This window comes from Dendrobates tinctorius, unplaced genomic scaffold (genome assembly GCF_039654945.1).
Source record: "Dendrobates tinctorius isolate UK_male_01 unplaced genomic scaffold, ASM3965494v1 ptg000081l, whole genome shotgun sequence".
NCBI lineage: Eukaryota > Metazoa > Chordata > Amphibia > Anura > Dendrobatidae > Dendrobates > Dendrobates tinctorius.
This window is the reverse complement of record NW_027361749.1, coordinates 1,036,356-1,108,444: the sequence shown is the minus strand read 5'-3', so window position 1 is coordinate 1,108,444 and position 72,089 is coordinate 1,036,356. Positions and strand designations below refer to the sequence as shown.

The following is a 72,089-nucleotide window of genomic DNA, read 5'->3' as shown; positions in this document are numbered from 1 at the left end:
CGCCTCCAACTGGTGAATTTAGGTAATACACGTTACATATACAGTAGTCTGGAAGCCCCACCTCCAGTAAGGCGAATTTAAATAATAAAGGGGAAACCTGGGTAACAATAACAATGGTGGGCCCTGCGATAGGGAATAGGGATGTGGAGACCTCCTGTACTCCCTTGAGCCAGTGTCCCTGCACTCCTAATGTTCCCTATGCCAGTTCCGCACCGGGCGACGCACGCGTACCTCAAACCCTGATTCGCCCTGCACCTAAACCCTCACTAGGGAATTGGTCGGTGCGGAAACTAATCCCACCACTGCACTAAACACACATAAGGGAAAATGACAATACAGGGGGAACACCACTTAGCTTTGCTCTGTTGCGTATGCTCCTAACAACAGAGCCCACCACCTGCGTGCATCTTCTCCTCCAACCGGATCCATCACCATAACCGGATCCATCACTATAGTGCAGCCTTGGAGCGGAGTCCACCACCAGTTGCAGCTGCCCAGTAAACAGAGTCCCAAAGATGAGTCCAGCTTCTGCCAAATAGTCCAGCATGCTTGAGTCCAACTTTTCTGCCAATAAGTCCAGCATGCTTGAGTCCAGTTTTCAGCAAACAAGTCCAGCATGCTGAGTGCAACTCTTACCATAGTCGCCACTCCACCAAGCCATGCAAGCACTTCCTGCTGACACCATAAACTGCGACTCCACCACGCCATGCCAGCCCTTCTTGCAGACCACATCGTTGGACTCCACCAATCCATGCCAGTACTCCTTGCAGACTCCAAAGCTGCCACCCGTCCCCTCTGGCTGGGCTGCCCAGGACTCAGCTCAGCACCATCTTTCAACCAGGCTTCCTTGAGAATGACTAACTATCAATATCACCAACGATCATCAAACACACCCGAAACCCTTTTATAGAGCCTCAAACCTGATTTGTAATATGTGCACATTAAAACTGAAGTGTAATACCACTCACCACCACCGGGCCAACTTAGAACAAATGACACCACGTGTAAAAATTCTAATGGCCACCGGGGGCAATAAACCCACTTTGGCACAAGGCCAAAGGATAAAAAGTTCACTTTGTCCATTTACTTGTCAGATCCACCTTGGATCATGACACCCATGACACATGATCACAATTACAATAGAGCGATCATGTGACTAAGGTAAGCCGAATATGATTACTGGCACCAAAAGAATAAAAAAATGCAGACAAAATAGGAAGGGAAACAAGGGAAAAGGCATGAGAGGGCAAAAACAGATGCAGCAAACACAGAACCATATAGAAAATAAATTAGATACACGGCTCAGCAGACAGTATCACACAGAATAGGATTAGGTACACGGCTCAGCAGTCAGTATCACACAGGATAGGATTAGATACACGGCTCAACAGTTAGTATCATACAGGATAGGATTACATGCACGGTTTTTATGTGCAATATAATCATTATAATTTGTTATAACTAACCACAGTTGGTTACTTTGCCCTGGCAATGCTGGGCTCTTCAGCTAGTAGAAAATAAATTTGTATTTTTAATAGAAAAAAATAGAATATAAAAAAAAAATTCATATATCAGAAAAACGCCAAAGATGCCATCCGTGTTTGCCTTCGGTTTAGTATTTTTCTTTTTAGATCTGCTCCTCCTGTTGGTTTATGCCCTTTGTTGGTTGAACTTTGGGACTTTTAAAAAAGCACATAAAAAGGCATCTGTTGGAAGCTACTAATCCTGCAGCAGTCAATACACATGTGGTTTCAAAGCATTTTGCACGTACAGTGGGGAAAAAAGTATTTAGTCAGCCACCAATTGTGCAAGTTCTCCCACTTAAAAAGATGAGAGAGGCCTGCAATTGACATCGTAGGTAGACCACAACTATGAAAGTCAAAATGAGAAAACAAATCCAGAAAATCATCTTGTGTGATTTGGCAAGATTTACTTTGCAAATTATGGTGGAAAATAAGTATTTGGTCATTAACAAAAGTTCATCTCAATATTTTGTTATATATCCTTTTTTGGCAAAGACAGAGGTCAAACGTTTACTGTAAGTCTTCACAAGGTTGGCACACACTGTTGGTGGCATGTTGGCCCATTCCTCCATGCAGACCTCCTCTAGAGCAGTGATGTTTTGGGCCTGTCGCTGAGCAACACGGATTTTCAAATCACTCCAAAGGTTTTCTATGGGGTTGAGATCTGAAGACTGGCTAGGCCACTCTAGGACCTTCATATGCTTCTAATGAAGCCACTACTTCATTGTACTGGCGGTGTGCTTGGGATCATTATCATTCTGAAAGACCCATCCATGTTTCATCTTCAATGCCCTTGCTGATGGAAGGAGGCTTCCACTCAATATCTCTCGATACATGGCCCCATTCATTCTTTCATGTACTGTACATGGATCAGTTATCATGGTCCCTTTGCAGAGAAACAGCCCCAAAGCATGATGTCGCCACCCCCATGCTTCACAGTAGGTATGGTGTTCTTTGGATGCAACTCAGCTTTCCGTCTCCTACAAACACGACGAGTTTTGTTTCTACCAAACAGTTCTACTTTGGTTTCATCAGACCATATGACATTCTCCCAATTCTCTTCTGGATAATCCAAATGCTATCTAGCAAACTTCAGACGGGCATGGACATGTACTGGCTTAAGCAGGGGGACTCATCTGGCACTGCAGGATCTGAGTCCCTGGCGGCATAGTGTGTTACTGATGGTAGGCTTTTGTTATGGTGGTCCCAGCTTTATGCAGGTCATTCACTAATATTATATATTTTTTTAAGGGTGCCAACATTTGTGTTCAATAATATATATATATATATATATATATATATATATATATATACACTCACTGGCCACTTTATTAGGTACACCATGCTAGTAAGGGGTTGGACCCCCTTTTGCCTTCAGAACTGCCTCAATTCTTCGTGGCAGAGATTCAACAAGGTGCTGGAAGCATTCCTCAGAGATTTTGGACCATATTGACATGATGGCATCACACAGTTGGCGCAGATTTGTCGGCTGCACATCCCTGATGCGAATCTCCCGTTCCACCACATCCCAAAGATGCTCTATTGGATTGAGATCTGGTGACTGAGGAGGCCATTTGAGTACAGTAAACTCATTGTCATGTTCAAGAAACCAATCTGAGATGATTCGAGCTTTATGACATGGCGCATTATCCTGCTGAAAGTAGCCATCAGATGTTGGGTACATTGTGGTCATAAAGGGATGGACATGGTCAGCAACAATACTCAGGTAGGCTGTGGCGTTGCAACGATGCTCAATTGGTACCAAGGGGCCCAAAGAGTGCCCAGAAAAAATTCCCCACACCATGACACCACCACCACCACCAGCCTGAACCGTTGATACAAGGCAGGATGGATCCATGCTTTCATGTTGTTTACGCCAAATTCTGACCCTACCATCCGAATGTCGCAGCAGAAATCGAGACTCATCAGACCAGGCAACGTTTTTCCAATCTTCTACTGTCCAATTTCGATGAGCTTGTGCAAATTGTAGCCTCAGTTTCCTGTTCTTAGCTGAGAGGAGTGGTACCCAGTGTGGTCTTCTGCTGCTGTACCCCATCTGCCTCAAAGTTCGACGCACTGTGCGTTCAGAGATGCTCTTCTGCCTACCTTGGTTGTAACGGGTGGCAATTTGAGTCACTGTTGCCTTTCTATCAGCTCGAACCAGTCTGCCCATTCTCCTCTGACCTCTGGCATCAACATGGCATTTCCGGCCACAGAACTGCCGCTCACTGGATTTTTTTTCTTTTTCGGACCATTCTCTGTAAACCCTAGAGATGGTTGTGCGTGAAAATCCCAGTAGATCAGCAGTTTCTGAAATTCTCAGACCAGCCCTTCTGGCACCAACAATCATGCCACGTTCAAAGGCACTCAAATCACCTTTCTTCCCCATACTGATGCTCGGTTTGAACTGCAGGAGATTGTCTTGACCATGTCTACATGCCTAAATGCACTGAGTTGCCGCCATGTGATTGGCTGATTAGAAATTAAGTCTTAACACACAGTTGGACAGGTGTACCTAATAAAGTGGCCAGTGAGTGTATATACACGAATATATATATATATATATATATATATATATAATATTCAATGTTGAACTGCATACAGGAAGTAATAGTGTCTGCAAAGTGAAGTACAATGGTTTTATTTCTTTTAGTTATTTTATTTTGCCTTTCCGTTTCAGAGATATTAACAAAGTATTGGCATCTCATGAGTTAACGTTTGTTAAGTCCAAGTGGGTGCTATCATATAGCAACACCCCAGTGAATAGTATTTAATAACACCTAATTGTACTTGACTAAAGTTAACTCATTAGGTGCAAAATAGTTTGATTTCTAAAAATTCTACAGCAGGGAAGCAAAATTGAAAAAAACAAACCTTTATATTCCGCTCTGCAGACACAGTTCAACATGAAACGTTTGGTGAAATATCCTCTTGAAATATTTTTTTTCTTACAGTTTTTGAACTGAGAAAATACAACAAAAACAATGTTGAGTCTTGGGCTCCATGTTCCTAGTAGTCATGCATTAATAACTTATATCCCTTGCTATTCATTTCTTTCTCATATTTAATCTCAGCATGATTTCTTTTAATGTGCATTATCCCTTCTGAAACCAACAGAGCTAAGCTGCAATTACACTTCAAAATAGTTGTGTTGTATAACGTCATCTAACGTTTCCCATACAGTTACCTGCCAAGGGTGAATGGTCTGAGTAAGTAAGGTTTAACCATTTCTTTTATTTAGTTTTCATTTCGCTCTCACCTTTGGTCCCACTGCCGTTTACTGTTCGTTTGTAGCCCTTAGAGGCGTTTCAATAGAGCCTAAAATTATGCTTGACAGATTGTGCTCTCTAAAGAAAAGGTTAAGTGGCAGCCTGCCCCGACTAAACTCTACTGTGAGTTCAAAAACTCCGAAAATGTTAGCATATTCATTCCCCTAAGTGATGAATATTTCTTTTTTCCAGAAACATTTCCTGTCAGTTAAGTACAGAAATCTCTTGTAGAATTATGAATTTATATGCTCTTTTCTCAAAGATTTCATTCATTTACTATCTTTATCCCCATCCACACAGCTTATTCTGTTCAGGGATTGGCAATGACCAGTATATTTCTTATGCTAAGAAGGCCCTTGTGCACAAATACATTGTGACCATTGGGGCTGTACTCTTATTAATCCAACCTTCACAATTTTAAAAAGAGCAAAAAGGTACAAAAAAAATGTAAAAAATAGTTTTAATTTCATTAAAATTTTGCAGAGTTTTGTTTTACAGGCTTTTGATTTCCCTGTACAATCTGCTCTGATGTGGTCTGTTCTGATATACACTGCGTGCAGAATTATTAGGCAAGTTGTATTTGAGAGGATTCTTTTTATTATTGAACAACAACTATGTTCTCAATCAACCCAAAAGACTAATAAGTATCAAAGTTTAATATTTTTGAAAGTTGGAGTAGTTTTTTTTAGTTTTGGCTATCTTAGGAGGATATCTGTTTGTGCAGGTAACTATTACTGTGCAGAATTATTAGGCAACTTAATAAAAACCAAATATATACCCATCTCACTTGTTTATTTTCACCAGGTAAACTAATATAACAACACAAAATTTAGAAATAAACATTTCTGACATTCAAAAAAAAAAAAAGTGACCAATATAGCCACCTTTCTTTACGATGACACTCAAGAGCCTTCCATCCATAGATTCTGTCAATTTCTTGATCTGTTCACGATCAACATTGCGTGCAGCAGCCACCACAGCCTCCCAGACACTGTTCCAAGAGGTGTGCTGTTTTCCCTCCCTCTCACATTTTATGAGGGACCACAGGTTCTCTATGGGGTCCAGATCAGGTGAACAAGTGGGCCATGTCATTATTTTTTCTTCTTTTAGACCTTTACTGGCCAGCCACGCTGTGGAGTATTTGGATGCATGTGATGGAGCATTGTCATGCATGAAAATCATGTTTTTCTTGAACGATAGCAACTTCTTCCTGTACCACTGCTTGAAGAAGGTGCCTTCCAGAAACCGGCAGTTGGTCTGGGAGTTGAGCTTCACTACATCCTCAACCCAAAAAGGTCCCACAAGTTCATCTTTGATGATACCAGCCCATACCAGTACCCCACCTCCACCTTGCTGGCATCTGAGTCAGAGTGGAGCTCTCTGCCCTTTACTGATCCAGCCTCGGGCCCATCCATCTGGCCCATCGAAAGTCATTCTCATTTCATCAGTCCACAAAAACTTAGAAAAATAAGTCTTAAGATATTTCTTGGCCCAGTCTTGACGTTTTATCTTATATGTTTCTTGTTCAAAGGTGGTCGTTTTTCAGCCTTCCTTACCTTGGCCATGTCCCTGACTATGGCACACCTTGTGCTTTTTGATACTCCAGTAAAGTTGCAGCTCTGAAATATGGCAAAACTGGTGGCAAATGGCATCTTGGCAGCTTCACACTTGATTTTCCTCAATTCATGGGCAGTTATTTTGCGCCTTTTTTTATCAACACGCTTCTTGCAACCCTGTTGGATATTTGCCATGAAATGCTTGATTGTTCGGTGATCACGCTTCAAAAGTTTGGCAATTTCAAGACTGCTGCATCCCTCTGCAAGACATCTCACAATTTTTGACTTTTCAGAGTCCGTCAAATCTCTCTTCTGACCCATTTTGCCAAAGGAAAGGAAGTTGCCTAATAATTAAGCACACCTTATATAGGGTGTTGATGTCATTAGACCACAACCCTCCTCATTATAGAGATGCAAATCACGTGATTTACATAATTGGCAGTTGGCTTTCAAGCCTATAGAGCTTGGAGTAGGACAACATGTATAAAAAGGATGATGTGATCAAAACACTCATTTGCCTAATAATTCTGCACACAGTGTACAGTATCAGCTAAGAGGACTTTATCATTAGTGTCACTGACTTATCCTCAATTAACCCATTCTGCAGGATGCATTAGAGACTGCAACCCAAGAGATATAGAAAGCAAAAATTGCCAAGTTTTTAGTGAAACCCAATTATAAAAATGATTTTTAGCCAAAAATACATGTATTTAAATAATAAATAAATTGTTCTCAATCCATTGAGGACTAGAAAATGGATATGATTTAAATTTCTATGTTTTATTTTTTTTTTCAAACTTCTTTTTTTTACGTTTTTCTGTACCTTTTTGTTCATTTTATTCCCTTTGAAGTCTAGAAACTATGCTCTTCTGTATGGCAGTATATAGTAAAAATCACTGTCTCATATGAAGCCCAGCCAGGCTTCATATGAGTATTGCCATGGCAGACATAAACGTCTTCACCAGAGGAATTGTTAAAAAAGAATGATTAGAAGTAAGAAAATGGAAAGAGACAAATGAGGGCATCAGTAGCATAGCTACCAGGTAGGGAGGCAAAGGATGTGGCCAGCCTGGACCTCTGTGTTCAGAAGGGCCCACCTGTAGCTACGCTACCACTTCGCTGTATCAGCATGTGCAGTGCGCCTAGGCACCGACGCATGAGCAGGACTTCAGAGTCCCAGCTTGGTGATGTTATTGCGCAATGCCAGGACTCTGATGTGCCAGCACATTGACAGCACTTTGCTCTCCCTGGAGGACTCGTCAGGATCCTGGATTAGGTGAGTATACAATGTTTTTTATTTTGATTAAAACTTTTGGGGGCATCAAAACAATGGGAGACACTGGGGGCATAGTTTAGAAGGACTGCTGTGGGGGCCTTTATAAAGTGTGGGTGGCATTAAATAGTTTGGGGGCTAATATAGTGACCATTATACAGCTTGAAAACTAACTTGGGGCCAATTTTACTGTATAGGAGCTAATGAAGGGGCCATCAAATAGTTTGGGGGTTAAATTGGCGGTGATCAAACAGTTTGGTGGTAATGAAGTGGCCATTATATACATTTGGGGGGCTAAAACGCGACAATTATGCAGAGTGGATGCTAATATAGAGGCCATGATGCAGTTTGAGGGCTAATGCAGGGACCAGAATACAGAGTAGATGCTAATGTGGAGGCAATTATACTCGTACATTATGAGGGATAAAGTGGTGGAAATTACACAGTTGGGGACTAATGCAGGGGGAAATCATATAGCTTGTGGGCTAATGTAGGGGTTATTTTACAGCATGGGAGCTACTGTAATTCTGTGGCCATTATACAGTTTCAATACAAAAAATGGTGGGGGGAACAAGAGGCGCAATAGTGCCCTATCACTAGTGACACTAGAAGTATGAGCGGTATAATACAGTTCCACTCACCTATTCCAGTTGTGTAACCCACAACTGGCTTGGGAGCATATCACAGAATCAGCTGCTGCAGGACCTCCACCAACCACTCGCACGTGGAAAAACCTTCAGAAAGTTGTGGGAAGCAGGGTGTGTTGCAGTCCGCGCTGCCGAGATTCACAAATCACCTGGGATGCAAGATGTTGTAGCAGTGTACTCCTTTATTTCCTCCTACGCGTTTCGGCGCCCTTCCTGGCACCTTCCTCAGGGATAATCTGCTAGGAGTACACTGCTACAATATCTTGCATCCCAGGTGATTTGTGAATCTCGGCAGCGCGGACTGCAACACACCCTGCTTCCCACAACTTTCTGAACATTATACAGTTTGGAAGTTAATGCTGAGGAAGTTATACAGTTTGGGACTTAAGGGTGCCATTGTATAGTTTGGGATTTGCTGTAGTGTTCATTTTAAAGTTTGAGGGCTAATTTGAGGACTACTGTGGAGGTGATTATAAAGTATGGTGGCCATTATACCTTATGGGTTCTACTGTGGGGGGCAGTATATAGTGTGAGGACTTCTGTGGGGGTCACTATACTGTGTTTCGGGGAGCAGGGAAGACATTATACTATCTATAGAGGGGCTATGGGATATCATACTTTACATATGGCGTAGGCACATCATCCTGTATATAGTGGAGCTGTGGACCCACCATACTGTGTAAAGAGGAATTGAACATTGGGTGACTTAGTGGACATTATTAAGTGGGCATTTAAGAAGCATTATTGTTATAGGGACCCACAGAGTATTGTGGCCATCAAAGTTGCAAAATATCACTGTTTTCTAGGGCATTTTCACAGGGTATTAATGTTTTCTAGGAGGCAATTTTACCATCTAGAGGGAAAAAAGAGGCATTATTACTATGTAAGGGGTGCAGTGGTGTGTATTACTATGTGGGCATTAAGAGGAGCACACTTATTTTGCCAAACAGCATTAGGGACAACTATGGCAGTAGTGGCTCAGTATTTGAGTATCAGTAGGATGAGGTGTTTGTGCAGGTTGGGAATGGATGGGGACACTCTTGGAAATGTAAGAAGTCTTTGTTTTAATTTCTGCAGACATGTTGTCGCTGAAAGAAGTTGTCATGTCGATCTGGACAAGACAGAAAATAGGAGCTACTCCATCAGAAAGAATATTAGCTGTCATATGGTAGTAATATCAGTGGGCACTATAGTTGAAATCGGCGTTACCGGTTAGGATGTTTTTCAACCCCCCTTCTCCAAAGCTGAACCTCTAGCTACGCCTCTGGAGGGCATGGAAGGAAGCAACTGATTTGTCCAAAGTGAAATCCAGAAAATATAGAACCCAAGAGGCATTACAGCCAAATAAGATCCTGCTGTGTACAGTCATGGCCAAAAGTTTTGAGAATGACACAAATATTATATTTTCACATGATCTGCTGGCCTCTGGTTTTTATGTGTGTTTGTCAGATGTTTTTATCACATACAGAAATATAATTGCAATCATATTATGAGTAGCAAAAGGTTATATTGACAGTTAGAATGAGTTAATGCAGCAAGTCAATATTTGCAGTGTTGACCCTTCTTCTTCAGGACCTCAGCAATTCTCCCTGGCATGCTCTCAATCAACTTCTGGATCAAATCCTGACTGATAGCAGTCCATTCTTGCAAAATCAATGCTTTTATTTTGTCTGAATTTGAAGGTTTTTGTTTGTCCACCCGTCTCTTGATGATTGACCACAAGTTCTCAATGGGATTAAGATCTGGGGAGTTTCCAGGCCATGGTCCCAAAATCTCTGTTTTGTTCCCTGAGCCATTTAGTTATCACCTTTGCTTTATGGCAAGGTGCTCCATCATGTTGAAAAAGGCATTGTTGATCGCCAAACTGCTCTTGGACGGTTGGGAGAAGTTGCTCTTGGAGGACATTCTGGTACCATTCTTTATTCATGGCTGTGTTTTTAGGCAAGACTGAGAGAGAGCCCATTCCCTTGGCTGAGAAGCAACCCCACACATGAATGGTTTCAGGATGCTTGACAGTTCGCATGAGACAAGACTGGTGGTAGCGCTCACCTGTCTTCTCCGAATAAGCCGTTTTCCAGATGTCCCAAACAATCGAAAAGGGGATTCATCAGAGAAAATGACTTTACCCCAGTCCTCAGCAGTCCACTCCCTGTACCTCTTACAGAATATCAGTCTGTCCATGATGTTTTTCCTGGAGAGAAGTGGCTTCTTTGCTGCCTTCCTTGAGACCAGGCCTTGCTCCAAGAGTCTCCGCCTCACAGTGTGTGCAGATGCACTCACACCTGCCTGCTGCCATTCCTGAGCAAGCTCTGCACTGCTGGTAGCCCGATCCCGCAGCTGAAACACTTTTAAGAGACGGTCCTGGCGCTTGCTGGTCTTTCTTGGGCGCCCTGGAGCCTTTTTGGCAACAAGGGAACCTCTCTCCTTGAAGTCCTTGATGATGCGATAGATTGTTGACTGAGGTGCAATCTTTCTAGCTGCGATACTCTTCCCTGTTAGGCCATTTTTGTGCAGTGCAATGATGACTGCACGTGGTTCTTTAGAGATAACCATGGTTAACAGAAGAGAAACAATGATGTCAAGCACCAGCCTCCATTTAAAGTGTCCAGTGGTGTCATTCTTACTTAATCATGACAGATTGATCTCCAGCCCTGTCCTCATCAACACCCACACCTGTGTTAATGGAGCAATCACTGAAATGATGTTAGCTGGTCCTTTTAAGGCAGGGCTGCAATGATGTTGAAATGTGTTTGGGGGGATAAAGTTAATTTTCTAGGCAAATATTGACTTTGCAAGTAATTGCTGTTAAGCTGATCACTCTTTATAACATTCTGGAGTATATGCAAATTGCCATTAGAAAAAATGAAGCAGTAGACTTTGTAAAAATTAATATTTGTGTCATTCTCAAAACTTTTGGCCATGACTGTATTTATGTAATGTCAGTAGTAGTAGAGGTGAAAGAAATTGATGTTCACAGAGGCAATCAAGTACAGAGTACGAGCATCTCCTGTGCATAAATGTAGACTAGCAGAACCATAGGAAAAGTTGAAGGCAGGCATGACACATTATGCAAGGAACAAATCACACCCTTTGCCCAAAGATTATTGAACTGACAATTTTAATATTGTAGGATGTCAACGTAGATTGCTATATATGACTTGTAAGGAAGATATCCTAAATAGGAATGAGTGAATGTGTTTGAATATGCTCGGCTATCACTCAAGTATCATGGCACTCGGATGTGCTCGTTACATGGTGAGCAATGGGCGGTGCTCGAGTTTAAGCTCAAGTCCCTGCCCTGCATCTAAGACACCAATAAGCATGCAGTGTTTGCCTGTGAGTCACTCCAATGCCGTAGCCATCTTGGTTGTGGCATTACTGCGATTGTCTGGCCGTCTGACATAATCAGGGATTATAAAAGGACAGGCGCCACCCAGCTCAACACACTGACACCATTGCACAGCTCATTGCAGAGCTATGTGACACTTCGCATTGAGAGGAGAGAGTGCTTGTCTAGGCCTGGGTGCACAGTATAATGGATAAGAGGCCTGCAATCTTGATATTGGTGTTGAAGCTGAGCCATCAAACTAACGGCGCTTCTAAGGGATAATAGTATGCTTTGCTGTTTGTATCACATACAATCTGTATTTAGCCTAGAGAGGGAGAGTCGCAGGATCAGGGAGAGTGACAGAATCCAGTCTGTTGACAGGAATTAGGGCTGTGCAGCCCGTTTGCAAATATAACAGTGAGTAGGGCTGTTAAGAACAATATCTTCAGAACAGAAATATTATAAATTCTTGTCAAACCATCATACCCAATACCAAGTGGTGATGGGGGCTATAATAGCTCAGGACACTCCCATGACGTATAACCATACCAACAAAAAAAGGGGGAAAAGAAAAGTCCCAGAATAAAATTCAGTCAAAGTTTATTCAAAAAACATGTAAAACACAATAGAAGCATAGTAATAATCAAAATTAAAGAGAAAGTTGGATAATTGATATTACAGATGTAACACACAGAGTCCACCTATTTTATAGTGGTGGGAAAGAGCAGAAAGTAGCAACAGAATAATTAAAAGTGTAAGTGCATATAAGCAATGGATTTTCCCATATAACTATGAAACTCAATGGAGACAAAGACACCCACCATCTAATGCTGCCCACATATAATTAATAGAGAAAAAAGTTTTTCAAATAAAAATGCAGCACTAAATGAGACGGTGGGAAGAAAAGTCACCACCAGAGATCCATGTAAACAAGGTAGAACAAAAATTGTATATCACTTAAATGGAACCAAATCACCCTTAACCATACTAGAGCTGCTCTTATCTATGATTGCCACTCAGGGACACTGTGCATGCAGCCCCAATGCACATTTCGCGTGGGCTTCGTCGGGGGGGCCGTAAAAGTGAGTAGATCTGTGTAGGCCATTGGAAAATATATACCTGAAGCATTTTTTGCGGAGGCTGAAAAAAATAGAATATATTTTGATCTATCAAGTACTTCATGTTTTGAGGTCCTTTTTGTGTTATATAACACACAAAAATCATTTAAACATTTTCCTAGGCTATGTTTCTCAGGCATACACTATTCCGTAGTGTGGAGTATTCCTGTGATCTCTAAATCTGAGAAAAAGCTTTTAAAAATTTTTGTAGGTTTCAATTTCTCACTCATACAGTGGTATGTGGTCTGGATGCATTTCTTTTATCTAGAAAACTGAAAAAAACATTGAAACATTTTTATGGATTGAATTTCATTGTCATGCATACACTTTTGCATTCTTTCTGTTAACTTACGGTTGAATAAACCCCCCCCAAAAAAATTATTTGTTTGCTGCAGGTGACCAATTTTTTTCTTTTATTAAAAATACACTTGACTTCAAGAGACCTAGAACTTACAAAGTCCATAAAGCATGCGTTATGGGACTAGGAAGTGAAGGAGCTGATGATAGTGAATGCAGATTCTGATGACATGGGGCAGGTTCGAATACACCTTGTAAGGTAGCGCCCAGTATTCATGTTGAGGGACACTCACTCGGCAGCAGATTAGCCAAGTCAGGCACGGGTTGTTCACATAAATCAGTCCATCTGATTTATTGTGCAGCATAAATCATATAGCAGCAACAGTCTTACATCAGACCATATGAAGTTTCAATGTAGAGCTCCACTTTCTTAGTCATGTGGTCACACAGGCTGCTGTTGTGAACTTATTTTCTGGTCTGCCTCTGGTTTCTGGTGAGGGAACTGTTTGTGCTGACAGAGGAGTTGTGAGTTCTCTTTCTGGACTCCCTCTGGTGGTGGCAAGAGGTAATGAAGCTGATCTAATTAACAGAGACCTGCCACCTGATAATGAGGATGAGGATTGGACATCTGGAATCTCAGACTGGATTTAAGACAGCCTACTCCCTATTCCCATGCTGGTGATTTTTTCCTGCCTCCTGAGGTCTTGGTTTCCAGCTCAGTTCCTGTCTTCTCAAGCTAAGTTTTCTCTTCTAATGTTCACATTTTATTTGGTTTTGTCTATTCAGTTTGTGTGTGGTCAGCCACACAGCTGGGGCTGTGCTGAATTTCCACTCTTATGATACTGTATGTGCCAGTTTGCTTTTTGTCCCTTATTAGATTGGCCTCTTTTTGCTCTGTTCTCAGAATATGCCAGAGTGATGATATAGTGGGTGAAGTCTAGTGACTTCAGGTATTTTTTTGCCATCAGAAGTGTTGGACCTGTCCTTTCTAGTTAGTGTGGGCCCATCGTTTGCTCAGCCTATTTTCCTACCTGTGTTTGTGCTTTCATCTTGTTTCACCATCAATACATGTGTGGGGGCTGTCTATTCCTTTGGGGTCTGCTCTGGGGCAGTTTAGATTTCCCCTTTTCTTGCTTTAGGCTTATTTACTGTTCCGGCTGTGACGAGGCGTCTAGAATCATCGTAGGTATGCTCCACAGCTGCTGTTAGTTGTGTGGTTAGGATCAGGGGTCTGCAAACCTATCTGGCTTTCTGTGACTTAGCTTGGTTTTGTTTTCCTCCTCGGTGACCCAATCATAACAGAATCACCAGCCATACCGCAGATTCTAGGGTACTCAAAAGCAGGAAAGAATTGTAAAAAAAAAAAAAAAAAAAAAAAAGAAAAAAAAAAGGGTCAGAATTTTTTTTTAGAAGTATTTTTTCCTCTTTTTCTGGGGCTGTAGGAGGATTTTTCTCTAATGGAGATTAAGCAATTGTCTGATCGTGTGGAGCAGCTCGCTGCTGAAGTGCGGGGAATTTCCGCCTATCTCACTCAGTCACATACTGTTGAACCAAAGATCCCTACTCCTGATGTGTTTTCTGGGGATCGGTCTAAATTTTTGAATTTTAAGAATAATTATACATTATTTCTTGCCTTGAAGCCTAACTCATCAGGGAGCTCTGTGCAGCAGGTTAAAATTGTCATCTCCTTGCTGTGCGGCGATCCCCAGGATTAGGCATTTTCTCTGACACCTGAAAATCCTATTCTGACTAATGTGGACGCATTTTTTCAAGCCCTGGGGTTGTTGTATGATGTACCTAATGCTGTTGATCAAGCTGAGAAAACCCTGTTGGCATTGAACCAGGGTCAAGATTCTGCAGAGTTACACTGTCAAAAATTCCAGAAGTGGGCGGTCCTTACTACATGGAATGAAGGTGCATTGGCAGCTCTCTTCCGGAATGGTTTATCAAAGACCGTAAAAGATGTTATGGTGGGATTTCCTATTCCCTCTGGTCATGATGATTCTATGTCATTAGCCATTCAAGTTGATTGGCGTTTACGTGAACGTAAAACTACACGAGAGGCGTTGCCACCTTTTGAACAAACGTCTGAACCTATGCAATGTGATAGGGTTTGTCTAGGGCGCAACATCAGGAGTTTAGAAGGCGTAATAAGCTGTGTTTTTTCTGTGGAGACGCCTCTCTCTTTATTTATGTCTGCCCTAAACAAGAGAAACATTTTGCACACACATTTGCTGTGGGCAGTGTACAACCTAAGTTTCTTTTGGCAATTACTCTGATCTGCTCCTTATCCACATTTTCCGCTAAGGCTTTTGTAGATTCAGGAGCAGCTTTGAATCTGATGGATTTGAACTTTGCTAAACGTTGTGGTTTTCCTATGATACCTCTGCGGTTGCCTATTCCTTTGAGGGGTATTGATGCTACTCCTTTGGCGGAGAATAAACCTCAGCTTTGGACCCAGGTGATAATGCGAGTTGCCTCAGACCACCAAGAAATTTGTAAATTATTGGTGCTGCACAATTTGCATGACACTATTGTTCTGGGTTTTCCCTGGTTGCAAACTCATAATCTAATTTTGAATTGGAAATCTGTGTCTGTGGTGAGTTGGGGTTGTCAGTGTGTTCTTAGTGACGCTCCTGTTTTCTCCACCTCTCCTCAGTCTCATGATATTCCTGATTATTAGGCCGACTTTTCTGATGTATTTAGTGAAAGTAAGTCTGCATCTTTGCCTCCTCATAGGAGTAATGACTGTGCAATTGAGTTGATGCCTGGGTGTAAATTTCCCAAGGGTCGGCTTTTCAATTTATCAGTACCCGAACATGATGCTAAGCGATCCTATATTAAGGAGTCGTTGGAGAAGGGTCATATTAGACCATCCTTTTCACCCTTAGGTGCTGATTTTTTTTTTTAGCCAAGAAAGATGGTTCATTAAGACCTTGTATTGATTATCGTTCCCTTAACAAAATGACGGATAAATATCAGTACCCGTTACCCCTGATGTCTGATTTATTCTCCAGAGTTAAAAGTGCCTGATGGTTTTCTAAGCTTGACCTCAGAGGGGCGTATAATCTTTATTCGCATCAAGCACGGGGATGATGAATGGAAGACGGCGTTTAATACTCCGGAGGGACATTTTGAGTACCTGGTGATGCCTTTTGGGCTCACTAATGCCCCTTCTGTCTTCCAGTCCTTTATGAATGATATTTTCCGGGACTTTGTGGATAAGTTTTTGATCATCTATCTGGATGATATTTTGATCTTTTCCAGTGATTGGGATTCTCATGTGGAACATGTTCGGACTATGTTCCGGATTTTGAGGGAGAATTCCCTGTTTGTTAAGGGATCGAAATGCCTCTTTGGTGTACAGAGGATTTCATGTTTGGGATTTATTTTGTCTCCGTCGACTATTGAAATGGACCCAGCCAAGGTACAGGCCATTTATGATTGGTTTCAGCCCATTTCTTTGAAGGCTCTCCAGAAGTTTTTGGGTTTTGCTAATTTTGTATCGTAAATTTATAGGTAATTTTTCTGGTATTGTCAAACCACTGACTGATCTGACCAAGAAGGGTGCTGATGTGCTGAATTGGTCTCCAGAGGCTGTCTCAGCACTTCAGGAGCTTAAGCGGAGATTCACTTCTGCTCCGGTTTTACAGCAACCAGATGTCTCACTTCCATTTCAAGTAGAGGTAGATGCTTCTGAGATTGGTGCAGGAGCTGTTTTGTCCCAAAAAGATCCTGTGACTTCTAAGATGAATATGAATCCCTGTGCCTTCTTTTCTGAAAGTTCTCACCATCTGAATGCAACTATGGCATGGGGAAATGGGAATTGTTGGCCTTGAAATGGGCATTTGAAGAGTGGAGACATTGCTTGGAGGGAGCTAGACATCAAGTTGTGGTCCTCACTGACCACAAGAATTTGATTTATCTGGAGTTGACCAAACGCTTGAATCCTAGACAGGCTAGGTGGGCCTTGCTTTTCACGTGTTTTAATTTTGTGGTCCCTTTTCTTCCGGGCACTAAGAATGTTAAGGCAGATGCCCTTTCTAGGAGTTTCTTTTCGGATTCTCTTATTGTGACCGAGCCTACTACCATCCTACGTGAGGGGGTAGTTCTTTCTGCCATTTCGCCCGATTTGAGACACGCCCTGGAGGAATTTCAGGAGGATAAACCTGAGTGTTGTCCTATGGGAAAATTGTATGTTCCTGACCAGTGGAGGAAGAGAGTGATGTCTGAAGTTCATTGCTCCGCATTGGCTGGTCATCCAGGTATTTTTGGTAACAGAAATTTGGTGAGTCAGTCTTTTTGGTGGCCTGCCTTATCTCGTGATGTCAGGAATTTTGTGCAGTCCTGTGGGCTTGTTCTCGGTCTAAACCCTGTTCTTGTTCTAGTGGGTTGTTTATGCCCCTGCCGGTGCCCAAGAGGCCATGGACCCATATCTCAATGGATTTTATTTCTGATCTTCCTGTCTCTCAGAGAATGACTGTTATCTGGGTGATTTGTGATAGATTTTCTAAGATGGTCCATCTTGTACCACTCCCAAAGTTGCCATCTTCTTCAGAGTTGGTGCCCTTGTTTTTACAACAGGTGGTTCGGTTGCATGGGATTCCTGAGAACATTGTGTCAGACAGAGGAGTCCAGTTTGTTTCCAGATTCTGGAAAGCCTTTTGTTCCAATCTGGGAATTCAGTTATCTTTCTCCTCTGCGTTTCATCCTCAGACCAATGGGCAGACTGAGAGAACAAACCAGAGTTTGGAGTCCTATTTGAGATGTTTTATATCTGCTGATCAGGATGACTGGGTCTCATTTTTGCCTTTGGCCAAATTCGCACTAAACAGTAGAGCTAGTACTGCCACTTTGATGTCGCCCTCTTTCTGTAACTTTGGATTTCATCCTCGATTTTCTTCAGGGCAAGTGGAATATTTGGCCTGCCCAGGTGTGGACACTGTGGCAGAGAGAATGCAGCAGATTTGGGACCAAGTGGTGGATAAGTTGTCACTCTCTCAGGAAAAAGCCCAGCGGTTTTCCAACTGGCATAGGACCATTGGTCCACGGTTTAAAGTGGGTGATATGGTTTGGTTGTCATCCAAGAATATATCTCTATGAAGGTTGCATTTCCAAAGTTCATGCCAAGATTTATTGGACCTTATAAGATTTTGGAGATTCTTAATCCTGTTTCTTTTCGATTGGCTCTTCCAGTTACGTTTAAGATCCATAACGTATTTCACAAGTCGCTGTTGAAGAGGTTTGTTGAGCCAGTAGTTCCTATGGTGGCACCTCCTGACCCTGTATTGGTTAAAGGCAATGTGGAATATGAGGTAGAGAAAATATTGGATTCTCGTTTGGTTCGACGGAGTCTCCAGTATTTGGTCAAATGGAAGGGTTATGTCCAGGAGGATAATTCTTGGGTCTCTGCCTCTGACATTCATACCAAGAGATTGGTTCATGCTTTTCACTGGGCCCATCCTGATCGGCCTGGTGGCATGGATGAGGGTTCGGTGACCCCTCCTCAAGGGGGGGTACTGTTGTGAACTCATTTTCTTGTCTGCCTCTGGTTTCTGGTGAGGGAACTGTTTGTGCTGGCAGAGGAGTTGTGAGTTCTCTTTCCGGGCTCCTTCTGGTGGTGGCAGGAGGTAATGAAGCTGATCTAATTAACAGAGACCTGCCACCTGATAATGAGGATGAGGATTGGACATCTGGAGTCTCAGACTGGATTTAAGACAGCCGACTCCGTATTCCCATGCTGGTGATTTTTTCTTGCCTCCTGAGGTCTTAGTTTCCAGTCCACTTCCTACCTTCTCAAGCTAAGTGTTCTCTGCTAATGTTCACATTTTGTTTGGTTTGGTCTATTCAGTTTTTTGTGTGGTCAGCCAGCCCCAGCTGGGGCTGTGCTGAATTTCCATTCTTATGATACTGTATGTGCCAGTTTGCTTTTTGTCCCTTGCTAGATTGGCCTCTTTTTGCTCTGTTCTCAGAATATGCCAGAGTGATGATATAGTGGATGAAGTCTAGTGACTTCAGGGTTTTTTTTATATCAGTAGTGTTGGACATTTTTGCAGAGTTTTTTTGGCGTGAATGCAGACAGTATCTTTCCTTTCCTGTCCTTTCTAGTTAGTGTGGGCCCATCGTTTGCTCAGCCTAATTTTCCTACCTGTGTTTGTGCTTTCATCTTGTTTCACCATCAGTAAATGTGTGGGGACTGTCTATTCCTTTGGGGTCTGCTCTGGGGCAGTTTAGATTTCCCCTTTTCTTACTTTAGGCTTATTTAGTCCTCCAGCTGTGATGAGGCGTCTAGAATCATCGTAGGTACGCTCCACGGCTGCTATTAGTTGTGTGGTTAGGATCAGGGGTCTGCAATCCACGTAGTTACCAACCTCTCTGGTTTTCTGTGACTTAGCTTGGTTTTGTTTTCCTCCTCGGTGACACAATCATAACAGGCCGCGCTTTGTCCAGCAAACAGGCTCTTCTTTCTCTCAGTTAATTCCCCTGTCTGGGGTTACCTCTTAGCTGCTTCTCAGTCCTGACATCCCTTCCCTCCTGGGGACTTTGCAGTACTCCCAGGCTATTACACACAGGCCACACATGGTCAGCGGTGTCCACATGTGCACTTCAGGAAGGCAGCACACCTTCTAGCACGTCGGCCTTCCGGGACCATCCACACGGACCAATCAGATCCAGGCATTCCCTCATGTGACCTACCCTGGTCACCTTATATGGTCCATATCCACACCCATAGCATCACATGGCTATGATCTCATTGCAAGTCCTTTAGATTCACAACCACACACATAGGCTTTACTTCAGACACACGCCCCTGGGTGGGTTTGTAGGTGACTGGTCCCACCCATATCACCAGCCACCTGGAAGCCTTCCCTGATACACTAACAAAAACCTCAGCAGTACCTCTGCTGATTAACACAAATTCAAGCTTCCATCCCAGGGCCACCCACCCTGGGATACATAATGGTCATTTACCACCCTGTCGTTCATCCTATTTCCATTACCACAATGGACATGCCTGTATGCCTGTCCTGGGGCACACACACAGCGCCCCCTAGTGGACACAGTGGTCACTGCACCACAACCTGTTTCTGGAGCACACAAAACATGCCCATCCACAACACATAGGTTCCTGTCCCACTTTACAGTAAGGCACAGTACAACACTTCTGAAGCCAGAGCAGTGCAAACAGGTGGTTTGTTGGTTAGCACATAATGCTTCCAGCAGCCATTGCAGCACCACCCAGTCTTCCACATGATCCAGTCTCACCAGTCTAAAGTCTGGATTACTTAATCCTCACCCTGTTCCTCTGTCCTCCGATGATATTGAGTCCCTGGAGAATGGTACTCCCACACTAGAATACTCCGAGGAGCTTTTTACCACTAGATTTCTTGATTGTGGCCTCTCAACCTGCATGCTCCAAGAGGGACATGAAAACAAGATGTTTAGTGATGCCCAAAACTTGTTGCAGGCACGGCCACAAGAACATGACACTGGGGAAAGGCAAATTTAGGATAAGGAGGAGGATGATGATGAGACACAGTTGCCACTTAGTCTTGTTGTTGTTAACTCACCTAGCCAGGAGAACCAGGGTGCATTGTGGAACACGAGGTGGTGTATGACAAAGTCACTGACCCAACCTGGGAAGCTGTCATGCAGAGTGAGGCCAGCAGCGCTCAGGGAGACGGATCGATAGAACCAAAATAAACAGGAAGAGGCAGTGGGGTGACCTGAGGGAGAAGGCAGGCAACTGTTTTGCAAAGCACTGGTAGTCCTGAATTTTCTAAAGAGAGACAAAACTTAAACATCAGGCAATTCCAATTCCTTGTCCCAGCACAGCGTGTAGCCATCCCTACCTCAGGCCTTGGAATGAAAAAAAGTTCCCAGCCACCCACCAACTCGTAGGCCCACATGCTAAATGGGCACATTTCCAAGTTTGTTGCCATGGAAATGTTGCCATTTAGGCTGGTAGACATGGAGGATTTTTGCCAACTCATTGCAGTAGCCGTTCCTTGATACTCGGTCGACAGCCGCCACATTTTCTTCCAGTGTGGCGGCTGTCATTTTCTTCCTGCCTTATATCAGCACGTGTCCAGGAACATCACTCATGCCCTTACCAACACACTTACTGGCATTGTCCACTAATGACCAACATGTGGACAAGTGCTTGTGGCCAGGAACGCTACATTTTTCTGACAGCATGCTGGGTGAACATTGTGGATGTTGGGGCTGAGTCACACACTGGCATGGAACATGTGCTCCTGATGCCAGTGATTGCTTGTCCAACTTCTATCAGGGTTTCCTCCACCTTCTACATCCTCCATCTCCGATGTGCTATCTCAGAGCACGTCGTCCTCATCAACTGGAAGCTCTGCAGCACAGCCTCAACAAAGTAGCAACAGGCTTTGCTGAAGCTCAATTGTGTAGGAGACAAGCCACACATTGTGGCAGTCACTTAAAGGTTACAGACCAGACAGATCTGTGGTAATTTTTGCTGAACCTCCAACCAGGCATGGTAGTGTGCGATACTGGGCATAACATGATGGTGGCTGTGAAGCTTGGCAAGCTCACACACGTATCATGTTTGGCAGATGTGCTCAACTTGGTAGTTCAGTGGTTTATGAAAACAGACCCAGATTTGCTATAGCATCCCCATCAAGGCACGCCATGTCAGTGACCAGCAGCACATGAAGATTGCACACCAGTGGCTGAGCTATGTCACCACATGCTGGAACTCCTCACTGCACATACTAGCAAGGCTTGGGAGCAGAAGAGGCCAGTGGTTGAGTTCCAGCTCCTACACGCTCGTTGGTATTCTGGTCAGACTCTGCACATAACAACTGGACATGGATGTCTGACATTTGTGTGGTTCTCCAAGACGTTGAGGACTCCAGAAAGATAGTGCCATAGTCAGCACAATTGTCCCACTTCTGTGCCTACTTAAACAGTCGCTGATCACAATTAAACATGAAGCTTTGCATGTGGACCAGGTGGGGATGGAGGAAGATCTAACACAGAGATTGTAACCAGCCCATACTCATGCTCAGCACTGATTAGATATCGATGAGGAGGTGGATGCTGAAGAGGAGGAAAAGAAGTAACAGAAACTGCTGGCTGGTGCAACAGAGGCTCACAGCCTCGCAACCTTCATTCTGTCTATCCTACATGGATGGGCTGAGGGTGGGAATGAGGAGGAAGAGAGGGAGGTGGAGGACGATATGGAGAGTTGTCATCATGATGGAGAAAGGGAAGCATTGGCTGAATGGAGCTTGACACATATAGCCGACTTTAAGTACCGCTGCCTTTCCTGTGACCCTCGTATTACGTTCATCTTGGCCAAAAAAGTGTACAGTTTGTTCACCCTGCTAGACTCATGCTACATGGAGAACTTTGCATTTTTTTTTCTTGTTGTAGAAAGGTCTTCTAAAATGGTTCTATACCAGAAATCCATTGTGGAATATATGTTGAAAAAATTCCCATCAGACAATGCTAGCAGCAGGGGGCAAGCTTCCTTGGCCAATCAATAAGGAATGGCCAGGGGGACACACAGTAGAGGCAGGTGTACACTTTCAAAGGTGTGGGCCAATTTATTGACACCAGCCCTGAGTCCAAGGTCTGATGACCGGGTATTTTTGACAAGAAGGGAAGATTTTTTTAAAGATGATCAAGCAATGCCTAGCTTACCAAATGAGCATACTCCCCATTTTCTCTGTGACTTTCAACTATTAGGTATCAAAGCTGGACACTTTCCATGAACTGTCTCTCAATGCCTTGGAGGTGTTGTGCTGCTCTGCCCATAGCGTCTTGTCTGAGTTTTTAGTTCTGCCAGTTGGGGTCATAATAGTCAGGCGCTTTTTCCTGTCAACTGAGAATGCTGACAGCCTCACTCTCATAAACATGAACAAAACCTGGAATAGCCCACACTTTTCCACCTGACAAGATGACTTAAATTGTTTTTAATATTCAATATTTGAATCAGTCCTGCCAGTTGTTGACTTTCAGGGGTCTATGGATGACTCTTTATAATTTTTGCCTGGCGCTGCACTTTCTTCAAAACCTTTGGGACTGTATAAGTACATCAACTACACTTTCAAAATATTTAAGTATTAAATTTGTTTATGGATTTAATGAGTCATCCATGCATCCATGGTGGTATGTAAACTCACAAAAAGCGTTAAAAAAATTTTTTCTGGATTATATTGCTCATACATAGATTATGTGCATTCTGTCACATTTTGATGGTATATAAATGTACAAAAAAACTTAAAAAATTTGGCTTGGTTACATTTTTTGCCCATACACTATTCTATGGTCTGGAGTACATTTTTGTTATATGTAACATTTGAAAAAACTGTTAAATTTTGCTGGGTTAAATTTTGCAGCCATAAGTGCATTTCTATGATATATATAACACTCCCAAAAAGTGTTTAAAAAGTTTAGCTGGGTTACATTTATCACCAAACACTATTCCATGTTCTGGAGTAGATTTTTTATTATGTATAACACTACAAAAAAGCATTAACATTTTTTGCGGTGTTAAATTTCTCACCCATACACTATTCCATGGTCTGGAGTATATTTTATTGGTATGGTACAGTATATAAGCCTCAAAAAACTTGTTTTAAAATGTATTGGTATTATATTTCTCATCCATAGGGTATTGCATCTTCTTGGGTACATTTCACTGCTATACAATCCTCAAACAACTTGTTCAAAATTCATTGGTATTATATTGCTCACCCATAAATTATTCCTCAATCTGGAGTACATTTTGTTGGTCTATAACTCTCAAAAAATCTGGTTTAAAAATGTATTGTTATTATATAGCTCATCCATAGAGTATTGCATCTTCTTGGGTACATTTCACTGCTATACAATCCTCAAACAACTTGTTCAAAATTCATTGGTATTATATTGCTCACCCATAGACTATTCCTCAATCTGGAGTACATTTTGTTGGTCTATAACTCTCAAAAAACTTGTTTAAAAATGTAGTGGTATTATATTGCTCATCCATAAGATAGTATAGTAAGATAAAGACATCCAGCCCATAAACGGCAGCGCTTCCCAGGACTCACATCCAAAGATGATATTCCATTTTTTTTATTTCATATGTTAAAAAAGAGATACAACGCGTTTCGGATACAGTGTATATCCTTCATCAGGTATCATAAAAACACAGTACAAATCCTAATAGTATAAAATTCAGTTACACTTATATATAGTAGCAACCTTTTATCCCAGTCTCAGAAACTTGATTTAGGGTGTAGACAAAGTTCAGGAACACAGTTCAAGAACACACCCACTGATTGATCCAACCTTGACAACATGGATGCAAGACAGAAAAGAAAAAAACAAAAAAACCCAAAAGGAAAAAAAACCCAGAGAGAGAAAAAAAAAAAAAAAGCAATGTTCAAACTGTCTCTATGATATCATTCAATCCATTTGGATATAATGTTCTCAGACGATATATCCAAAATGTTTCTTTCCGGTTTAAAAGAGCATTCCTATTTGCAACACCAGAGGGTATCTGCTCCACCGGAGTTACTTTTATGTTAAAAATTTTGTTATGTTTAATTAGTAGATGCCTTGAGAGACTATGTTTTAAAAAGCCGTTTTTGGCTCTATTTCTGTGACCATTAATGCGGGACCGCAGTGTCTGCACAGTGCGTCCCACATATTGCAAACCGCAACTGCATGTGATTACATATACAACAAAATCACTGTTACAGCTGAGTCTTTGTGAAATCTCAAAGACCTCACCAGTACTATTACATTTGATGGTTTTAGCCCCGTGATCTAGGATCCCACAGGTACAACATTTTTTAGAGGTGCATTTAAAAACTCCGGTTCCTTGAGAAACACCACATAAAATTTGATCCATACTTTTTTTTTTTATAGTTTTTTCCTTTTGAATCCAACTGTTTTTTTTAATTTACTGGGGTCACCAAATTTTTCAAAGTTTTCCCCCTTCTATATGTAATCCCTGGTTTATCAGGGAGATGTTTTCCCAAAACAGGGTCACGCTTCAAGATATACCAATATTTTGAAAGAACAGTTCTTATTACTTTATTTCCCCTATTGAATGTGGTCACAAAATTCAATTTCCAGCGATCATCACTTTTTTCTTTACCAATGGTCAAATTATCCCCCTTCCTATTTTTTCCTTTTAAACATTCCTCCTGTGTTTTTACTTTGTTATCCCTATATGCACTAATTATCAAGTTTTTTGGGTATCTTTTTTCCTTAAATTTTCTTTTTAGAATTTTAGACTGAGCTACATAATCAGATTCTCTCGTACAATTCTTTCTTATACGAAAAAATTGGCTGTGGGGTATATTAACCTTCCACTTCTTGTAATGTGCACTGTTAAAATCTAAAAAGCCGTTTGAATCCACCTTTTTGAAGTGGGTTTTTGTAATAATTTTTTTCCCACTATGGCTGATCTCTAGATCAAGAAACACCATTTTTTCTTTATTAATTTGTGATGTAAAGGTAATCCCCCAGGTGTTATTATTGAGCTCCTTTATTAACTGTGCCGCTTCCTCCTCTGTCCCCTTCCATATAATAATCAGATCATCAATGAAGCACTTATAAAGCCTTATTTTGTCATTGAAAACAGGCTTGGAGAGTGACGATGAGGACTCGAATCGCCCCATGAATAAGTTTGCGAAACTTGGCGCGACCCGAGACCCCATCGCGGTGCCGAGCAACTGTAAATACAGTATGCCTTCAAAAATGAACACATTGTGTTCAAGAATGAATTTGAGACCCTTTAACAGAAAATCTTTTTGTTCAGGGAGCATCTGTCTTTGCTAAATAAAAACCCACCGCATTTACCCCCATTTCGTGATCTATGTTGGAATATAATGAATTTACATCCAACGAGATAAAGGAATAGTTTTCTTACCATTCAATATCCCTCAGTTCCTCGATTAATTGTGTGGAATCTCTCAAATATGAAGGAAGAGACTTTACCAGATCTTGTAAAAACAAGACAATATAATGAGAAAGGTGACAAGTCAAAGACCCAATTCCTGATATAATCGGTCTGCCAGGTGGTTTTTCAGGGTTCTTATGCAGTTTTGGTAAATGATAAAATAACGCCATGGTTGGCGCAGAATTTGTTAAAAACTTTTTTTCTGTTTTATTAAGAATATTTCTCTCATAGGCTTCCTTGATCATATGGTGATAGTCCCGGACAAAGCATTGTGTGGGATCTTCTTTTAAAATTTTGTAATATCATATCAGACAATATGTTCAAAGCTTCCTCAATATAGTCAGATCTGTTTTGCACAACTACTCCCCCCCCCTTTATCAGCTTGTCTTATTACTATATCTGCGTTTTTTCTCAAATTCTCAAATGCCACTTTTTCTCTTTTAGAGATATTGTTCTCCTTTTTTACCTTGTTTTTTTTTTCCCCAATTCCATGCTTTTCAATTTTATTTTTATTATTATTTTCCCACTTCCTAAATTCTTCAGATACTAATGAAAAAAAGTGTCTATATTTGGTCCTCTGTGTTGATGAGGATTAAATAGAGATTTTGGGTGTACCTCCTTGTGGATATATTCACTTTCTTTGTTTGTCTCTGTTGGGATCAGTATTTTTTTGAGATCCCCAATGTCCCCATTTTTTTCAGTCAACAAGAAATGCCTTTTAAGAGTAAGTTTGCGAGTGTATGCATTTACATCGAGAAAAAGATCAAATGCATTCATATCTTGAGCAGGGCAGAAATTTAGTCCCCTACTTAAAATTTCCATTTCTGAAAAGGATAAAATGTGGGATGATAAATTAAATATTTTAACCAGAGGCAGATTTGATTGTTTATTAGTTTCTAGGTTCCTTGTTTTTTTATATATTGTCAGATTTCTGTTAGATCCCTTTCCTCTTTTTCCTCTTGCTCTACTTTTCTTTTTTTTGACCTTGATGTTACAGCCGGTGCGAAGTAATTTGTAATGTGATTCTTTTGTATTGGCCTTAAAATTTGGGCTGTTTGTGAGGAGCTGATTAGTGGTTGTAAAATTATTTCTGAAACACTTGGACGTGTGGGACCTCTCTCTAAAAAAGAGATGTTGGATATTACTGAGGATGGAGATGGTGTAGGTGCTTGTATTACTGTGGTGAATGTAGATGAGGATTCTGTATTGTCATGGATGGTTAGTTCATTTATATCAAATTCAACATTGGAAATTTCCAACCTGTGGGGAGCAGTTGGAATTTCCAGTGGGGGAAGTCCTGGATTGGGAGGAGGTAATGGAGCATTTTTCATTACAATGATCCTGGGCTCTAGTGGAATTGTTTTTTCAATGGGTGGAGGTTTTTTCTTTTGTACATTTCTATTGAGTATAGTATAGTATAATGATTTTCAGGGGTAGACGTATTAAGAGGTAACTTAATTTGAGAGATAGTGGTTTCAACATCATGTATATTTTTTATATCTGAATTGGTTATAATCCTTGTTTGTTTTACACCCAATTCTTGTTGGACCAGGGCTTCTGTTCTTAAATTGCCAAGGTTTTTCTTTGTAGGTTCATTGATACCTATCAGGTTTTTATTCCTGATTGGTTCCTTTGACATTGGTTTAGTTTTAAAAGTGTCCCTGCGAAATTTTTTTATTTTTACATCTACTAGTTCATTTTCAAATACTTTGAGTTTCCTAGTAATGTCATCATTCACCAAATTAAAAAAAGTAAACTTTTGAACCTTTCAAGTTCAAGTAATTTTTTCTCACAGATCATTGCGGCTTTGCTGGCTAGCTCAGAATGCTTTTCCACTAACAAACTCATAAGACTATAAGAACAATCATTTAAAATATTATTCCACTTATTGGTAAAATTACTGTCATCTAGAAAAGTACTATTAAAATGTATCTTCAAACCATTTGGAACTATTTTTTGATCAAAACAAATACCTAGAAATTCTGCATCGATCTGATGTCTTATTTCCATCTTCATATGTTGTCAAGGTTGGATCAATCAGTGGGTGTGTTCCTGAACTTGGTCCACACCCTAAATCAAGTTTGAGACTGGGATAAAAAGTTGCTACTATATATAAGTGTAACTGAATTTTATACTATTAGGATTTGTACTGTGTTTTTATGATACCTGATAAAGGATATACACTGTATCTGAAACGCGTTGTATCTCTTTTTTAATCTATGAAATAAAAAAAAATGGAATATCATCTTTGGATGTGAGTCCTGGGAAGCGCTGCCGTTTATGGGCTGGATGTCTTTATCTTGATTTACTCATCCTGTGTGAGCCTGAACCTGGCTCTTTCACTTGGATCCACCCGAGGCAAGCTGCAAGCCCTGTCTTCTGAGAAGTATCCCAAAAGGAAGGATTTTTGAGGATACATAATCCAAAGCTATATTAGTCTTCTATCAGGTGAGTGCATAAAATTGTGCACCCTTTAAAGACTACAATATTGTGTTTACGCACTTAGGGCGCCGCGAATTGTCTGTTCTTCTCTCCCAAACAGGGTTTTTTTTGCATAAGATATAGTATCCTATACTATCTTCTTGGATAGATTTTGTTGCTGTATAAACCTAAAAAAAGTGTTGCAAAATGTAGGCTTTGTGCACGCTTTGCAGATTTGTTGTGTTTTTCTCTCATTTTTCTGCTCGGATTTGTGACATTTAGAAACTGAAGCAAAACCTGATGCCAAAAAAGGGAATGAGAAACCTGGAGAAACCTGATGTGTCATGCCGTTGAGAATTTTTTGACTTGCAGATTTGGTGCAGAATTAATCTACAGCATGTCAATTTTCTGTGCATTTTTGCTCTGCTTCTTTCACCATTGACTTCACTCAAATCAATCAAAAACGCAGGCAAAATGCACCAAAAATGCGCTTTTTTGCGGCTGCGTTTTTCCTGCCAAGAGATGCAGAAATTTTACTCAACGTGTGCAATACGAGCATATTGGTAATATATTGCTCAGTCATAGACTTTTCCGTGTAAATTTCCTTGATATATAACCCTCAAAAGTGCAAAGCCTTTATGAGTCTAGGGGTACCAATACATAACAATTTGAACAAAATGTGTATGAGGCCCTCCTTTATGTCTAATACAGGGTGTATCTGAGTCACTTAATTTTTGCCAGTTCTTGCTTACCTCACAAATTGCACTGAAATTTCCTATTTTTTAATAAAAAAAATCAATTATGGTTTATTTAAATTGTATATATTTTTTAAATCCTTTCAAATTTTGCCATATATAAAAAGTCATTATACAGTAAAAAAATTCTTAATTTTTTTCCAGTAAAACGCAATTTCTCATTGTTTTGTAATGTTTTATTGTCACTCCTTTAAAGTGGACTAAAAGTGTCACACCATTGTTCTTAAAGGTGATCTGGGAGTCAGATGCTTCAAGGGGTCTTTCATATGCTGTTCGCCTTCCATTTAGCACTTTTCCCATCCAAATGAACATTTTCACTGCTCCCCAGTCCTCTTTGTAGGGTATGCAAGAAAAAAGCTTGGCTTTCCCATTGACTCATTATATTTGTTACTCAAAACGAGCATGCGAGTAATAGGAGTTGCTTGGTTTAAGCAATGAGCACCCGAGAATTTTAGTGCCCCCTATCTCTAATACTAATGTTTTTACATTTTTATAATTTTTTTTATGAATCTTTGCAAATTTTGTATAAAGTATTAATATGAATCTCTTGGGCTGACCGCTAAGATTGATGTTCATCAACCTGCAAAAAAGCAGTACTTTGAGCATTCTCAATTGCTGTTAAGGGGTTGCCTACACTCTATGTCAGCCTTAAGTGATTTAATTTCCTGGCATGTGAAAATGTCCTGCATGTTAATTTGAAGAAAAGGAGACATAGTATCCTGGGGAACTATGATGATGGACAAACGGGTCAGCATTGGAGGAGGTATGGAAAATACTATATTAGCAGACTCTTTGCACAATTTCAGACCCCTCACTCACCACGCCCTCTTAGGCTAGTTTCACATTAGCATTTTTTAGCGCTGCGCTTCCTGCGTAATAGAAATGCATCATGCCTTTTGCATGCATTTGCGCTTTTTAGGCACATGCATTTTAACCAGTTTGTAGCCATGTTAACTCTAAAAACGCATGCAATTTCAAATGCAGGCATGCACATATCCATGCGCATGCCTGCGCTCCCATAGACTGCAATGTGTTATTTTTGCACATTCCATGCACTAGCATGCACATGCATTTTTTTGTCGCCGTTGGACGGACCCAAAAATGCAGCAGGTTGCGTCGGGCGCGGCTAGGCGCACACTACAAAAATGCATGCTAACGAAAACGCATATGTGCGCGTGCAAACGCTAGACCATGCGCCCGCCATGTTAGGCCTCTTTCACACATCAGGTTTTCGCCGTCAGGCGCGATCCGGCGCTTTTGACAAAAAACGGATCCGGCGAAATGCAATGCCGGATCCGGTTTCCCCCCCATTGACTTGCATTAGAGCCGGATCGAGCCGGATGGCCATGCGTTTCATCCAGTTTTCGCCGGATCCGGCAATGTGTCACGATCCGGCGTCTGGAAAAAACGGCTACTGTAACGTTTTTTGTCTCCGGCGAAAAAGCCGGACACGCCGGATCCGGCGTGTCCGGCTTTTTCACACAATGAAAGCCTATGAGCGCCGCAATGCGCCTGATCCGGCGACAGCCGGATCCGGTGGCCGGATCCGTTTTTTTTGGTCTGAGCATGCTCAGTAGCTCTGCCCACAAGACATATATAAAAGCAAGACAGTGGGACCCTCAGCCACACCCAACATGCCACCCAAGCCAAGAACCAGGAGAAGGCAGGAGACATCTGCAGCAGCAACATCAGCACCACCACCACCCCAATTGGAGCAGCATGCTGAACAACGGGAGGGAAGTCCAGCAGCAGATGAGAGACGGTAATTATCAAATCCCCCATTCCTCCAAACTAGGGCTATGGAATATCAAGATATTCATTGGCCCTTTGTTTCTCTTTATTCAACAGCCGCCCAAGAGATGCAGCAGCAGCAGCAATGGCAGCAGCAGGAACACCACCCACAGCCATGGAGTCTGGCCAGCAGGAAGACAGCACATCTTCTGGGAGCCCTCCCTCGCATCGTCAGCGTTTGACGGTAAGTTTTTATTTCCAAAATCCATCATCTCTGTAATATATGTCTATTCATTGCCTTTTATTTCAAAACAGGAATCACAAGATGAAGAGGAGCTCCCAGAAGAAGAAGGAAGGGGTGGACAGACACCTGGAGTGGGCTCACAATTGGTAAGATTTTGGCATCAAACGCAGAAACACAACATCACACTACACACAACACATAGAAAACAATGTTCTGCAGACCACACACAGCAAACAAATGCCTACATCCAAAGACATAACATTTTTTGTTTTCTTCTCTAGTCTTCCCAATCTGGTGCTCGGCCAAGAGGTCCTCGCAGTGCCTCCCAGGGTCGTCGGCGACAGCAACGCGGCGGTCACCAGCGTGTAAGTATAAATATTTTTGCTTTGTTTTTTTGCACTTTTTATTTCATTTCTTTTGTGGAGGCTAATTATGTTATTTTTGTCTTTTTCTTTAACAGCCTTCACAGCGTGCTCCCGACTCTGAAGGTGAGGATGGAGGAATCGATGTGGACCACCTCATCGATCTCGTCAGAGAAAGGGAGCCACTCTGGAATATGGCTGACCGCCGCCATGCTGACCTTATCGTTACCCGACGACTCTGGGAGGAAATCTGTTCGCTCCTTGTGGACCGCTGGGAGGACCTCGATGCTCGGGCCCAGATTAAAGAGCGTAAGTATATACAGTACCGGTTGCTTGATTTAAACCAGTGTTTCCCGACTCCAGTCCTCGTGGTCCCCACGGATCATGTGTTCAGGATTTCTATTTACTTTGGAAATCCTGAAAACATGACCCCTGGGGACCATGAGGACTGGAGTTTGGGAAACACTGATGTTGTATACTAACCACTTTGTCCTTTCTCGTTTCAGGGGAGAGAATTGTGAAGCGGTGGCGGTCTGTGAGGGATCGTTTCAAGAAGGAGTTCAATAAAGAGATGCGGGCCCCGAGTGGATCTGGAGGACGCAGGAGCAAGTACAAGTACGCACGAGCCCTGTCGTTCCTCCGGGATACAATGGTCACCAGAAGGTAAATATTACACACCACATGTGACAAAAAAATGTTTAGATGTAACTTTTTTTTTTCAGCCAGGGCCATACCATGTCACTATTTTAATTGTTTTTTTTTCTCTTTATTCCACAGCACGGTGAGCAGCACTCGGGAGCCTGCACGATTGGACCCTTCTGAGGCGATCTCTGAGGAGACCGGCACCGAGGGACACTTCGACTGCCCCGGTACATCTGCACCTTCCCAGCCTTCCCACACATTCGACCCATCTGTCCCATCCACCAGCACAGGAGCATCGTGGCCGCCTACATTACATAAAGCTGCTGGTGAGGAGATCGCTTTCCCTTTACCCCACCCTTCTGCCCCTGCCACCTCTAGTACACCTGCGGGTACTGGGCGGCAGCGGCAGAGGGGTCAGGAAAAGACTTATGCGCCAGAGTTCTTGCATATGAATGCATCTTTCCAGAACTGTCTAAAAGTCTTGTCAGAGCAAATCTCCGCAGGCTTTCAGCAGATCAACTCCAGCATTCTGGAGGTGAAGACACTTCTGCAAACCATGCATTCAGAAGCAAGATCTTCGCCAAACCACACCTTTTTCAGGTCTGTTGTGGAGCGCATGGAAACGCTCTCTCCTACCCAGCAGATGCATGTAATGCATTCATGCCACAGTGCTCTCCAGCACGTTACCTCCCAACCTCCTCCTCCCACCACAGTAGTTCCTCCACCTGCACCCCCTCCAGCCACTTTCCATCCTCCCCCTCCTATTACATACCATCCACCTCCCCAGTACCTGCAACCTCCCCAGTACCTGCAAACTCCCCAGTACCAGCAAACTCCCCAGTACCAGACATCTCCCCACTTCCAGCAACCTGCCCCGTACCAAACTCCTTCCCCATACAACTTGCCATCAACATCATCAGCTCCTACAGTCCCTGCCCAACCCTCCACTCCACCGCCCACCACCTCTTCTGCCTCCCACATGTCCACCCATTCTGTAGCTTTTTCCACACCTTCACCTCTAACTGTTCCTTCCCCACCACGATCCCAGTCCTCTCTCCACACTCCCAGTGTCGAAGTGTCCCGCAGCCCCTCCAGCAGTATTTCCACCCCACACTACACCGAGTTGTAATGGTTTTTTTTAATAAAAATGGCCATTTGTTTGTTTTCAAACATTTATTCTAAAAGTTTTTTTAACTTTAAAAACATTTTACAAAAAAAAAAAAATTTAAATAAAAGTTAAATTACTTTTACAATGGTTGTCTGTCATTTCTTTCTGCGGCGAAATATGTTTACAAAAAAAGGTTAAATAATTTCAAAGGTCAAAAGGTATTCAAAACCTGGTATATAACTGTGGGTAAATTTGACCTTTTTGCCACAGTTGTGTTCCTGGTTGTGTTTGAAGCAAAGTATTTCACCTAAAAAGTTGTGTTTATTGTTGGTGATTTCCTAACAATGTACACAACTTTTGTTAAAAGGTGAAATACTTTGCATAAAACACAACCAGGTACACACCTGTGGCCTAAAGGTAAAAATAGTAAGACCATGACAAGATAGCCAACTTTGGTTGGCAAAGGTATATACTGTTGGTACACAAGTTTGGTTAAGGGCACAAATCTTTCACACTCTGTCATCCTGCCAGTGTACTCTGCCTTGAGGTGACAAAGTATAGTGCAAAATTGTCCCTCATTACTGAAACAGTCACAGAACTTCTAGTGGTAATGTCATGGTAATCTTGCAAGGTGGTTTCTTCAGAGGTGTCCTCAATGGAAATGGGTTCCTTGCAGATAAAATTGTGGAGTACCACGCAAGCTTTGATCACCTCGTCCACAGTTTCTGTCTTGAGGTTGATCGCAGTCAATAGGACCCGCCATTTGGCTGTCAGAATACCAAAGGTACATTCAACCATTCTTCTTGCTCTTGTGAGGCGGTAATTAAAAATGCGTTTTGTTCTTGACAATCCTCTGCTAGAGTACGGTTTCAAAAGGTGTTCTGACAGCTGGAAGGCTTCATCCCCTACACAGACAAATGGCATAGGTGGACCAGATGTTTGCGGCAGCGGTCTAGGGGGTGGGAACTGGAAGGTGTTTCCATACAGTTTACGCCCCATGGCAGACAGTTTGAAAACTTGAGAGTCATTGGAGCGGCCATAGGCCCCAATATCAACAGCAATAAATTTGTATTCCGCGTCAGCGATGGCCATGAGGACAATGGAAAAATATTTCTTGTAATTGAAATATTCCGATCCCGATCCGGCTGGCTTTACAATGCGGATATGTTTCCCGTCCACAGCGCCCAAGCAGTTGGGAAACTGACATATCTGTTGAAACTTTTCTGAAATTTCAATCCACCTCTCTGTTGTGGGCTCTGGTAAAAACTCTTCAGCTAAGGAGTCCCACAGTGCACGGCATGTGTACTTCACTATTCCAGATATGGTGGAAATCCCGAGTCTGTACTGGAAATGCAGTGACGAAAGGGATTCTCCAGTTGCAAGAAATCTGTGGGGAATTAAAAAACAATCAATTAGTTTAAAATCACAGCATTACATACCAAAACTCAACTATAACACTTGGAGATACAAACTACCACCAACAAGATTGCAGTGAAAGTGTGCTCTGATGCGAGCACATCCAATAAATGTGGCTTACCTTAAAGTCACTATCAGACGCTCTGCGGGTGAAACGGAGAAGCGGCAATAGGTGTCCGCTTTTCTTATGAGGTGTGCAATGCGCTCCACCAAGTAATCAAAATTCTCCATTTTCATCCTAACATATCCAAAAAATTTCTCCGGGTTTCCTCTAAGGTCCATGCAGAGTGTAGAATAGACCCCACGCGTCATTCTCTTGGCTGTGATGGGGTGGATCCACAAACGTCGTCTACGATGCCTGATGCGCTGCTGTCTCGCTCTCTCCTTCTCCAGAACAATCACCCTCAAACGATTCGCCTCCGCTGTAAAATCCGCCAAATTCTTCAAAATATTTCCAATCACAACATCCATCTTCGCCAGGAACTTGCTCTTCTCTCCAACCTGCACTTTCTCCTCTCCAACCTGTCAAAGAAGGGCTGTAGGAACATGCTATATATAGTTTTTCAGTAGCCAATCCCGTTCGGAAGGCCACAAGGGGCGATTTTAAAAACCGGATCCAACGTAATCCGTCGAAAAACGGAACAAAAACCGGATGAACCGGATGAGACGGATCCGGTTTTGTCTGTGAAGAACAAGACGGAACTGGCAGAAAAACGGATCCGTCACATCCAGATTTACGAAATATTTGCCAGATCCGGCGCTCCGGCACGACGCCGGATCGCGCCTGACGCCGAAAACCTGATGTGTGAAAGTAGCCTTAAACACATGGGCGCATGCGCATGGACACGCACGATGCGCTGCGCTAAAAAAACGCTAATGTGAAACCAGCCTTAGCTGGATAGTGGCAAGAGTGAATCTCATCTGAAAGGGGTGTCAGGAACAAAAGTAATTGACAGAAGATTTTATCTAGCGGTCAGAAGCAATTGAAGCCTCTGTTATGCTGCGTCTTGCTATGGCTATATTGGGATTTGCAGGGGGTGCCAGCATCAGCTTTCAATGCATAAATATTTTGCATCACTGCTCAGAAGCTGGAGAAGCTGAAACTGAGAAAAATGAGTGTGTTACTATTCGTAGACAGTTTGGAAACATCTATTGTTTTTTTTCTGCAGCCATGGAAGGTAAAATGACATTGAAACTGGAAAAAAAATAAGGAAAATCAATGGGAGCAAGAGCTGCGATAAGGACTCTATACTGCCATAACTAAATATTAAAATAGTAAGTGTATCATCAAAGGGTCTACTAGAAGAGCTCTTTCATTGTGCATGAGTACTGAGCCCCAATGCGAGATCGATAACAAGTTCTTTCATATTTCATGTGTTATTTATGATTTTGGCATCCTTTTATGTGTGCTGGGTATAACTAGTAATTCTGCATCCTCTATAGCTATGATCAGTGTTGGACTGTGGTACTTAGGGCCAATATTTTGAATTAATACTGGAGACCCACACTACTGCTACATGAAAGTGAGAATTTTATCTTGTTTGTAATCACACTGTATAACATTTAATGGAAAATGAATAAAGTTCCTTCAGGCCCCATACATTAATAATGTCCTCCAATTGGCCCCATATAGTAAAAACATCACCTATTCTGGCCACAATATAACAATGATGCCCAATATTCTGGCCCTAACATAATAATGTACCCTACTGCAGACCCAAAAATAATGATAATGTCCTCCATTTCTGACACCAACATAATAATAATAATGTTTCTCTTTCTGGCTCCCAAACAATGATAATATCGTTCATCCTTGTCTCAATTCAATAGTATTGTCCCCCATTCTGGCCTCATTCAGTAATAAAGTCCCATATTCGAGTCCCAATATAGAAATAATTTCCCATATTCTGGCTGCAGCATTGTGATAATATCCCTTATTCTGATTTCAATATTGTAATAATTTCCCCATTCTGTACCTAATATAATAATAATGTACCATTTTCTGATCCCCAAACAGTAATGTTCCCCATTCTGGCTTCATTATAGAAATAATACCCCCCATTCGGACCCCAATTCAGTAATAGCATCCCCCATTTTGATCCCAACTCAGTAATATCGTCCTTCATTCTGATCCCAATACAGCAATACAGTCCCGTTTTCTGGCACCCATCTACTGTATATAATTGCCTTAAATTGTCTGTCATCCACTTCCATCTGATGTCCCCGAATCCCACAATCCACCGCGCCGCACCAGAAGTACGGTGATGGGTATTCCAATATGGCACCCCCTGGTGGTACCAGGCCGTTCCATAGTACCACCAGCGGGACACCGCCGGAATCCCGCCGCCGGACCCCCTGCTACCTGCCCACCCACCTCCGTGCAGACACAGCCGGCAGGAAAGACGGCTGCTTGCGGCCTGTGCTGGAGATGATGCACCCCATCTCCAGCACAGGCCGCAAGCTGCTGTATTTCCTGCCGGCTGCCGCCGCAGCAGCCAGGACCCCCCTGCCGCTGGACCCACCGCCGCTGGACCCCCCCGCCGTCGCTGCTGGCCACGCTGCCGCACCCCCCCGCCGGACCCGTCGTTGCCTGCCCACCCACCTCCGTGCAGTCACAGTCGGCAGGAAAGAGCGCAGCTTGCGGCCTGTGATGGAGATGGGGTGCGGGCACCCTCTGGTGGTGCCGCACCCCATCTCCAGCACAGGCCGCAAGCCACGGTTTTTCCTGCTGGCTGCCCACCCGCCGCTGGACCCGCCACTGCTTGCCATGCTGCCGGACCCTGCAGGGTGAGGGGGGTGTAGCGAGGGGGACATCACACACACATGTACATAATAATACACACATGTACTCACATACACATGCACGTACTCATACACACACACACATCTCCAGCACAGGCCACCAACCACCCTCTTTCCTGCCGGCTGTAACTGCACGGAGGTGGGTGGGCAGGCAGCTGCGGGACACACACACACACGTACACACACACTTCCCTCCCAATGTGATAGCATCGGGCACATCTCTAGTATTGTAATAATGTCCTCCATTCTGACCCCAATATAATGAGAATGTCCCTTATTGTGACCCAATGTAGTAATAAAGTCCCGTTTTTGCCATTATACAGTAATAATGTTCCCCATTCTAGCGCTCTTCGCATAGCAATAAAGAACTAAAACAATTCCTCTCACCTGTCCCCGCTACCAAGACAAGCAGCTCCTACTTTCTCTTCATTATCTCAGCGCAGGTGGGCTATGTACTGATGTCATTGCATCAGCTGTGATGGGATGCAGACATCTGCTGCCGACGTGCACATTCAGGAACACATATCCTGTTGAAAATAGCAATTTTTTTTGTAGACACCCCCATCGGTTCCCTAGTTCCCCCTGGGTGGGGCGTTCCAACCCTGGTTATGCCCTTGAAACATGCAAAGAAAGTTTTCTATGAATATTCTTATATCTCTGTGGTTTAATAGATATGTTTTAACCCAAATGTATTTTTTTTATACCTGAATCATTTCTGAAGAGCAAGTCTGTAGCTAATGAGAGAGTGTAAATGTACAATCTCTGCTGCAGTGCGGTCTCCAGAGCTGTTTTTAATAAATTTTCATTAACAAAATACAAAAGTTGTTATAAAGTGAAAAGATGTGTAAATTACAAAAGGGCTAGAGGGATTATGGTTGAGAAAATTAATGTTTTGCTTATTTCTTGACAATCCTCTATATAGCACATACAGTGGGAAAAAAAGTATTTAGTCAGTCAGCAATAGTGCAAGTTCCACCACTTAAAAAGATGAGAGGCGTCTGTAATTTACATCATAGGTAGACCTCAACTATGGGAGACAAACTGAGAAAAAAAAATCCAGAAAATCACATTGTCTGTTTTTTTTTTCATTTTATTTGCATATTATGGTGGAAAATAAGTATTTGGTCAGAAACAAAATTTCATCTCAATACTTTGTGATATATCCTTTGTTGGCAATGACAGAGGTCAAACGTTTTCTGTAAGTCTTCACAAGGTTGCCACACACTGTTGTTGGTATGTTGGCCCATTCCTCCATGCAGATCTCCTCTAGAGCAGTGATGTTTTTGGCTTTTCGCTTGGCAACACGGACTTTCAACTCCCTCCAAAGGTTTTCTATAGGGTTGAGATCTGGAGACTGGCTAGGCCACTCCAGGACCTTGAAATGCTTCTTACGAAGCCACTCCTTCATTGCCCTGGCGGTGTGCTTTGGATCATTGTCATGTTGAAAGACCCAGCCACGTTTCATCTTCAATGCCCTTGCTGATGGAAGGAGGTTTGCACTCAAAATCTCACGATACATGGCCCCATTCATTCTTTCATGTACCCGGATCAGTCGTCCTGGCCCCTTTGCAGAGAAACAGCCCCAAAACATGATGTTTCCACCACCATGCTTTACAGTAGGTATGGTGTTTGATGGATGCAACTCAGTATTCTTTTTCCTCCAAACACGACAAGTTGTGTTTCTACCAAACAGTTCCAGTTTGGTTTCATCAGACCATAGGACATTCTCCCAAAACTCCTCTGGATCATCCAAATGCTCTCTAGCAAACTTCAGACGGGCCCGGACATGTACAGGCTTAAGCAGTGGGACACGTCTGGCACTGCAGGATCTGAGTCCATGGTGGTGTAGTGTGTTACTTATGGTAGGCCTTGTTACATTGGTCCCAGCTCTCTGCAGTTCATTCACTAGGTCCCCCGCGTGGTTCTGGGATTTTTGCTCACCGTTCTTGTGATCATTCTGACCCCACGGGGTGGGATTTTGCGTGGAGCACCAGATCGAGGGAGATTATCAGTGGTCTTGTATGTCTTCCATTTTCTAATTATTGCTCCCACAGTTGATTTCTTCACTCCAAGCTGGTTGGCTATTGCAGATTCAGTCTTCCCAGCCTGGTGCAGGGCTACAATTTTGTTTCTGGTGTCCTTTGACAGCTCTTTGGTCTTCACCATAGTGGAGTTTGGAGTCAGACTGTTTGAGGGTGTGCACAGGTGTCTTTTTATACTGATAACAAGTTTAAACAGGTGCCATTACTACAGGTAATGAGTGGAGGAAAGAGGAGACTCTTAAAGAAGAAGTTACAGGTCTGTGAGAGCCAGAAATCTTGATTGCTTGTTTCTGACCAAATACTTATTTTCCACCATAATATGCAAATAAAATGAAAAAAAAAACAGACAATGTGATTTTCTGGATTTTTTTTTCTCAGTTTGTCTCCCATAGTTGAGGTCTACCTATGATGTAAATTACAGACGCCTCTCATCTTTTTAAGTGGTGGAACTTGCACTATTGCTGACTGACTAAATACTTTTTTCCCCACTGTATACCTGACCAACAACCTGATATTTTAACTATTTGTTTTGAATAGTTCATTTGAGATCGGGACATATATAAGTGTATAGGCAAGAAATGTCATTGGATTGATTTGACAGGGAAGATTCCTGGCCATTTTTTTGTTTTTTCAGAAAGTGTCCGCTATGTTTTCGTATTGGGAATACAGGTGACACATGCGTAAAACCACCTGATTGCAGGGTCAAAGAGTGCAACATTTTCATGCCTCACCCCTAAAACTTTTCATGTATTGTCTCCCAAAACTTTATTTCTTTCTCTTTTTTTACTTTTCTAGGCAGAATGTATAAATGAAAATTAATCTTAAACACTGCACTAACAACCAGAGCAGCAGAGTCACTAAGTCACAGTCCAGACTGTGGCTCCAACTGCTTTATTTTTCTGACTGCTTCATAATTGACCATTAATTAATATCAAATTATTGAAGTTAAATCATACCAAAAATGAGGCAACTTTAAGTGATCATAAAACATAGGAGAGATAACTGATTTTCCACTACAATATCTTTGTCAACCCTTGGATTGTGTGAAATATATTTGCGGTATACTGTACATATATAAAATATATACACTCACTGGCCACTTTATTAGGTACACCTGTCCAACTGTGTGTTAAGACTTAATTTCTAATCAGCCAATCACATGGCGGCAACTCAGTGCATTTAGGCATGTAGACATGGTCAAGACAATCTCCTGCAGTTCAAACCGAGCATCAGTATGGGGAAGAAAGGTGATTTGAGTGCCTTTGAACGTGGCATGATTGTTGGTGCCAGAAGGACTGGTCTGAGAATTTCAGAAACTGCTGATCTACTGGGATTTTCACGCACAACCATCTCTAGGGTTTACAGAGAATGGTCCGAAAAAGAAAAAAAATCCAGTGAGCGGCAGTTCTGTGGCCGGAAATGCCATGTTGATGCCAGAGGTCAGAGGAGAATGGGCAGACTGGTTCGAGCTGATAGAAAGGCAACAGTGACTCAAATTGCCACCCGTTACAACCAAGGTAGGCAGAAGAGCATCTCTGAACGCACAGTGCGTCGAACTTTGAGGCAGATGGGCTACAGCAGCAGAAGACCACACTGGGTACCACTCCTCTCAGCTAAGAACAGGAAACTGAGGCTACAATTTGCACAAGCTCATCGAAATTGGACAGTAGAAGATTGGAAAAACGTTGCCTGGTCTGATGAGTCTCGATTTCTGCTGCGACATTCGGATGGTAGGGTCAGAATTTGGCGTAAACAACATGAAAGCATGGATCCATCCTGCCTTGTATCAACGGTTCAGGCTGGTGGTGGTGGTGTCATGGTGTAGGGAATTTTTTCTGGGCACTCTTTGGGCCCCTTGGTACCAATTGAGCATCGTTGCAACGCCACAGCCTACCTGAGTATTGTTGCTGACCATGTCCATCCCTTTATGAACAAAATGTACCCAACATCTGATGGCTACTTTCAGCAGGATAATGCGCCATGTCATAAAGCTCGAATCATCTCAGATTGGTTTCTTGAACATGACAATGAGTTTACTGTACTCAAATGGCCTCCTCAGTCACCAGATCTCAATCCAATAGAGCATCTTTGGGATGTGGTGGAACGGGAGATTCGCATCAGGGATGTGCAGCCGACAAATCTGCGCCAACTGTGTGATGCCATCATGTCAATATGGTCCAAAATCTCTGAGGAATGCTTCCAGCACCTTGTTGAATCTCTGCCACGAAGAATTGAGGCAGTTCTGAAGGCAAAAGGGGGTCCAACCCCTTACTAGCATGGTGTACCTAATAAAGTGGCCAGTGAGTGTATATTACATAATGCTAGCAAAATGCCCACGACTTTGCTGGCGGAAAATGATATGTTAAATTGTTGGCTACTCTTGCTAAAGTTACATTTTTAGTTTCACCTTGAAGTTGACATCTTCAGCATTTAAAATGTGTTTTTTCAACTCTTCTTTGTTAGTTTGGTGTTAACAGTTGTTTATTTTTACCAATTTTGTCGTAATACTGGGGCAAACAACAACTATTTTTTTAATTAATTTTTTATAAAATATTAAAATGTACTCTTTTCATACATACATACAAAAACTAGGAAGAGGACAGCATAATGCAACCCTTCCCTCCCCCCCAACATAACCTATCAGTGGTTAATGAACAAAGTAGTAAGAAGTGGACCATGTAGTAAAGGGCAACCTCTCTAAATGAATGTATTCATCCTCTAAGTTTTTTTGGGTTCAGTCGTATGTACAAAAGATACTGAATTTTCTCCTTGAAATACAAATCTACTATAAATTGACTAAAAAGATGCCTACATTGCAAAATATGGTTTGATGAACCATGTCTGATCTTTATTTGGTAGGCGTAGAAGTCCATAGCTGATATTTTTTTCTTGGTTGGCATAGCAGTGTTGGGATCAGTCTGTGTTAGATTAAAGTGAAAGCCATCTTGATGATTCCAAAATTTTATAGGATATTGCAGGGCATCATATGATCTATGTATTTCTTTAATACATTGAAGATTTTCGATTTGTCGCTGAATAATTATATCTTGATTTAGAAAGTCCTGTCCAACCATTGCAATAGCTAGTTGGTTAATACTGAATCATCTTTTGTGCTCATCAACTGGTGTCTTGTCTGCATTTATTACAACCTGATATTTGTCACTTGGCATTCTTTCTAAGGCTGTTTTAAAAAGGATTACTAACTGATTGTGTTGATGGAAAATCTTTGCAAATTTAAAAGAATGTCTTTTTTTGTTTCGGGTATAGCTTCACAGCATTGATCAACTTGCATCTGTTCATCTCCCAAAAGTAAATTTGAAAAAATGTTGGGTCTTCAGTTGCTACAAGAAGTATCAAACCTATCAAATATTGATGGGTCTGTGAGACCGTGAAGTAGGCGGTAGTTTTTCCGCCGAAACGCGTAGTCTGTGCAGCATCATGTCTGCATCTTATTACTGAACTCTGGATATATTTTTTAACTTATCTGCAATAAATATTTGGATTTTTTAAAGTACCTCAAGTCTCTGTTTGCTGGACTTTTCTGCTTTGATTTCTACATTGTGGGACAAGTTCCCAGTCCTGGTCCGTGCAATACAGAGAGAACAGGTATTTATCATTCAGAGTTCGGAGGACAGCTGGTCCAATTTGTGTTGTATATATAAATATTCATATGTAAAATTCGAGAAAATACGCATTATAAATGCGAACATGCTGAAGAGCAGGCGCCACCGGTGGCATCTGTCTGAAGAAGGTGATTTTTTTTTTTCAATATATATGATATTCATAATTTAAATTAGGATATCAATAGTTTACTTTTATCAATCAACAAAATGTAAAATGATGGTACTGAAGAGAAATCTACAATAAACGAAATCAATATTTAGTGCCAAAACTCTTTGCCTTCAAAAAAGAATAAATTCTTCTAGTTATACTTGCACACGTTTTTTTAAGGAAATTAGAAGAGAGTGAAAAAAATAGTAAATACGTTTTTAGCTTTACATAATAATAATTAGTTATGTTTTTTCTAACTACAGTCATGGCCAAAACTATTAAGACTGACAAACTTTTGTTCTCACAAAGTTTGCTGCTTCAGTGTTTTTAGATATTTTTAGTCAGATCTATGTTCTTAGGATGCTATACTTTTGGCATGACACGGGACTCATGGTCACTCTCACGTTTTCTACTCCAGAAAAACATTTTTACAGACGTCCTAAACCGTCTAAATGGGGGCTTCATGAGAACAAATACCTGCACCCCAGTTCTCTACAGTTCTATTTGTGTCAGAAAGCAAAAGTGATAACGAAGTGGCTCGGTCAACAAAGCATTGGCATTTTGGGTCCAGGGGCGTGGTCTAACGGCTCAAGAAGCAAGACGTGTCTAACATGAGTTCCTGATAAAATCGAAATAAATCTGAGGGAAAACAAGACCCAAGCAATCAGAAATATTGTAGAGGAGTGCGAGTCACTCACAATATCATCTGGCATGGTTACAAGGCGAAAAGAAGAGGAATAGAGTGCCTTCGCTGCTGTTCTGAGAAGCGGTGAGGAGCGTCCTGTGGAGCCCCAGACAGGAGGAGCAGGAGGACACCTTGTCTGCAAGCCCGGGAATCCAGAGTGGGAGCAGCCTTTCCCGCAGAGGTACCGAGTCCCCGGGCCATCTCACCCGCGCCATTTGAGATCGGGCGAGTAGGATCCACTGCTGTCCACCACCCTCTCCCCCTCTTACCTGAACGCCTGACGGGAGTGCACGGAGTGTAACTGCCTTGCTGCGGGCGCCTCTCTTCCTCCTTGCTCGCCCACGCTGAGCAGAGACCGGGTCTGCCGGTGCTGGACGGTGTGCGCTTGTTTCTGCGTGGCTGAGGCCCTTTATACATGGACTGTCCCACTGGACCAGAGACAGGGAGGCCGATCGCGGGGAGTTGGTGGGAAATTTTGCACCCTTTTCTGAGCCAGGATGAGCGCCATATTCCCCCGGGTGCTGCTGTGTTGGGGGAGGAGGAAGAGAAAATAGCATCTGAGAGGCAACTCTGCTGAGTCAGACGAAAGAGACCACGTCTGTGCTCCCCTCTTTTCTACCCCAGTGTGACAGCGTCTTACCTATTGTTTTACCGCCTCTGCAATTACAAAACCGGCACACTTATCACTAACGCTGGGGCCAGAGGGTGGAACTTGAGCAGGACACCAGACGCACAGCGATCTTTTTGACACCATTCAGAGGGGCCTAGAGAAAGCAGTGGACTATAAGGGAATCACATTTTCTACTCCTCGGATAGAAATAGAATACAGAGAGAGAGGGGAGAGCGACACCCAGTGGCCTCCAGGGGAAATGATTTGTCTAATTCTCAGCTGAAATAGCTAAAAAGAGGGAAAAAAAAATCCTGACAAGTCTTTCCTCCAGGCCTAATATTAGACAATGCAAGATAGTGACGAACAAAAGAGCAATCTCATACCGGCCTGAACCAATTTAAGGGTCACTAAATATCTCCGCTGAATGTCATGGGAAAACTCAATTCTCTTACATAGAATTAACACTCGAAATGCTCCTCTAACCCTGTAGATTGTTGGTGGAGGGAAAATAACATTATAGTAACTTAAAGTAATTCTCAGAGCCCAGCAGCAATAACTATGGGAAAAACCACAGTATAAACTCTGAAAAGCACTACTAGAGCCACAAAATCCCTAACACAAACGGACGTAGACAAATTTCTGAAGAAGCACGCCTCTTTCCCAGATCCTATTAAACCTTCACGGCAAACAGATTCTTAAATAGAAGATGATTCAGAAACAGATCTGGAGAGTGATTCAGATAGAGGGGGAGCCACGAAAGACACCCTGGTGACCCGCTCATTTATTAAAAGGATCCTCTCAAAAGCTTTGGAACCTATTGGAAGAGAATTGGCGTAGATAAAGCAAGACATTTCACAACAAGGCCACAGGCTCGAAGTAGTTGAATATTACCAGACTACCCTGACGCAGCATACCAATGCCCTGTATGACTGTCTTAGCGAGCATGAAAGCCAGAATCATATGATCCAAACTACGCTAGAAGATCACGAGAACCGCGAGCGAAGAAACAACATTCGCATAAATGGGCTCCCGGAATCTGTGGCTATGGAGGCGCTAACCAAAGCTTCAACTGAGATCTTTTCTAATCTTCTACTAGACGACCCCAAAGATATTGAACTCGTAAGAGTGCACAGGTCTTTGCGTCCCAGACCCAAACAAGGAGAACCCCCAAGAGATGTGCTGTGCCATTTCCTTGACTACCGGGTGTAGGACCTGATTCTTCGCAGAGCTCGTGAAACACAAGAAATTTTATATGAAGGCTCGCAGATAAGACTTTTCCAAGACTTGTCAGCCACAACACTTAAAAAATGCAAGGTCCTAAAACCACTCACAGAAGCCCTAACACAAAAAGGCTACCGATATCGCTGGCTGTTCCCATTTGGAATTCATATAACAGCAGGAGACAAGGAACTCCAAGCCAGATCATCCCCAGACATTAAAGAAATCTGCAAGACCCTGGACATCTCCCTAGAGCAGTGTCCGGACCTAGAGATGACTTGAATAATCAGCCCCCTTGTTAATCAGCTGTTTCGTTGTGGATTTTCCCTTTGATTATAATGTTCCATTACTGATATTTCTGGGTCTGTGACCGTTGCCATTGCCTGTTGGCAGTGGCAAACATTACAGCATCATTAGTATACTAAGTTAGGTTTGCCCTTTGGGCTCTGAGTCTCAGAGAAAATTTTCTCTCAAAAAGCCTACAAGAACAATGATCAAGTTCAGTAGAACTGTTAACTGTAATTTTTTGTTTGTTTAGCTATATATGAATCTCATCATGTTGTGTCTTCTTCTTTCTTCCTACCTATTCTGTGTCTCCGGTCTCTTCCCCCTCCCCACCCTCTATCCAAGATCCAGCATCAAGAAGCTCCTGCGTCAAAAACCGTTACCGGTTCAGAAAAGATTCACTCGCCGGACCTCTCAACCCTATGGCTTTCCATAACAAGGTATTTACTTTTGCCTCCCTTAATACAAATGGCCTAAATTCGCCGATTACCAGATGACAAACACTAGACATGCTTAAAAGGCAAAAAAAATAGATATTTTGATGGTCCAGGAAACACACTTTAAATCAGAGAAACTCCCTAACTTTGAACGGTCGCACTACAACTCATGGTACCACGCTACAACAACACAAACAGGCTCTAGGGGTACTTCGATGGCGATAGAGAAAGGAGATAAAAGCGGATACAAATGGGAGATATGTATTCGTTAAGGGACTTTTGGTGGGGAACATATACACTATCTGCAGCCTTTATGCCCTGAATAAGAAGCATTTGAAGTGGCTACTAGCAACTCTTGGGAAAATAGAAGAATTCAGGGAGGGGACACTGGTTATAGGGGGAGACCTGAATGTAGCGCTAGACCCCCAAATAGACACAACAAAAAAGAGAAGCTCAATATCTCTACGAGACCTGATTAGGATCAAAACAAAAATTAGGTCAATGCAAATGAGACATTTGGAGGTATTTACAGTCTGGTGACAAAGACTTCACTTACTACTCCCATCCCCACAGGACCTATCATAGACTGGACTACATACTAATCCCGAGAAGATTACTCCCCAACGCCCTGACCTCAAAAATACACCCAAACGTTCACTCTGACCACTCTATAGTTACACTCCAAACGACGCTACCCAAGCCTTTCTCCCCTACAAGAACATGAAGATTAAATGAGTCAATTTTGATGGACCCAGAAATACGTACCCGTATATCCAAAACACTTGAACAATACTTTGCACAAAATGACACATAAGAGGTTTCAGTCCCTATTTTGTGGGAAACGCATAAATCAGTAATAAGAGGAGAACTATTCTTAATCACTTCGTACCTAAATAAGAAGCGGCAACACGAAATAAACACTTTATACGAGGAGATATTCGAATTAGAGACCCTACATAAGAAACAGCCAGATACAAACTAGTTAAACGTGCTAACCAAAAAGAGACAACAGATAAAAGATTTTTTTAAACAAAAAAAATCAGCAAAATGGTACGCCTCATGGCAAAATAGAATATTTGTACATGGAGACAAAGCTACTAAATTTATGCTCTCAAGCTTAAGAAAGCGCCAAAACCGCACATATATACATTCGATCAAAAATCAGGAGGACTAAGCACTCCAAATTATGCGCAAATAGAGTCAGAGTTCCTAGGATATTACAAACAACTATATAACATACGCTCAATAGAATCTAATCTAGAACAGAAAAGGAAGAGGGCAATAGGGAATTTTTTAGCCCGACTGAAATGACTTCAATTGACTGAAACACAGCAGACCCAACTAATTAGACCGTTTCGGATGGATGAGCTCCGGTCTGCCCTGTTGAAGAGCCCAAAGGGGAAAACACCCAGACCAGATGGCCTTCCAATAACTTACTATAAGACCTTCTCCCTAATCCTCAGCTCACACCTGTTGGGAATGTGTAATTCTATAATGGACAGGGATCAGTTCCCAGCCCAAGCTTTGAAAGCTAAAATATCCTTAATATATAAGGAAGGCAAAGATCAGGAACAATGCAGTAGCCACAGGCCAATATCATTACTTAATGTCGACCTCAAGTTATTTTCAAGAATGCTGGCGTGCAGATTAGCAAAGATCTTGCCGACGGTAATTTCTCTAAATTAAACAGGTTTTGTGGGGGGGAGAGAAGGGAGGGATAATGCATACAAAATTATACAACTTATGCAACATGCGTAAAGGAGTAAACTTCCTCTGGTCTTGCTAGGTACGAATGCTGAAAAGGCCTTTGACAGGCTGGACTGGACTTATCTAGAGGAAACGTTGTTAGGGTTCAGATTCCCGCACCAGATAGTTCTAACCATAATGAAATTATACAAAAACCCGAAGGCCCGCATTGACATTAATGGTTCACTCACAGACACATTCACTATAGGAAATGGCACACGCCAGGGATGCCCGCTGTCACCACTGCTTTTCGTGTTGACGATGGAGCCTCTCCTAATTGCAATACAGCAATGCCCAGAAATAGAAGGTGTAAAAATTGGAAAGCAAAATTATAATACTGCGGCCTTCGCCGACAATTTACTTATCACAATGACGAAACCACTTAGAAGCTTTCCAGCCCTCAAGAAGATACTACATGAATATGGCAGTGTCTCAAATTTTAAGGTGAATGTGTCTAAATCAGATGCATTGGACCTAAACGTCCCAGCACACATCCTTAGCAAACTGAGAAGGGATTACCCGTTCACCTGGCCCAAAAATTAGATCACGTATTTGGGAGTCAAAATAGGCAGAACAGAAAAATAACTAATAAAGTTTAATTATGATCCATTGTTAGAACACGCAGTAAATACAATTAGATCGTGGAGAGACTCGTTCCTATCATGGACAGGGAGAAAAAAAATCTTCTAAAGAGCCTGATATTACCAAAATTCACCTATATGTTCCAAATGCTACCTATCCAAGTACCAGATTCCTATTTGGCTAGAGTTAATTCCCTTTTTTCCAAATATATGTGGAACAAGATGAAACCACGAATAGCTTTTCACACACTGACCCTGCCTAAGGCAAGGGGGGGAATGGGTGCTCCCGACATAAGAAAGTACTATTATGCCTCGGTGTTAACACGTTCAGTACACCTGATCCGAGGTTCACAAGACAAGCAATGGGTGGCAATAGAAAAAGAGCTCTTGCCTCTACCCATCAGGCAGCTCTTATTGACCTATTCTAGAGGGAGCCCCCTTCCTTCCTTTCCAAATTTACTTACACGCTCATTGCTAAAAGTGTGGGCAAAAACATCCAACATTCTGATACCCCCCTCATCACCAATATTAACGTTATCAGACATTTTAACTCACTCTCTTGACACTTTGACTGAAGAAGTTACGCCAAGGTTGAGAATCGCAATTGACCAGTTGTTAACGGATGGAGTGCTTCCATCACTCCCAGAACTCTGCAAACTGCCCGGACTAGCAAACATCAATTTTATACAATATTCCACAATAAAAAAAGACATTGGAAAGAATACAATGCAACGCAGATCTCACGCGCAAACCCACATCCTTCGAGACTCTATGCTCCAAGTCAAATAAACCAACAAAACTACTATCCACTATATACCACGAGCTACTTTTTGTGGAACAATGCCTTAAGCGTGCCTATATAGTAAAGTGGGAAAAAGATCTAGGTTACACATTCTCGCAAGAACAAGTACTTCATATATATATATATATATATATATATATATATATATATATATCACTCTCATGGTCCGACTAAGTGTGTTAAAACCCAAGAAAATTCCTATAAGATAGTGTCCAGATGGTATATCTCACAAAACACAATATCAGGCCTGGCGGGTGAATCAACACACGAACTGCTGGAGATGTGGCACTGGAGAAGGCGACTATCTCCATTTATGGTGGTCCTGCCCAGTTATAAAACGCTTCTGGGCGCTCACAGAAAATGTCATTCAAGAGGTAACTGGAAAGACAGCTATCCTAAAACCTGAAAGCGCCCTACTGAATCTTTCAGTGTGGCCGGGTAATAAGAAATTATCCACATTGGTTCATAACATAATAGCGGCAGCCAAATTCCTAATACCCACTCATTGGAAAACGGAGAATATTCCCACACGCCACACGCCAGCAACTGCTCTATAAGATAGAACAACTGTATTACATGGCTGAGTTAGTGGCACAAGTAAATCACTCTCTAGTGCTATTCCAGGAATCCTGGAAGCCTTGGATTCTTTTCAGATCAAACATCCACTCAGATTCGACGCAAGATGTCACCCAGTGATGACCCACTTACCCCCCCCACCACCACCACCACCACCCTTCCCACTCTTTGTCTGTCCTGCTTTTTCTTCTCTCACTATCTCTTACTTTTTATGTTGTTGTCCCAGTCAGTTATAGTGGAAAAGCCGAGTTTTGGATCAAACCTGGGACACTCGATTCTATACATATCACCAATGTATTTTGAACTTCTCAGATGTCAAACTATTTTCATTAGCATGGCTGCATAACGCAAGCCATAAGTATTTGACTTGTATCGCAAGGGTTTTGACTAGACCACTATATGTTTGCTGAGCACTGAAACCCTAAAATGTAACACTGTTCCATTACGTTTGATGTTATGCTCAAAAATTTAATAAAAAGAACATTGAAAAGAAAAGACATTTTGGGTCCATGGCCAGAAAACTCGCTAGATCTTGATCCCATTGAGAAGCTGTGGTCAATACTCAAAAAGCAGGTGAGCAAAGAAATGCAGAAATTGTTCTACACTCCAAGCACTGATTAGACAAGAATGGGTTTTCACCAGTCATGAATTTGCTCAGAAACCGATATCCAGCTGCCAGGACAAATTGAAGAATCTTTTAAAAATAATTGTCAAATTGTAAACATTGAGTCTTTGTATAAACTTGATGTATTTTTCAATAGAAGTTTAGCAACTTTTGAAAGGATTAAACTTCAGTAAAACCATAGCAACATATGATTAAAAGATCTAAAAACAGAGCTTTTTTTGTCAATCTCAAACTTTTGGCTTTGACTGTATATATGGGCAGCAATGGTAATTTTCATTTCAGCTACAAATTCTCTTCAATGCCTTGATTCTGATGTCTTGCTTTATTGATTGACATAACTAGAGTACTTCCAAATATTTAGGATGTATAATCTTTTTCAAGATCCAAAAAAGTGATGCAGCACGAGACAGTAATTATCACTTGTACAAAGCTTTGTGTGAAGACCATGCGATGTAACGGAATGCATTAGCATGGTGTGTAGGGGGCACGGGGTGCATGATAGACCATTACTCACCCCGCACACATGTCCCTTGCTATGGAATAAAGGACTATTTTTATGAAAGTGAGAGTGACGCTTACTTTCCTTGCTTTTATCCTCTAATCTTTTTCTGGATGCTATCAGTTAATTTAAGCCGAACAAATGTATTGGAGCCAATGCATTTCTAATATTGCAAACATAAAACTTTTTATTGTTTGATACTCCCCTACTGCTTTGACAATATAACCAGACATTTTTGTGATACTGATACATGCACATTTGTATTATCTTTATGCATAGAATTATGGATTTATCTCCTTCATTCTCTGATACGTATGATGATTTATATCTCTGCTGTTTCTTTTTATGATACCTATGTTGCATTATTTTTATTTCCTGCAGCGTGTGATACAGATAGCATTGCCTGTGGAAAAAGAAGAAAATCCTATAAGATTAAAGCACAAAAATGGAAATGAAAGGGAATTAAGGTTTACTTTGTTGGGAATGATAGATCTGAGGTACTTGTTGTATTTTCAAATGCTTTTCCTCTTTATTTTACAATTTTTGCATTATGGTTTGTTTTGATACCAAAGTTGTTACCATTACATGGACAATGTTTTTTTTTTTAACGTACTTCTTGTTGTAAAATTAAAATAGCATATACTTACCTCCTGAACTGGGGCCATTCCAGTGATGTCGGTGACGGGTCTCTTGAGGCCCATACGGCATTGTTATTATACGTGAGCTCTGCAGCCAATCGGCAGCAAATATTGGGCTGCTGCACTCTCATAGTTTCCGCTTGTCCAAGATTTGTCCAAGGAAAGTGAATGCACATAGATGCCTGCTACATAGCACTGGCACAAGCAATATGTCATACATAGAAGATAATAAGACTGCCTCACATTCCACTGTAAACTTTTTTTAATTATTTAGTTGACAAGTAACTAACTTTTTTTCCTTCTAGAATCACGTTTACTGTTTATTTTACTTCCATTAAAGCCATTGTTCTGCACATCCTATAATACATTTTATTTTTCTATTACAGTGTTTCCCATCCAGGGTTTTCAGGAACTTGGTCAGCGATTCCCCAAAAGGAACCAACAACAGTAATTACTTTTACAATAATAATGTCAGCCTTCTCAGGCATGCTTGGCATGGGTTAGGCCAACCTGTCAGTCATTTTTGTCTAGAATTGTAGCTTTTCCAGTCCTTACAAAATGCTTCTGTAAGGTAAAATTGAGTTTATCTTCATTCCCCGTTGAAAAATCTTGATAATTACTGATGTAATGGATAATGGTCTGAATACACAGTTACAGAAGCACTGTAGCACTAGTTTTATATAGTTTAGATAAGCTATTATAAAATAAATAAGGCTATTCTATGTGTATGTGCCTTGTGTATACCAGTTTTAATCAATGTGCCATGTCTGGGCTTTCTGCCATCTTGATAGCATCTTCCCCTCTAATCTATTTCCTCTAATGCAGATTACATTTCCCATGATGCTAGAGTCTGATTAGATCACTCATGCTCCTATCTAGTGACAGCCAGTGATAGGTCAGAGGCATAGAACTGTTGTCCCCTGACATAGACAGCAGTGTCCGTGTAAGCTATGTGATACAGCTTCAGCCCATGTCACTTACTTTATTATTGCTTTCTTTTCACAAGCAGAATATAAAATGTAAGCTTCTCTATGGTTGATTACTATGGGCAGCAAAGACAACTTTTTTAAAAACAGTTTCATCACCCAAAGGCCGGGGTCACACTTGCGAGTGCAATGTGAGAAACTCACGCAAGTCTCTCGCCTCAATACCCGGCCCTGCCGTCGGCAGTTTGGACCGGGGCGTTCAGCTGCATAGAAAGACATGCAGCCACTCACTCCGATACTGAATGTCGGCGGCAGTGCCGGGTATTGAGGCGAGTTTCTCGCATTGCACTCGCAAGTGTGACCCCGGACGTTAGCTGCATGTTAGGATGCGCAGTCAACCAGAATGTCAAGGAGGTTAGAGTTATGTGGGAAAGGAAGGTTTACAAAGCAGCCAGGAGGAATTTGTTAGGGGATGATGTCATCTTGTAGACCACAGGAAGTCAGAGAGTGACTTCCTGTCTAAACATTAGCCCATGTGCTGTAGTGCTTGTCAGGCATTACATAACTCATCCTCCTGTAATGAATAGGAAGAAAGTATAGACGTAACTCAGGTGGGATAAAACAAATTAAACCCAGAGAATAAATATGGTTAGTGAGGTTCATATGTGAAAAAAATGAAGGAGTGCTTCTTTAAGTTAAAAGAAAAGAAGCGAATATGAAAAAAAATTATAACAGTAGAAACTGTAAATTCAGATCTGCAAAGGGCATTAAGCCATCTCAATGTACAAAATATATTATTATACTATCCATAAATCTGTAGCATGGAATGATTTGCTTGCACCCCCCAATTTACCTTGTTGTTAACAGCACATTTTATTATGTCTCTGCCTTTTACCTTATTTCATAATCCATTTAGCTTTCCTTATAATATCCTGACAATGCTAGTACAAATTACCATGGCCATAAACTTTTATTGAATTGATTTGCAGAAGCTATTGCATACAGTGTGAGCTAAGAAAATGCATGAGGTTGTGATCATTTAAGTACTCCCACATTAGACTCACAACATTGTCAGCCTCTATATATACAGTAAGCACCCTATTACATTCTTTTCTTAGCTGTTCTTTTATTATAAAGAACACAGAAAGCATTTACTGCAGTTAATAACCTATGCAATTTACTTTCACTTGATGGCATTCCACATAGAAAATATTATGGTTACATTTCCATCTTACAGCATGAAATATACACAACACTATGGTCCCTGTAGTCTATGCTGACAAAGTTTTCATTAGAGTAACTTAAAAGTAATATGATGCTTCAATTTTTCCAACATGAACTAAGCAATTTGTATTTAGTTTTATGTGCTATGTTTTTTAGATTGTACAATCTAACAGAAAAAGCCTTAAAGGGATTGTGTCACCAGTTTCTTGCTACCTCATGTGAGAGCAGTATAATGTAGGAGCATGATGAAGGTGCAGAGACCTTGATTCCAGTAGAGAGTTGGAGGTCCACACCAACGAGGCCCAGCTTGTCTCTCAGTAGACCTGGCTGTATGGTGTTAAAAGCACTAGAGAAATCGAAGAACATTATTCTCACAGTGTTCCCAGGTTTCTCCAGGTGAGAGAGAGTCCTATCTAGAAGGTGGATAATGGCATCATCCACACCAATGCCCGGCCTGTAGGCAAACTGGAGAGGGTCCATATCTGAGCTCACTAGAGGACGGAGACATGTGAGAACCAATCTCTCTAATACCTTCATCAGGTGTGATGTCAATGCTACAGGTCTATAGTCATTAAGGTCTTTCGGATAAGGTTTCTTCGGAACTGGTACCACACACGATAATTTCCACAGTTGTGGTACTATACCCGCAGGTTTTGATTAGCCTTGTACTGATGCCGTCAGGACCTGCAGCCTTCAAAACTTTGATCTCCTACAGCTTTGGTCTCCTACAGCTCTGCAGGCGAAATAATGGCTCACAATTAGCTCTGAAACAGTATATGGACCCCACATAGCTCTTCAAACAGTATAATGACCTGCATACAGCCCTAAAAACAGTATAATGGCCTCTACATAGTGTGATGCCCCCCCATATAACCCCCCAAATAGCATAATGGCCCCCAATCAGCCCTCCAAATAGCATAATGGCCTCAGATAGCCCAACAAAAAGTATATTGCCCCCACATAGCTCTCAAAAAAGTATAATGGACCCAACAAAGTCATTCAAATATATAAAGAAAATTCTCCAAAGCAGCATTTTTAGTCAATTACTGTAAGTACAAGAATTATGCCTCATGTAGTCTCAATCAACAGAGACGACTCCCGCTAAATTGGAAAGAAACAAGAGAGTGCTGGAGTCAAGATCTATCTAAAGCAGTGCAAAATTTTATTGACAAAAAACAGGCACATATAGAGTAACAGAACAATCATGATAGTGTAATAAAAAGGCAATAAATGAATGCCCGGAGCCCAGTGAAACAGACAAATCAGCAACAAATAAATTTGTTATCATGTGAAAAGCACTCAGGCCCTTCGTAAGGGAAATGAATTAGTGCAAGTAAAAAGTGCTGGGGAATCTGCACTGAAAAGTGTTAATCCACAGAAGTATATTGCACTAGACTGGCAGTATAAATCTATAGTGCTGTGGCAATGAGTATGACCCCCACTGATATCTAATTCGCTGTGAACAATATAATCTGAAAATGCAGCATATCATAAGGGGGGCAATAAAACATCACCACCAAGCCAGCGACCCCGCAGTAGCGAGTGCAGTACAATACTATGTTATATCTATTGCACAGATGCCCAAACGAAGGGGAAGAGAAATATCATTGTGTGTACATACCCATCATGTCCTGGTGCAAAGAGAGCACTGATTTGTGCACCCCAACACGTGTTTCTCAGTGAAAATACTGCTTCCTCAGGGGGCGTGGCTAGAATGTAAATAGGCCCTAGTTAAATATCCGGCCAGAAATGGTCATGTGATGCATACCAGCCAATCAGACAGCCTGTATCACACATGTGAACTGCTGGTGAATGGGAGCACTTGTTAACGGCTGCTGCAGAGTGTTCTGACGTCACCCAGGGGGCGGTGAGCACCGATTCGTCACCGGGGCAACAGCCAGAACACTGAAGGGGAAAAGGGCAGTAAGCTGATCTCACGTGGGAGCGGCCGGCGCTTGACCGTTTCCCAGGCAACACCAGCCCCCGCCCCCCCGGTAGTGTTTTTCACATGATAACAAATTTATTTGTTGCTGATTTGTCTGTTTCAGTGGGCTCCGGGCATTCATTTATTACCTTTTTATTACACTATCATGATTGTTCTGTTACTCTATATGTGCCTGTTTTTTGTCAATAAAATTTTGTACTGCTTTAGATAGATCTGGACTCCAGCATTCTCTTGTTTCTTTTCATAGTTATTCAAATAGTATATTGGCCTCCAAAATAACCCTCCAAATAATATAAAGACCAAATGCTATAATGGCCCCCACAATGTACTCATTGCTTTAAAAAATAAAAACTCACTTCTCTCTGTTCCACCGAGGCTCCAGTGTATGGTCTGATGCTCTACCCAGCTCTGCACAGCAGGTGTGATGTGGTGACTAGTGATGGGCGAGCACTAAAATGCTCGGGTGCTCGTCGCTCGGGTCGAGCAAATTGGAATGCTCGGGTGCTCGAGCAGCGTACTCAATGTAAGTCTTTGGGCAACTTGAGCATTTTTACCGCACCTCCTCCCGGAGGTCTGCAGATGGACAAAAAATTGCAGAATGACTACTAGATCACTGCTGTGAACAATATTGTCAGAGTCTTACGCCACTTTTACAGACACACAATAAAACATACAAAAACAAGACCAAAATGGATGTTCCAGGGAAACGTGTTAAGGAACATCCTTTCCATGGTAATGACTTGTATATAATGCAAAATAAATAACCAAAAACAAAAATTCTCCTCCACCGCTTGGGCTATGTTCATACGTAGCGTTTTTTATGCGTTTTTCAACTTTAGGATTGCTTTCAACCAAGACAAATGCATTCACTGGGAAATGTCATTTTACAACCTTATCAGGCCATGTGGTGTGTGTCACATCATCAGACACATCCTGTTTCATTTTTGAAGGAGGGACTCTGAAAGTCACAAAGCCTATTTTATAGGGCCATGAGGCGGCCATTGCTATTCTTAAATGGCTAGCAATCAGCCCTCACTATTCTTAGAGAGCCATCAGCCGGCTATGCTTTGATGTTCCCATTATTAAACAGTTGGTCTCCTATACTGTTGTTGAATATGCAGTGAGTGGCAGGGCTGCCCAAAATTTGGATGCACACCAATACCCCTTTGAAGAGACGTACAGGAGGGCCTCCAGAAATCAATGGTCCCATTATTAGGAATTTGGTACTCCCATACTGTTTCTCTATGCATTGAATGCAAGGTCTACCCTGCACCAAATTTAGACGCACCCCAATAACTCTTTAAACACACGTACAGGATGGCCACCTGAAGGCAATGTTCCTATTATTAGGAAGTTGGTACTCCCATACTGTTTGTCTATGCATTGAATGCAAGGCCTGCCCTGGCCCAATTTTAGACGCACCTCAATAACCCTTTGAAAAGACGTACAGGATGGCCACCTGAAAGCATTGTTCCCATTATTAGTAATTTAGCACTCCCATACGTGTTCTACTCCAAGGTTTGACAGGGTCCCGGCTTCCACTATGTTAACCCAGTGTGCCGTCAGCGAGATGTAGCATCCCTGCCCACAAGCACTCTTCCACGTGTCCGTGGTTAGGTGTAAATTACCAGTAACTGTATTGTTGAGGGCACGGATAATGTTGTGGGACATGTGCTTGTGTAATGCGGGGATGGCACATCGGGAGAAATAGTGGCGGCTGGGAACCGAGTACCGAGGGACAGCCGCCACCATCAGGTTGCAGAAAGCTTCCATCTCCACGAGCTTAAAAGGCAACATTTCGAGCGCGAGCAGTCATGAAATGTGTGAATTTAGTAGAGTGGCCTGTGGGGCATTGGAAGCATATTTGCGCTTGAGTTCCAAGGACTGGGGTATGGAAAACTGAACCCTGTGCTGAGACAAGGACGTGGATGTGCTTGCTGATGGTGCTAATTTAGTGTGTGCAATGACAGGTGCAGGGCAGGAGGCATCTTGACATGCACCATGGACAGGGGATTGGCTTGCACGCACAACAGCGGAAGAAGCAGTGGTGTCACCCGCAGACACTGTGCCTGGACATTGGTTTTTGGTCCACAAAGTGGGGTGCTTTGCTGCCATGTGCCCGATTATGCTGGTAGTGGTGAGGCTGGTAGTTTTGCTACCACTGCTGATGCTGGCATGGCAGGTGGTGCAAATGGCCTTTTCGGGTTATCGGCCGAGTCTTTAAAAAGCAACCAGACTCGGGAAGACCTAACAGTTGTTGGGGTGCTATGCCTCCCTCCCCCTGTGTGCTGCTGTCCTTCTGCCAGATTGGGTAAATTGCTATATCATCCACCACCTCGTCTTCCACTTCCACACCCTGGTCCTCCACTTGACCTTCTGGCAATTTTGTGCTTCATCATCATCCACCTCTTGTGACACATTACCATCGTTGCCTTTGTGTGACCGTGGCTGCTCAAATATTTGGGCATCGCTACATGCGATCTCCTCTTGCCCTGCTCCAAGCAGACCATGCAAAAGGACCAAATCTATAAATGGAAAAGTGAACAGCTCTTCAGAGTGTCCAAGTGTGGGATCAGTTGTCTCCGGGCACTCGCCATGGTGGGAGGAAGGAGGATCAGGGTGAGGAATATGTGGTCCAAACTCACGACTAGAGATGAGCGACTTTGCCTTTTTTCGGGTCGAGTCGGGTTTCATGAAACCCGACTTTCTTAAAAGTCGGGTTGAACGAAATTGGCCGACTATAAGGAAAAGTCGGGGTCCGACTGAAACACGAAACCCAATGCAAGTCAATGGGGAAGCAAAGTTGGCAGGGAGTGGAGGACAGTAAACACACCTACAGTGCCCATTTCAATGCCAATTACATCAATTTTAATTACTTAAGCTTGTCAACCTTAATTTACTTTATAATAATAGTTATGCATTGAAAACTGGGGTGTTGTGAGTTCATTTTCCCCTTCTTCACTGAGGTCTGGGGAACTCCCTAGTCTGGTTAAGGAAGGTAATGAGCCTGATTATCAGGCACCTGTGTCTGATGAGGATGACTGGCTGAGTGGAGTCACTGACTGGATATAAGGCTGCCGACGCCCTCCTGCCCTGCGGGTGATTTCTCTGTGGACTCCTAGGACACCAGTCTGATTCCTGCTTCCCTAAAGCTAAGTTTCTGCTTTGCCTGTTTGCATTTGTGTTTTGTGTTTGTTTTCCTTGCTTTTCTGGATTCTGCCTTTCCCTGCTGGGATGAGCTGAATCTCCTTTTGCCGGTTGCTCTGTCTTCAGAATATTCCTGAGTACTGACATAGCTTTTTTGAAGCCTAGCGTCTTCAGGGCCTTTTTCACTGTCAGTCTGTTGGCTCTTATTTTCATAGGGTTTTTCACGGATTGCAGACAGCAGCCTTCCTGTCCTTTCCTATCTAGGTAGTTTTGGGCCCTGGCTTTGCTCAGTCTATCTTTCTGTCTGTGTTAGTGTTTTCATCTTGCTTCACCGTCATTATATGTTGGGGGCTGCCTATTGCTTTGGGGTCTGCTCTGGGGCAGTTTAGATTTCCCCTTTCTTGCTTTAGGCCTATTTAATTCTCCGGCTGTGATCGAGGGGTCTAGGGCATCGTAGGAACCCCCCACGGCTACTGTTAGTTGTTGTGATAGGATCAGGGGTCTGCAATCCGATAGCTGCCAACCTCTCAGATTTTCTGGACTTAGCTAGCATTTTTGTTTTTGCCTCCTACGGTGACTCAATCATAACACTGGGGGTTATTTGGTTAAAGTTGTGGGGGGGGTAGGGCTGGCGCCAGGTTTTAGTGTGCCCTGGGCCAAAGTGTCAGTGCACCCTTTTAACACATACCACAATTCATGATGCTCCGATATGGCACAGAAATATAGGTATAGTACAATGAAAAATACTTCACTGCTTACATGACATGACTGATATCTACTTTAAATTCTACAATAGCTCAAAAAACGCACAGTATATTACTCCATACAGTATTATGGCCACCACCTAGTGCGCCATACAGAATAATGAGCCCCATATATTTCTCCATACAGAATAATTGGTCCCATATTATGTTCCCTACAGTATATGATGAGCTCCACATAATGCTACAGTATATGTTGGTCCTCATGGATGATGCTCCCCTGTCTTATGGGCCCAAATAATGCTCCATAGAGTCCATATATAATGGGCCCCATTTCTAATGCTCCAGTGTATAATGGGCCCCGTAAATGCTGCTCCATTGTCTGATATCCCCCATTTGGAATGCTCCAGTGTATGTTGGTCCCCATGGACGATGCTCCAGTGAGTTATGGGCCCAAATTATGCTCCATATATAATGGGCCCCATATCTAATGCTCCTGTGCATAATGGGCCCCGTAATTGCTGCTCCAGTGTCTGATGTCCTCCATTTTGAATGCTCCAGTGTATGATGGGCCCCACATATCATTCTCCAGTGTATATTGATCCCCAAAAAATCCTCCCAACATTTAAAAAAATTAAATAGCTCTCCTCGCTGTTCACTGCTCTACTCTGGAGTCCTCAGCATTGCCATCTTCAAGCTCTCTGCACTTGTACTGTTTTGGTTGAGGGCATACAGACGTGATGTCATCGCGCTCTCTAACCTGAATGTCACTGTCAGGAAAGGCGGAAGACGTCACGGAGGTGGAGCAGGGAGAGGTAAGTATTGCAAGTGCTGTGTCCCTGAGCAAGCAGGGGTGGACCCACTCGTGGGCACCGGTACTGGCACAGGGCCCCTCATAGTACGCCAGTGTGTCTGACGGCGAGTGGGCCCCCAACAACATCAGAGACACTTTATTGTACTATGAGAGGCCCTGTGCCAGCGCCGTTGCCCAAGGGTGGGGCCACACATGTGTTCAGGGCAACAGCACTTGCCCTGGTGCGGTAGGTTGTGACCCCGGTCCTGGGGTGGGGGGGTGCAGCCCATTTAGGGAGGTAAAAAAAAAATGGGATATGTTGATGTGTAGGCTGGACTTTCAGCTGCTGAAAATGGAGGAATTGGAGAAGTCAGAGGAAGAGGAGGACAAAAGCGAGCCTTTTTTTTGGCAACCTATGTGTTATCAGGGGAGGGTGGGACAAAATCTTTGGAAACCCATGCATGGTTCATTTTAATGAAGATTAGATCATCAATATTTTGGGTCGACAGACGGGTCCTTTTTTCTGTCAGGATTGATCCAGCAGCACTGAAGACTCTTTCAGATAGCACACTAGCAGCAGGGCAAGCGAACTCCTGTAAGGCATATTGTGCCAATTCAGGCCATGTGTCAAGTTTTGAGGCCCAATAATCAAAGGGGCATGACCTGTGAGGGAGAACCTCGATATGGGAGGAGATGTAGTTTGTAACCATAGTTGACAACTGCTGTCTCCTCTCACTTGCAATCGATTCTGTATTAGCTGTCATGTGCGCGGGACTTGAGAAATCAGACCACAGCATGGTCACGAAACCCCTGTCTCCAACGCCAGTGTGGTTGTGTGCACCACGAAGACCTCTTCCATTTTGCTCACTATGGCTCATGGGAGAACCAGCTCCGCTGCTGTGTGCTGGGAATGCCTCAAACAACCGGTTTACCAGAGTTGCTTGTTTGTTAGCCAATATTAGCTCTAGGTTCTCCTGTGGCATGATGCTGCGTAATTTGCCTTTATAGCGTGGATCGAGGATGCTGGCCAACCAGTAGTCATCGCCCCTCATCATTTTGGCAATGCGGGGGTCCCTTTTTAGGATCCGCAAGGCATAGTCACACATGTGGGCCAATGTTCCAGGTGTCAATGCTGCACTGCTAGTGTTGGGTGGAGGAGCACTTTCTGGCAAATCCACATTCCTCCAGTCACGCACAAACCCTGTACCTGACCTTGGCATGCCCACATTTTCTCTTGCCCCCTGAGATGCATCCTTCTTCCCAAAATAATCATCCCCCTCCTCCTCCTCATCTTCCTCCACCTCGTCCACGCCAGTTCCCTGAACAGACAATGGCTGACTGTCATCAAGGCTTCCCTCCTCCTCCTCCTCCTGTTGCTCCTCAGCTGCAGATGCCTGACCCTTAATGTGCATCAAAGTTTGCATGAGCAGGTGCATAAGTGGTATGCTCATGCTTATGATGGCGTCGTCTGAGCTTACCAGCCATGTGCATTCCAAAAAACACTGAAGGACTTTACAGAGGTCTTTCAGCTTTGACCACTGCACACCTGACAATTCCATGTCTGCCCTCAAACTGCCTGCCCGTGTATCCTCCCACAAATGCATTACAGCCTCTGTTCGCACAGCCTCTCAACCATGTACATGGTAGAGTTCCATCTTGTAGCAACGTCAATGATTAGGCGGTGCTTGGGGAGGTTGAGTGATCGCTGCAGCTTCTGCAAACAATTGGAGTGGATGGTTGAGCGACGGATGTGCAAGCACAGTCTTCGCACCTTATGGAGCAGGGCTGTTAACTCTGGATAATTATTGAGGAAGCACTGCACCACCAGGTTCAAGGTGTGAGCCAGGCAAGGTATGTGTGTGAGTTTTGAAAGGGCTATGGCTGCCACAAAATTCCGCCCATTATCACTGACTACCTTGCCTTTGATCAAGATGTAGACTGCCCAGCCATGACTCAGTTTGTCGATGCAAGTAGTCGGCCAGTACCTCCGCTGTGTGTCTGCTGTCGCCCAAAGACATCATTTTTAAAACAGCCTGCTGCCGCTTACCACTAGCTGATCGATAGTGGGACACCTCGTGTGCAACACTGACAGATTTAGATGGAGTGCTCGTGCGACTGTGCTCTGTCGATGAGCTTTCGCTTCTGGAGGAAGAGGAGGAGGGTCAAACGCCTACAGCCAACTGTTTCCAATATCATGGGCAAGGCAGCACTGTTCCACCACTGCTATCCCCTGTGGAGCCTGCATCCACCACATTTACCCAGTGCGCAGTGATGGACATGTAACGGCCCTGGCCATGCCTACTGGCCCATGCATCTGTTGTGAGGTGCACCTTTCCACTCACTGATTGCTTGAGTGCATGGACAATGCAGTCTTTCACATGCCGGTGGAAACTCCGACTTTTTTTGCCCTAGTCGGACCAGTTTAATCTGAAACAAATTTTGTTTCATGAAACCCGATCCGACCAAAGTCGCTCAACTCTAGTACTTAGCATTGGCCTTACAGTGGGGGAAGCGATGGAGCGTTGCTGGCTACCTTCAGTCGGAGCAGGTGCACATGTGCTACCTGAGGTTTTGTAGTCCGTCCACGCTTGCAAGTGCATGTTGGATAAATGTCTAAGCATGCAACTGGTATTCAAATTTCGTAGAATTTTCCCTCTGCTAAAGGTCCTTCGGCACTTCTTACAGATAACTATTGCGTCATCAGTAGGATTTTGTTCAAAGAAGTGCCACACTGCACTCTTCCTACTATGGTACAAATTTTCAGGGCTTGCACTCTGTGATAATTTGACTGTCTGGCCAAGCTGTCCTGCAACTCTTTTAGTTTTCTTGCCCAGATTTTTGACAGCTACTGGCCTGCCGGATAACCGCTGCTGCGATCACGATGCCTGCTGTGGATCCTTCTCCTGTTCTGACCTATTGTCACCAGCACCCTCTTCCCCCAATGGATGCCAATCCGGGTCAACAACTGGGTCATCCATGACCTCATCTTCAATGTCATCTGCACCTTCCTCTGTGTCACTGTGTAAGGTGGTATAGTATGCGGGAAGGGGCACCTGAGTTTCATCAGGGTCTGATTCGGGGTCAGTAGACTGTGAGGGCAATGTAGTGCTGTGGGTGAATGTACCAGCAGATTCATCTAACAGTGGCTGTGCATCAGTGCACTCCATGTCAGATTCATCTTGGACTGGGGAATTCAGGATTTGACTTGATAACCCAGGAATGGTAAGTGAAAAGAGCTCCATGGAGTAATCTGAAGTGTGTGCTGGAGCATCCTTCACTTTTGGTGTGGGTGAAGGACACAAGGAAAGGTGTTGTTCCTGACCAGAGACCTGCACTGACAACTCTGTGCTTGCAGTTTTTGTCACACTCAGAAGAGGAGGCAATAGAGCTGGAGGCTTTTTCGGCAATGTAAGCAAAAACCTGTTCCTGATGCTCCGGCTTTAAAAGCGGTTTACCTACTCCCAGAAAAGGGAACCTTAAAGGCCTTCTTGTGCCAGATGATGACGCAGGCTCAACATCTCCTGCCTTAGCTGCTATTGTGCTTTTGCCAGTACCAGCCGATGCACCACCACCATCAGTACCAGCTGCGCCCCCCACGTCCGTGGGCTCTTCCACCAGACTTCCTCATGTTTGAGAAAATGTACCAAAATTACCAGCAGAGAAAGGGTGCTGTATGAGTAGTGTACAGCTGTGTAAGGTGTATGTAAGAAGTGAAATCTTTTTATATATTTTGAGAGTCACAGACGCTCACCCAGTATGTATTTCACCATAATCCAACAAGCAGATATATGGTAATGTATATGTATATGTATATGTATTTTTGCACCTGTGTTACTGCCATCTTAACCACATGGGCATGCTGCACACTGAAGCGCATTTGGCTGGAGGCCTAGGCAGGTAAATACATTGCTGCCTTCTTTTCTGCTGTCTTTTGTATTTTTGGAGGATTTGAGTCCTCTTTTAGTTGCTGTCTTCAGTAGCTAAGTTTGGTGGCCCCTGGTGACGCATCCGGCCCATCTGTACTGATCTCGTCAAAGCTCCAACTTCCTTCATCTCCTCAGTCCAGCCAACTTCTGTGCTAAAAGCATTGGCCCAGGCAATCAGAAGCCACATCTTCCTTTCCTGTACTGACCCACTGCTAAGACCTGCAGTGGCCATGGGTAACGTGGGCTATAACAATTTAATGTTACATGACTGATGAGCTGTCTGGACCTATAGCCCATGTGGACACTTGGGCGCCCTGGCCCCGTCTGACTAAACTACTTTTCAGCACTAATCTTAACTCCCAGCAGCCCCTCCTTTCAATTAACCCTCAATGAACATCCTATCAGGCCCCACTAGTATACCCTCATCTAGTGGCCCACACCATAATTACATCTACCCGGTCTATGGGGAAACTATGTACTAAAAGTGCCCTCCTCTAATGTCCCAAGAAAGGATGGACTAACTTTCTGTACATGTACAAAAGACATATAATATCTGCAATACTGTAATACAGGAATACAAGGCAATAAATTACAGTTTTCTATAAAATGGTAACACATTCATGTGGCAATACCATAAACAATGAGCGGTAATACATAGTTATACATGCAGCAGTACCGCAGGCAATTATCATAAAACACATTTGTAAACATTAAGAACCAGAAGACAATCAGAGAGAAGAGAAACATGAAAGACATTATATCTCACCCCTTTACAATACTGACTTTTGAACTGTGTATTTAATCCTCTCCTGTGTGATATTGTGTGCTGATCTGTGTATCTAATCCTATCCTTTGTGATAATGTCTGCTGAGCCCTGTATCTAACCTTATCCTGTGTGATAATTGCCCCCCCGGGCTCCTCCTGCAGTCTGTGTCAGAGGGTGGTCTGTGTTGGCACGGTAATAAATTGTGTTATTTCCAGCTTTACAGAAGGATGATAACACCATAGAAATGATAAGAATAATAGGCCTCAGTTACCATAACTGTCTACAAGTAAAACTGTTGATCATAGCAACCAATCACAGCTCAGATTTCATCTTTTAAACAGCTCGGGTGAAATGAAAGATGCTTACTGATGGGTTGCTATGTGGAGTGGGTATGGCTTGATACACACACACACATACATTTGTTTTTATATATAGATTAACAAAATGTAGCTCCCAACACCAGGAGTACTTGTGTTGCCCCACATAAGGACATTAGCACCACTGTGTTTCTCTGTAGACACCATGCACTTAGAAAGAATGCATATCTACCAAGTGGATGGAGCATCTTTTCTTTCAATATGAAGCAGTCCATCTGTGATATTACCACCACCATGTTTCACTGTAGGAACCATACTTTTTTCTAAATTAATTTTTCTGAAGTCCAGATTAAATATAATGTCAAAACCTGTAGCACTCCATGGTCCAAATCAAAAACAAAAATGTGTCTTTTTAAGTCATGATCTTTCCCAGAAAGGTTTGATTACAAGATTAGCCTGGTATCTTCCACATTTCATTTGAGGCCTGGCTAAACACATGGAGAGGCATACGTCTCAAGTTTTACAGAACAGAATGAGGGATTAATTATTTTGACAACGCCCCTAGCCAAGTACCATTACTTTCTTTCCTGGCCAGAGAAGATGTCAAAGGGGGCATGGTAGTATTGAGTGACCTTCAGCACAAACGCTGGGCGTAGACCAAATCTGGGACTCTCCCTCTGTATCTGGCATGGTTAAGATCTGCAGTATGTAGTTAATTTTTGTTCAGTTATTCAAAATTGTAACAGTCATATATTTCTCATTCTTCCCTGGTTAATGCATTTCTATTTATTTTTTTATGCATTTACCCTCTAATTTGAAGCATTCTTGGTGCAGATTTGAAGCACTGTTTGTATTGCATTTATAGTCCGGAAAATAATAATAATAATAATAATAATAATAATAATACATTTTATTTTTATAGCGCCGACATATTCCGCAGCACTTTACATTTCAGAGGGGATTTGTACAGACAATAGACATTACAGCATAACAATAATCACATACAGTAGATTATAACAAATACCAAGAGGAATGAGGGCCCTGCTCGCAAGCTTACAGTCTATGAGGAAAGAGGGAGACACGAAAGGTGGGTGGTAACAGTTGCCCTGATTGTATGGACCAGCCATAATGTTAAGTGTGTAACAGTACAGACACAGAGGGCTAATGGATGCATAAAGCATGTGGGAGAATGATGCGGGGAACCTGGTTATGGTAAAACTTTTGGCTCTGCCACACAGGGATAGATTAAGTTAATGTGTTGAGGCAAAAGATTTGATTCTGCACTTAACAATCCAACTGATAGTTTTTCCCTTGCAGTTTTTTACATGTGCTTTTTTGTGTGCTCCTTGTAGGGGGAAAAAAGGTAAAAATAGCACAAGTCAACAATGTCTTTACATGCACAGTAAGCAGAGTTTCCATGAAATCACTTCCATTGGGCTTATAACTTCAGTTGTGTTTTTAAGTGCAAGAATTATAGCTTTTCTGTTTTCTAAAAAAAACATTAAAAATGCAGCTTCAAGTCTGCACCAAAAACAAATCATATAAAGGAAAAAGGCATAAAAAACACATAAAAGCTCAATAATCAGAGAAGATTGTTCTTGAGCAGTTTAGTGTGGATATTTGCATAAAATGCATAGATAAAAAGCAGCAAAAAAAAACCCCACAACTTTTATGCTATGTGTGAACACGGCCTCAGAATTACATTTTTCATTTTTTTTATAGGTTTAATGGAGAATAATATAAATAACATCATTTATTTGTCATTTACTAATCACCATAAACAATCTATTCAGTGTATTATACAGGTTGTTTTTATGGATGAGTGAACTTGCCCATTGATACTCGGATATCACTCGATTATATGTGGGCTCGGATGTGCTTTGCACTTCATGAGCATTGACTGGTGCTCAGATTTAAAGCTCAAATCCCTGCCCAGCATGTTTGGTGCCTGTTACCCAACCAATAAACATGCGGGGATTGCCTGCCAGTCAATATAATGCCGTTGACACCTTGGTAGTGGCATTAATATGATTGTCTGGCCACATCACCTCATCAGACGTTATAAAAGGACAGGTGCCACCACGCTTGACTTACTGACGCCATTGCACAGCTCAGGGACAATTCTGATTGAAAGGAGAGAGCAGTTATCTAGGCCTGTGTTTGCACAGTTTAACGCATCTGAGTCCTCTAGTGTTGATACTGGTGGTGATACTGAACCATCATATTAGCAGCCCTTCTAAACAGAGTTGAGCGAATTTGGTCGGATCGGGTTTCATTAAACAATATTTGTTTAAGATGAAACTGATCCGACTAGGGCAAAAAAAGTCGGAGTTTCGTCCGAAACCCGACCCCAATGCAAGTCAATGGGGAATAAAAGTCGGCATTGAGTGGATGAATGTCATCTGCTCAATGCCGACTTTTATTTCCCATTGACTTGCATTGGGGTCGGGTTTCGGACGAAACTCCGACTTTTTTTTTTGCCCTAGTCGGACCAGTTTCATCTGAAACAAATTTTGTTTCATAAAACCCGATCTGACCAAAGTCGCTCAACTCTACTTCTAAAGGCTAATCTTGTGCTTTGCTATTTGTATCTGATAAATTCTGCATTTAGCCTAGGGACAGTTTCAGGAGCAGGGAAAGTGGCAGAATACAGCCTCTAAGCAGGGCTTAGGGTTTGGAAGTCTGCTGCTAAATATATAGCTGTTGCACATAACCACATTCTTTTTTTGGTGGGCAGGTTAAATATTGACTGTGGTATATTGTCATCAATAGAGTATTACATGCTTTGTGTTACATTACAGTGGTATATAATACTCCAAAATAACCGTTCAAAATTTTTTCTAGATTGCATTTTATATCCATAGAGTATTACGTGCTTTGTGTTACATTTTGGTGGTATATAACACTCAAAAAAAAAAGTTGAATTTTTTTTTATAGATTCAATTAGTCATTCATAGAGTATTAAGTGGTTTGTGTTACATTTTGGAGTTACAGTATATATAACACTCCAAAAATGCTTTAAAAAATTATTCTGAATTGAATTTGCTATCCATAGAGTATTACGTGCTTGGTGTTACATTTTGGTGGTATATAACATTCTCAAAAAGCGCTAAAACTCATTTTCTGAATTCAATTACTCATCCATAGATTATAATGTGGCTTGTGCTACATTTCAGTGGTATATACCATACTAAAAAGCATTCAAAAATATTTCTTGATTCAATTAGTCATCCATACATGCTTTGTGTTATATTTTGGTGGTATATAACACTATCAAAAAAGATCAGAAATTTTTCGGTATTCAGTTAGTCATCTATAAAGTATTATGTGCTTTGTTTTACATTACTGTGATATATAACAATCCAAAAGAGCATTCACATTTTTTTTCCGGATTAAATTATTAATCCATATAGTGTAACATGCTTAGTGGTAGACCTGGCAACAAAGATGCCAGAATTGCACGAGACTCTTGATGGAGCTACCAGAGGAATATTGGAACCAGACCAAGCTGGCAAGACAGCAAAGGGGGCAAGAACCTGTGGTCTGGAACCTGCCACTATCCCTGAACAACCAAGGCCTCACACCACTGGGGTTCTTGTGGACAGGAGAGCCAGCATCCAGTAACTGGTGAGCTGACTGTGGGACCTTGGCTGTTCAGAAGGGGGAAGGAGGTGTGCCAGCACCAGGGCTGGAGAAACTCTAGCAGGCTCACTGGCTGCAAAGTAGAGTTGGCATCCTGGGGGAGGTCATTACTTATACCTGGCAGCAGAGATGTGGGTCCATAGAAGAGTTTGGGACCCATTATCACATCTTGTTCAACCAGCAGGCAGTAGAGACAGAATACTTGCCTTAAAGGCAGCAAGAGCTGATGGCTGGAAGCAGGGTCACGTTCCTGAAAATGAAGGGTCAACATCACTGGTATGCTGTGGGTGTCTGTGGGCTGCTGATTCGTGTGCGGATCTTTCCACACAGAATCTGCAGGTCAAAATACCTGCGTTTTTACTGCAGATTTTGTGTGGATTTATTGCGGATTTTGGCTGTGTGCACACGTTGCAGATTCTGCTGTGGAATTTTCCACACAGATTTTGCTAAATCTGCAGGTAAAATGAAGTGAAGTTTTTGTGCAGTTTTACACCTGTGGATTTCTATAATGGAGCAGATGTAAAACTGCAGCAGAACTGCACAAAAGAAGTGACATGCTGCAGTTTTAAATCCGCGCCAAATCTGCATGGAGAAACCCGCAGCATGTGCACAGTGGTTTTTGTTTTACGTAGCCTTAAATGGTACTGTACATCAATAGCAGTTCTGCAGGGCCAAATCTGCTGCAGAACTGCAGAAGAATCCACACCGTGTGCACACACCCTTTGTGTGGATTTGGCATGCGTTTTTACATCTGCGGATTCCTATAATGGAATAGGTGTAAAAACGCTGTGGAATCCGAACAAAGAATTGACATGCTGAGGAAAATAAGCCGCTGAGTTTCCGCACAGATTTTTCCGCCGCATGTGCACAGCGTTTTTTTTTTTTTTCATAGGATAACATAGTACTGTACATCACTAGTCAATCTGCAGTGGATCCGCAGGGCCAAATCCGCTGCGGATCTGCAAACGAATCCATAACGTGTGCACATACCCTTAGGCTGGGTTCACACGTAGCAGAATTCCTGCGGAAGTTACCGCAAGAATTCCAGTATTCCAATTCACGGAAAAATTGCATTTTAAATTCCCGCAATTTTCCTGCAGAAAACCTAGTGATTTGCAAGCATAATTAGTTGGAGAATGCTAGCGTTTTCCCAGAGATCTGTAGCATCGCTTGGAAAACTGATTGACAGGTTGGTCACACTCGTCAAACAGTGTTTGAGTGTGACCAACTTTTACTATTGAGGCTGCCTATGCAGCATCAGTAGTAGAAGATCTGTTAAAAATAATTAAAAAAATAAACGGGTTATATTCACCTTCCGACTTCCCGTGCAGCGTCCACGATCATCGCGATGCTGCGGCAGGTCCCGTTCACAGTGATGCATTGCGGCAATGACCTTTGATGACGTTGCGGTCTCGTGAGACCGCTACAGTGTCGCAAAGGTAATCGCAATGCATTACTGGGAACGGGACCTGCCGCGTGCATCGCTGAAGCACGGGACGCCGGAAGGTGAATATAGCCCAATATTTTTTTTTAATCTATTTTTACAGGGATATGGTACTCAGAGCCCGGAGGACAGTCACCTCTCCTCTGGACCGTGGGTACCATCCACAAATGTTCTGCTTACTTTTCGCATGGTGGGCACAGTCACATGTGGAAAGTAAGCAGAACAATGCATTCCTATGTGGGTGGAATTGCCACGATTCCGCAAATTAATGAGCATGCTGCTGGGATTCCGCAATGCTGTGCTAATGCTGCGGTTTTTACCGCAGCGGAATTGCTTCTCGGTAAAAACCGCAGCATGCTCATTAATTTTGCGGAATCGCGGCGATCCCGCACCCATAGGAATGCATTCTTCCGCTTACTTCCCGCATGTGGCTGTGCCCACCATGCAGAAAGTAAGCAGAACATTTGCGGATGGTACCCACGGTCCAGAGGAGAGGAGACTTTCCTCCGGGCTTTGGGTACCATATCCCTGTAAAAAATAGAATTTAAAATAAAAAATATTGTTATTCTTACCTTCCGGCGTCCCGCGCAGCCTTCCCGCCTTTCTCCACGCTCTCGTTCCCAGTAATCCTTTGCGAAAATGCCCGCGATGACGTCCGTTCTCGCGGGATTGCGAAGTCTCGCGGTCATTCGCGCGACGTCATCGCGAATTACCGTGAGACATCGCGATCCCGCGAGAACGGACGTCATCGCGGGCATTTTTGAAAAGGATTACTGGGAACGGCTGCGCAGGACGTCGGAAGGTAAGAATAACACAATTTTTTATTTTTTTTACATTTTATCTTTTACTACTGATGCTGCATAGGCGGCCTCAGTAGTAAAAAGTTGGTCGCACTTGTCAAACACTGTGTTTGATGAGTGTGACCAACCTGTCAATCAGTTCTCCAAGCGATGCTACAGATCGCTTGGAAAACGCTAACATTTTGCAAGCTAAATACGCTTGCAAAATGCTATTTTTTCCACGGGAAAATCACGGGAATTTAAAATGCGATTTTCCCGCGGAATGGAATTCCGGAATTCTCGCGGTAATTTCCGCGAGAGTTCCGGTACGTGTGCACATAGCCTTAATGTGAACATGGTCTAAATTTGTAAGCAGAGTGCATGTGACTCCATGAAATCTCCACCCCCTGTGGTCTAAAGATTCTGCTGAACTCTGTGGCTTTAATGCATTTTTTTCTCCACTGCTTTCTTCTGAAAAAAATGCATGAAAAAACACAGTTGCATTTTAAAGTGCAGAATCATAGCTTTTCTGTAG

At 42.6% G+C, this 72,089-nt stretch overlaps 1 long non-coding RNA gene across 1 annotated transcript; it reads left to right on the top strand.

Annotated features, from left to right (window-relative positions):
• The first annotated feature begins 35,794 nt into the window (after positions 1 to 35,794).
• On the top strand, positions 35,795 to 52,474 carry LOC141096915 (uncharacterized). The gene is made up of 3 exons (XR_012233810.1): positions 35,795 to 35,902; positions 51,688 to 51,803; positions 52,331 to 52,474. It is a non-coding gene; the product is annotated as an uncharacterized lncRNA (long non-coding RNA).
• Positions 52,475 to 72,089: the final 19,615 nt, after the last annotated feature.